Raw genomic sequence first — 72,089 nt, 5'->3', positions numbered from 1 at the left:
AAGACACTTTGGTTCTAAAGATAGAGTGGCAGGTGTTCTTGCCATTCCCTGGGCAAAGGAACCACAGCAGTATTCAGACATGTAGCCCCGATGGCTTCCGTCATAGAGGTGCCTTTCAGGAGAGCCATTTCCCTTCCATACACTATTCTAAGAATTTTCAAGTTTCTTTTGTAATATAGGAGAAATCTCTCCTTCCCTTTCCTCCCTGCTGTGCTGAGAGTTCTGCAAGGACAGGGCAAAACACTGCCCAAGGCCTCTAGTCCCTAACCTCATTCTGTTTCCCACCTGGATTCTGGGACCTGCAGGTAACAAAAAGAGGCAGTGGGCCTCACACAGATTTCCCCTATAGTCTCATAATCTCCAGAGAACAGCCCCAAGAGGCATGCTCTTTAGGATACAATGGCTGGCTCAGCCTCCAGGAACAATTTCAAAAGTAAAAAATCAGGAAAGCTCACAGCCCAGGCTTTGTAAGTCTTTACCCAAATGTAAGCCTTTATACAAATGCCAAAAAGTTTAACAGATAAGTTTCATGACTCTGCCAGCATAAACCAATACTTTCTCTCAAAGGAATACTTTTGCTCATCATTGCTATCATCAAAAAGCATTTATTAAACACCCATCTGCATGTGGTGCTGGGTACAACACAGGACAAGGGCCTTTTTATGCTTGAATTATAATTCTATGGCACCAACTCTTTTACCTTTCTGTGCTTTGTTCAATAAACAATGAGTCAACCTCTACCACCTACAGAGCAGAGGCCAGAGAGTAAGGATCCTGTACAAAGAAATTTTCCTGGGGCCAAAAGAATGGGGTCTTTTCTATCTGTCACCCAAAAATAAGTGTGAAGGTGTTTCTTTGCTTCCACTGTCAAAGGGTCCACCTGTAAGGATGGAATTGGAGATGCAAGGAAGCAGAGAAGGCTATATTCCATAGTCTTGTCTTTGTTTCCTTGCCTCTTTTCACTTTCTTAAAAAAATTACATAACATAGGATACATAGTAAAGAATGTTTGTGGCAAATATGTGATCATGAAATACAGCAAGAAAATGAGTATTATGGACCCACCAACAAACTTCTTTACTCTCAGCGTGTCAACTACCTGTGGGGTTGCTCCACCCCACACACCTTTCTTTCCAGAGGTAAACTAGGCTGAATTTGCTGTTCATCATTGATTGTCTTATAATTTTAGCACACACACACACACACACACACACACACACACACTGTGTGTGTATAATGTGTGTGTATATATATATATATATATATATATATATATATATATATGAATTGTAAATTGTTTACTCACTGTTTGGTTATGAGCTCTATAAAATGAGTCTTAACTTGTATTGCCTTGCTCACAAACAGAGCTTAACATCATTTTTTTCTATACATTTGCCATTCATGTTGTTTCTTCAGTACTATGTGTTCTGTTGGGTTGATTTTCTTTTTTTAATTGATTTGGAACTGTTTAATTGATTTGTATTTCTTTACCCCAGGGTGCAAACCATGCATACATTCTTAGAAAAGTTTTGCCATTCATTAGTATGCATTCATTCAACTAGAATTGATTTTTTTTCTTTATAGTGTGAATAAAACTCAAATTTCATTTCTTTTTCTATATGGATAATTAACTCACAGCAACATCTATTCAATACCACCTCCTTTCCTAGCCATTTGGAATACCACCTCTATCACGTTGAATTCTATGTGAATCTATTTCTGAGAAGTCTATTCTTATTTAGTTAAATTTGTAACTCTCTGTGAAAGTGCCACATTATACTGATTATAATGCTTTCTGCCTGGTTACCTGGTAATGCAAGTTCTTACAATATTCATCTTGCACAGAGTTTTGGTTCTCCTTGGGATTTTTCTTTTTCATTTAAATGTTAGAATCAGCTCATCAAGTGGCTCAAAAATCGCTGCAGGGATTTTTATACAAGTTGCCCTGCATCTGTAGCTCAACTTAAGGAGAAGGTGCAAGTTTAAATATTGAGGCATTTTATACAGAAGATGGTATTTGTCTGAATTTATTTAGTTATTAGTGACTTTCAATAATGTTTTTTTGGTATATATAAAATATATAACAATTTTCTCCATACAGATCTTGAACATAATTTGCTAAACATTTTCTTGAATTCTGTTGTCATTGTATTGTATTTTCTATTTGTTGCTGGTTTTAGAAACCCAGTGTTTATTCTTTTATTTTATTTTTATATCTTGACTACACTGGAAAGTATCTTCAAGTAGTGAAAGAAAGTAGTAGATGCTGACATCCTTGTTTTACTCTGATTTTAAAGTGAATACCATTAATGTCACTGTTAAGAATAATGCTTGATGTTATATTTTGTTTTATTTATCAACCTAAGGTATTTCCATGTATTCCCCCATTTGCTCAGTGTTTTATTACTTAATAAGAGTCTATTAAGAGTATCAAATTTTTGTGTTTTAATTTGTGATTATAGGAAAATTATATTTATCAATGTTCTAATATTCAACCACTCTGGCATTCGAAGTAGAAATAACCTGGCTCTGTTATATTAATATTTTATGCTGTATTCCATTTGTTAATATTTTACCAAGTAATGACCAATATAACATTGTTAATACTTTTTACCAAAAGGTAAAAATATTTACCTTTTGTTTTTGAGTTAAATTTTTCTGTCCTGTAATGTCATTAACACTAAGATTACCTCAAACCATGAATTGGTTTGGTTCCCTCTTTCTTTTGTAGAGAAGCATTTGCATAATATTGGAATAATTTGTTTCTCATTAAACTGGTAGAACACATCTAAGATGTCTGTTGGGAAAATCCTTAACAATTTCAGTTTTCTTTTCTCTTTTGGTCAGATTTGTTTTTTATGCTATATTTTAAATGAATGTTTATATGTTGTCTCTGTTCAAATGAATTGGCTAAGTTTCTTCATAAGGATCTATAACTAGTCTGTTTCTAGTTGTATTTCTAATCACCTCATCTTTTTCATTCCTTATATTATGTCTTCTCTTTTTTCTTATTTAATCTAAAGATGTCTATCTGTACTGATAATGGTTTCAAAGGGACAATTTTGAGTTTGTTGATACAGTTCTATTCTTGTTTCTATTTTATTAATTTCATATCTTACCTTCATTATCTCCTTTCTTCATATTTTTAAAATTTATTACCTTTACAGTTTTTAAGTTGAATGTCTAATTCATCAAATTTTAATATTTTTTCATAATATAAGCATTTAAGGCTACAGAACTTTTATATTTAAAACACTTCACAGATTTAATTTGTAGCACATTATGTTTTGGATTTTTTTTAATTTTTTTTTTAAAGAGAGAGTGAGAGAGGGAAGAGAGAGAGAGAGAGAGAGAGAGAGAGAATTTTTTTTTAATATTTATTTTTTAGTTCTCGGCGGACACAACATCTTTGTTGGTATGTGGTGCTGAAGATCGAACCCGGGCCGCACGCATGCCAGGCGAGCGCGCTACCGCTTGAGCCACATCCCCAGCCCCTGTTTTGGATTTTTAAATATTTTTTATTTCCACATTTTTTTATTGATGTATTATAGTTGTACATAATGGTGAGACTTGTTGCTACATATTCATACATACACACACTCTAGCCTTCACATATCATAGAAAACATACAACCATTGACCATCTAAGTTTGGCTTATTTTGTTTAACATAATAGTCTCAAATTCCATGTAAGTGGCATAATTTCATTTTTCTTTATGGCTTAATAAAACTCCATTGTGTATAAACACCATGTTTTCTTTATCCATTCATCCATTGAGGGACACCTAGGTGGTTCCATAGTTTGGCTACTGTGAATTGTGCTGCTGTAAACACGGGTATATATGTACCACCATTGTAAGATGACTTTAATTCTTCAGGATAAATACCAAGAGCGATCTAGCTGGGTTATCTGGTGGTTCCATGCCTAGTCTTCTGAGGAACCTCCATACTGATTTACATAGTGGCTTTACTAATTTACAATCCCACCAACAGTGTTAAAGTGTTCTTTATTCCCCACATCCTCTTCAGCATTTAATATTGTTCGTGTTCTTGATGAGTGCCATTCTAACTAGTATGAGATGCAATCTCAGGGTAGTTTTGATTTGCATTTCCCTAATTGCTTATGATGTTAAACATTTTTATATATTTTTTGGCCATTTGTATTTGTTCTTTTGAGAAGTGTCTGTTAAATTCAGATATACTTCAGTTTTAAGTAATTTTTAAAAACTTCTGCCATGCTGGGGATGTGGCTCAAGCGGTAGTGCGCTCGCCTGGCATGCGTGCGGCCAGGGTTCGATCCTCAGCACCACATACAAACAAAGATGTTGTGTCCGCTGATAACTAAAAAATAAATATTAAAAAATTCTCTCTCTCTCTCTCACTCTCTCTTTAAAAAAAAAAAAAACTTCTGCCATGATTTCTTCTTTGACTAATGTGTTATTTAGAAATATGCTTACAAAATTACAAATATACTACAATTTTTAAAAAACTTACCCTTTTGTTTTTGATGTTTGGTATTTAATATGAGAGCATAATTAGTCTGGTGCCATTTTTTTAAAAAAATTAAATTTATTTTATGGTCTACTATGTGGCCACATTTTAAAAATAGTCAATGTCTCTATCAGTAGAATATATAATAGAATTTGGGGATACAAATTTTACATGTTCATTAAAAGAAGTTTGTAAATTATATCATTCAAATTTTAATGTCTCTATTCATTTTAGCTTGTTTAATCTATTAATAAGTAAGAAAGGTTCATTGAAATCTCATATAGTAAATTGTTTCTTTCCTCTATAACTCCATCAATTTTTGGTTTTTGCACATTTTAGATATTTCTTTAAGTTTATACAAGTTTGGAATTTTGACTCACTCTAGAAAATTGAATCTTTATTGTTGTGTATGTCTCTATCTCTAATAATGTTTATTTTTTTATTTTTTTTATTACATTCTTTTTTTTTCTTTTTTTTATTGGTTGTTCAAAACATTACAAAGCTCTTGACATATCATATTTCATACATAAGCTTTGAGTGAGTTATGAACTCCCATTTTTACCCCAAACACAGATTGCAAAATCATATCAGTTACACATCCACATTTTTACATAATGCCATACTAGTAACTCTTGTATTCTGCTACCTTTCCTATCCTATACTATCCCCCCCTCCCCTCCCCTCCCATCTTCTCTATCTACCCCATCTACTGTAATTTATTTATCGCCTTGTTTATTTTCCCATTCCCCTCACAGCCTCTTATATGTAATTTTGTATAACAATGAGGATCTCCCTCCATTTCCATGCAATTCCCCTTTTCTCTCCCTTTCCCTGCCCCTTCATGTCTCTGTTTAATGTTAATCTTTTCTTCCTGCACTTCCTCCCTGCTCTATTCTTAGTTGCTCTCATTATATAAAAGAAGACATTTGGTATTTGTTTTTTAGGGATTGGCTAGCTTCACTAAGCATAATCTGTTCTAGTGCCATCCATTTCCCTGCGAATTCCATGATTTTGTCATTTTTTAGTGCTGCGTAATACTCCATGGTGTATAGATGCCATATTTTTTTAATCCATTCATCCATTGAAGGGCATCTGGGTTGGTTCCACAGTCTAGCTATTGTGAATTGTGCTGCTATGAACATTGATGTGGCAGTATCCCTGTAGTACGCTCTTTTAAGGTCTTCAGGGAATAGTCCGAGAAGTGCAATAGCTGGGTCAAATGGTGGTTCCATTCCCAGCTTTCCCGGGAATCTCCATACTGCTTTCCAAAGTGGCCGAACCAATTTGCAGTCCCACCAGCAATGTACAAGAGTACCCTTTTCCCCACATCCTCTCCAGCATTTGTTGTTGTTTGACTTCCTAATGGCTGCCAATTTTACTGGAGTGAGATGGTATCTTAGGGTGGTTTTGATTTGCATTTCTATGACTGCTAGAGATGGTGAGCATTTTTTCATGTACTTGTTGATTGATTGTATGTCCTCCTCTGAGAAGTGTCTGTTCAGGTCCTTGGCCCATTTGTTGATTGGGTTATTTGTTATCTTGTTGTCTAATTTTTTGAGTTCTTTGTATACTCTGGATATTAGGGCTCTATCTGAAGTGTGAGGAGTAAAAATTTGTTCCCATGATGTAGGCTCCCTATTTACCTCTCTTATTGTTTCTCTTGCTGTGAAAAAAACTTTTTAGTTTAAGTAAGTCCCAATTGTTGATTCTTGTTATTAACTCTTGTGCTATGGGTGTCCTATTAAGGAATTTGGAGCCCGACCCTATGTAGATCGGGGCCAACTTTTTCTTCTATCAGACGCAGAGTCTCTGATTTGATATCAAGGACTTTGATCCATTTTGAGTTAACTTTTGTGCATGGTGAGAGGAGAGGATTTAGTTTCATTTTGTTGCATATGGATTTCCAGTTTTCCCAACACCATTTGTTGAAGATGCTATCCTTCCTCCATTGCATGCTTTTAGCCCCTTTATCAAATATAAGATAGTTGTAACTTTGTGGATTAGACTCTGTGTCCTCTATTGTATACCATTGGTCCACCCGCCTGTTTTGGTACCAGTACGATGCTGTTTTTGTCACTATTGCTCTGTAATATAGTTTGAAATCTGGTATCGTTATACCGCCTGATTCACACTTCCTGCTTAGAATTGCTTTTGCTATTCTGGGTCTTTTATTTTTCCATATGAATTTCATGATTGCTTTATCTATTTCTACAAGAAGTGCCATTGGGATTTTGATTGGCATTGCATTAAACCTATAGAGAACTTTTGGTAATATCACCATTTTGATGATGTTAGTTCTGCCTATCCATGAACAGGGTATATTTTTCCATCTTCTAAGATCTTCTACTTCTCTCTTTAGGGTTATGTAGTTTTCATTGTATAAATCTTTCACCTCTTTTGTTAGGTTGATTCCCAAGTATTTTATTTTTTTTTTTTTGAGGATATTGTGAATGGAGTGTTTTTCTTCATTTCCGTTTCAGAAGTTTTGTCGCTGATATACAGAAATGCCTTTGATTCATGTGTGTTGATTTTATATCCTGCCACTTTGCTGAATTCATTTATTAGTTCTAATAGTTTCTTTGTAGACCCTTTTGGGTCTGCTAGGTATAGAATCATGTCATCTGCAAATAGTGATAATTTAAGTTCTTCTTTTCCTATTTTTATGCCTTTAATTTCTTTTGTCTGTCTAATTGCTCTGGCCAGTGTTTCGAGAACTATGTTGAACAGAAGTGGTGATAGAGGGCATCCCTGTCTTGTTCCAGATTTTAGAGGGAATGCCTTCAATTTTTCTCCATTCAGAATGATGCTAGCCTGAGGCTTAGCATAGATAGCTCTTACAATGTCAAGGTAAGTTCCTGTTATCACTAGTTTTTCTTCTAATAATGTTTATTGTTTTGAAATTTATTTATAACTATTTTGGCTTCGTTTTGTTTAGTTATTTTTCTTTTAATCATTACATGTCCCTGAGTTTTAAAAGTGTCTCTATTATAAAGAATATTAGCTGGATTTTGTTTCTCTGTATAATATAATCATATCTATGTTTAAATTCATTATTTAAACCCATTTACATTTATTGTCCTATTGGTATGCATGAAACTCTTTCATTAATACTATATTAGTCAAAGTTCTCCAGAGAAACAGAATCAATATGATTCTTGAGAGGAGAGCAAATCTGGGGTAACTGTTTCAGGTGACTGTGGGAGTTGGCAAGTCCGAAATTCTCAGGGCGAGCCAGGCAGGCTGGAAACCCCAGTGAGGCCTGTTGCTGTCTTCAGACATAATTTCTTCTTCTTCAGGAAAGAAGCCTGTCTTTTTCTCTTAAGGCCTTAAACTATTGGATGAGGCCCACCCAAATTATGGGGGGCAATCTGCATTACCTAAAGTCTGCTGAATGAAAGTATCAGTCACTTCCCAAAAATTACCTTCACAATATCTAGAGTGGCGTTTGACCAAACAACTAGGCACTATAGCCTGTGAGACAAATGTATAAAAAAACTAATCATTGTTGGAGCTTGCTTTTTTTCTTTTTCTTTTTGCCTTTTATTGGCTGCTTTTACCTTTTTGTTTGGATTGATAATCTTTATATTTGATGTATGTTGAATCTTATTCAATCCTCTGTGTCTCTTAATTTCTGTTTCACATTTTTTATCATTCTTTTTCTCCATAAGATATCCTAGATCATTTCTGTGGTTCTACCTAATATGTCGTCAATTTTCACTTCATCTCTGATTAATTTCATTTATTTAACTAATTCACTGGGCTTTTAATTTTGCCATTTGTATATTCTTCATTTTTAAAATTCTACTTTTTGTATAATTCCAAGATTTGGTTGTTTTTCCAAATATTTCTGGATATTTTCGTTCTGGTTTCTTACACAGATCTGATGTTTGCTTGTTCATTTATTTATTCTCCCCTTGTATTTCTTTAAACATTTCAAACAGAGTTTCTTCGTATTCAGTGTCTGATAATTCTAGTATCTGAAGTGACCAAGAAGATCTAATTCTGTTGTTTCTGATGATTCTCAATCATAACTCCTTACCCTTTGTGTTTCATTAATTTTTTATTGTGAGTTCATATGTCATGGAAGTTAAACTGTGGGATTCCTAAAGGCTAAAGAAAAGATGGTTTATTCCAGGGAAAATATGCATTTGCTTCTTCTAGGAGCCAGGGGAGCCAGAGGGGACTGCTAATTTGACAAGGTTCTGGCCCACTTTGAAGGTCCTCTCTGTAGTAGTTTCAGTCTCAGATTCCTTTTCTTACTGGGATTCAGTCTTCCTGTCTCATTGTGTGCTGCCCTAGGGATAACACTACCTTGTGCCCACTGAATGCTCAGCTTCCTGTTCTTTCACTGCTGTCAGTGCCACATCCTCGAAAGCCACTGGCAGGGTCTACGGTAGGTGTATCTACACAACCAGGCACAGAGGCCTTGCTCACTGTGGCTCATGGCCACCACATGCAGACAATATATTGAAAAATGCTGTCATATTTTTCCAGTATCTAATTGTTTTTATTGAATTCCATCAGAGTATTTATTCCTTTAAAATGCAAAAGACCTTTGAATGGAAGCATGGTCAACCATTTTTCAAGCTAAAAGATGAGTTCAACATGTTTTTTAAAAATAAGAACTCTGGGGGCTGGGATTATGGCTCAGCGTAGAGCACTCACCTAGCATGGGCAGGACCCGGGTTGGATCCTCAGCACCACATCAAAGTAAAATAAAAATAAAAGATGTTGTGTCCACTGAAAACTAAAAATAAATATTAAAACTCTCTCTCTCTCTCTCTCTCTCTCTCTCTCTCTCTCTCTCTTTTAAAAAAAATAAACTCTGCTGTAATTTTATAGTTACACATTTAAGCCTTAGAAGCTCCATTATAGGGGACTAGGTAGGGGCCAGACCAAAGGAAGCAAGCAGGAGTGTCAATTTCCAAAGACCTTACTGGGCCTTACCCTTGAGTACTGTATCTGTCTGTCAGTGTCAGGTTGCGTTTGAGCCCCACCCATGCCCAAGTTTACCCAGTTTCCATCTTAATGAGACTTCAAATCACTGTCCTTCTCCTTGGTATTTAGGGGGAAGTTTCTATCACCAGCAGCCATCACTTCACCTGGGGTTACTCAGTGGGAAGATACTGCTTCAGCCTCATGCATGTCTTTTTTGAGAACTTAGCTCCCTTATATAAATACTTCTTTTCTTTCAAGAACCCCCCAGAGAAACAGGGTTAGGACACTGAGATGAGAGGGGAAGAATTACCACTTGTCCTACCAGCAGGCATTACCAATTCCTATCAGCACTGGATGCCTTCATAGTCTAAAATGATCAACTGGCAATCTAGTCCCTTTCAGGAACAGTGGTGAAGCCTACCTACAGCAGACAGTATTCCTACTCCCTGATGATTCCTTCTTGCTCTCCGTAACTGGATTTACTTTTTTCTCCCATCATCTAAATGCTTGTTCACTGAGCGTTGCTAGAAAGCATGCCCTGTCTCCATTCTCTTCCCCTCAAATAACAAATGCATACCCATACAGCTGTCACTGGATACATGTGACAAATTCTATTACAAACATATTTGGAAAATAATGTCATTGAACTCCAGAGGGGACGGAGCTCAATTCTGTTCCATAAGATGATTCAGATACTTCCTAGAGAATAATTGACAGATAAGCCTGGAAGGTAGCTTCACGAGATACAGATGAGCAGTAGCACTAAGGAAACCATGGGCTTAATGGACCTACCTATATGGGTAATTGTTTGATGACCACATTTGATACTTAATGAATATTTTCTCATCCAATTTAGGAAAGCCTTCCCAAAGTCTCTCAGAACTAGCATTGATAAGATTATATAGTTGGTCACTGGTCTTTAGGGATTTTCTAAACTGGCTCTTTCCTTCCATATGGCAAGATAAAAGCTCATCCACCCCAAATTAGTGCCTGAGAAGTTTGGTGCCAAGTTACCCAGAAACAGTAAGCTTGTCCCATCCCACTATCCTAATTTTGTTCTTCCTTTGAATTGAAGCATAATGAACCACTTCCATGTCAAAGCATGAATCAAACTTTATCTTTTTAAAAGGAACTCTGCTGCAATTTTATAGTTACAATATCTTTCTCAGTATTTTCATTACCTAGACGTACTACAGAAAAGGAAAAGGGCAAGTGGATTCTCAGTCATTAAAGTCAGCACCAGAGTCTATGAATGCCCCTGACATGTGTGTAATTGCCCCCAACATTATGCACCTTGTCATGTTTTGTTGCCAAAAACTGTGACTCTTCACTGTTTCTTATCAATCTCCCTCTTACTATGACAAAACTGAGCTTATTGCAGCCTTGACATTTGCGGCAACATTATTTGCTGAAGATGACACAAGGAACAGGGCCTCCAAGCTTCTGGAAAGCCATATTTACAGACCAATTAGAAGGGGAAGTGACTTACCATGAGATCTGCTCATTAGACACCTATTTCTTTAATCCAATGTCCATGTTTGATGAACTGATTTTGTGTCCCCCCCCGCCCCCGCTTTCTTTCACACTTACAGGCAATACCAATCCCTGCCCTGCACACACATATGCACATGCACATATCACAAAAGGCTTACAAATGTCCCAAAGGCTCTGTTAAACCAATGTACTATGAAAAGCCAACGTAGATCCAAACCACTCAGGATCACACAGCACATTCGTTCATCTCAGATAAGCTGTGTATTTTGTTTTATCAGTGAATCCTGCAGGCATTGAGCTGAGCTGTGTGTCCTCAGCCAGCTTCTTTCTTTTCGATGTGTTTGTTTCTCTCCTGGCCATTCCTACCCTTTTTATTTTGGTGGTGATGGTGGGTGTCAACTGGGTTACTTGGAGAAGAGCAGAACTAGCCCTGGACTTGGCAAATGATGCTTTAGGTTCAGGAATCTGCCCCGCCCTTCATTACCATGTGATCATAGGCAAGGCTCTTAGACCCTGAGCCCCATCTGTGAAAAGGAAATAATAATCCCTGCCCTGCCTATTTCTGGAAGTAATTGTGGGGGCCAAGTGAGGTAAGATGTGTGAAGCTGTTCTGTAAGCTGTCCAGCACTGTGCATGTGAAATGAGCTGAAGTGATATCCCAGGATCCTTGTTTGCACCCATAAACCCCTTAGAAATTCCCGTCTCATCCGCCACACTGAGGTCATTCTGAAAAGAAAAGTGCTTCATGTGAGTCAGAGATTTCCAAATATTGGCTGCAAAGAAGTTCATGTGTTCACAAATAAAGAGCATATGAGTAGCTGCACTTCAGAATTGGAAATGAGGTACATGATGGTCTTTTTGCCCTCTTGACTACATTGCCCTGGGCAGGTCAGTACAGCCAAATAGTTGAACAGGAGCTGTCTACAATGGTGTATGCTATAGACTTAGAGAAGAGGCTACAATTTACAGATGGTAAAGTATTTGGAACCAGGCTCCCGCTTTACAGGAGTCTTCTCCTTCCCCCCTACTTTTCTCCAACAAGTTCACTCAGAATACTTAGCTCCTCTAAAATCCAGGTGCTTTTTAGGACTTCATAACTAGGTGTCCCATGGATCAGGATTAACCATAAGCAACATCATGAATTCTATTCAAAAAACTCAGAATGAGCCCTTTGAACCTTTAACTACTTAACCATGATACTCTTGAAGTATATGTGTGTGCAGGGGTATGTTGTATACCACAGAGACTGAGACATAAGACTGTACTGTCTGTACTCTGGGGGAAGAATTATATAAGAACTCTACTCAGCTCTAGTTCAAGGCACAATATGGCAAATACTAAGAAGTCTCTAAAGTGATCAGACCTGTAATATCAAACTCAAAGCAAAATGAGACTAAATCCAAGCAAAAATAAAAATTAAAAAAGGACTTAAAATGATCTTGTTTACAAGTAGAGATGTTGATAGCAAAGAATGAACCAAAGTTCAAGGTAGAGAAACAGAACTAGATTGGAGGAAGGGAAATCAACAGAACACACATGGAAAACAGGCAGATTATAGCAGATTATAGGGGGATCGGGGACATGGGTTTGGGTGTAGGATGTTAGGCTCTTGTTTCACACACACACACACACACACACACACATACACACACACACACCCTTTGGCAAAAAAAAAAAAAAACAAAAAAAAACTATCCTTTTCTTTTTCCTCCCAGGCCTTCATAATCTTGGTGTTCTATATTTTCCTTACTGGCCAAAAATTGCTCTTAGGAACAGCTCTAATGTAGGTGACTTATGGTTTGGCAAGAATTGAAGGCATGCTAACATTTCATTTTAAGCCATGGCTCAATTATAAAGTAAAGGACATTGTTTCCTATCAAAGGATCTATGAAGACGAAGAGATATCACATACCTTAGCAGGCTGAAAACCAGTGGGACTAAAAGTATATCTGAAGCCTTGCCTCAGGTATATAACATATCTGTCATGTGGGCAAGTCATCTAACCCCTCTGCCCTCCAGTCTCTACGGAGGACGTGCTATCTGTCATACCTGCCTCATGGAGCTGCTGCAAGGCTCATAAAATAACCCATAGGATGACACAGAACCCTGGCAATAAGGATGTTCACCCAAATCCCACACTCTGGCTGCTCAGAAGCTCAGGACTCAGAGCAGGCAGTGAAAGGAGCTGGGTAACTTTCAGGACTTTACTCCCTGCCTCAAACACTCTCCCCCTCAGCAGTTGCCATATGCATGGGACTCTGGCCTGGACTGGTCCAATTCAGGCCTCTGAAGCTCTTCAGGAGAGGGCTGTGTGGCCATCAGAGCTAATAATGCACTTGCACCTTGTCCCTTCGTGGGAAATGAGTGTAGAGGTACATTGACAAAGCAGATGAGAAGCCCCAAATTTGAATTGTCCTACTACCTTGTCCCAACTCTACCCTTATCTACCTATGGGCATTGGGATCAACTGCTGTGTCTCTTTGTGGTTTCTTCTATAAACTGGAAATAATACCACCTGTCCTGTCTACTTCTGAAACCTAAGACACTTTTTGAGAAAATATACCCTTATTATTGTTTGTAATTCTAAGAGCCTGTTGGGTACTTTCGGATATTATTGGAAGCTCAGATATGTTTTGAGGACTGTCTCAAATTCCATGTCCTTGAACACAGCTTCCACAGTTTTCTAGGAAGAATGACTTTCCATCCTGGGCATCTCTGCACACTCCCTTAATCCCTCCGATGCACATTATGTCCTGCTCTAATTGCATGGATGTGTACCTCCCACGAAGGTTCTCAACGCCTAGGAGTCCTAGCTTTCACCTTTGTCTCCTGAGGAGCCAGGAGACTAGCTCTGCATATTGTATTTGTAAAGGAAATATTTGGATAAAGGAGTTTTCAATTTATTCTGGACTTTTTTGCCTGTCGGCAGGCCATCTTTGGCTTGGAGACAGGATACTTTTTTTTTTAGAAACTTTATAAAGGCTTGTCCAGAGTGCCAGAAGGTAAATGTGAGAATATTATGGTAGGATGGGGATATCAAATGCGATTTAGGCCATTTTATATCCAGCCTTTTCTTGTCCTCGGGGCTCTAAGGCAAAGTTGTTTTTTTTTTCCTTTTTCTTATATCTTAAAAACTGTGTCCTGAAAGTATTTCTAATTGAAACACTGGAATTAGAAATTAGACCACATGATCATATCGATGGGTCCACAGCCGAAGAGCTGCCAATAAATTACTCAATAGCACTATACTGTTGCTTGCTTAGGGCTCCATTAAATACACGATATTCTACCCCCAGACACCAAGAGGCATAAACGAGATACTTGCGTTGTAAAGCAGAGGAATGTGAAGCAGCTAAACCAAAAATTTGGCTAAAGTTGTTTTTTTTTCCTCCTTCAATGTGATCTCAAGATGAAATGCAATCCAGAAGTTAAAAATGGAACAATTTAAAGGGTTTTGGTTCCAAAGCATGAAACATGCAAAAATGTAAAATGAAATGAAAAAGGAAGAATGTCAAGCCGGGCTGGCAAATCTGATTGCCAGCCATTCTTGGGCACTTTCTAAAGGGAAGTATTCCTGGGATTCAGCTGAGCCAGGCAAAGTCCCAATAATATTAATATTGCTTGCTCCGTTGCTTTTCATAGTAAGAACATCCTGTAATGGTTTGTAATCATGTTGCACAATGTTGTGTCTGAATACATGGCTTATTAAGGAGGAGATGGTCACTGATGTGTTTCCTCATGTGATAAAAGCATCTCAGGCAAATGGAATATTACAAATGATTCTAAATGCTATAGAGAGTTAAAACAAATTGGTTGCCTATACCTCCAGTTAGGATGCCATTCTTTGTAGTAAAACTGCCACCTGAGAAGAAAGCTTGTCCTTTGAGGTTTGGAATACATGTCTGTACATTTCTGCTGGACAAATAAGAATTCTTTTTATCACATGCAATTGCTGTATTTCAAGAAATGGTTTACAACAACACTACAGACAGGTGGGGTTTCCAGACTGTGCTAATTTTTATGTGTGTTATAAACTGCTACTTAACAAGCATTTTATTAATGAGTAAAAGAGAGGCTTAAACATGTTATATAACTGTGTCAACGTCACACAACTAATAAATAGCAAAGCTAGTTTTCTAACTCAGATCTCACTAACTCCTAACCCACAATTCCCATGAATGAAGACACTGGGCTGAGAAAGGTTAAGAATTAGAACACATCTGTTTGTACTGCACAGCTGCGATGCAAAGCCAGATGTGCCTGATTCCAACCCAAGTTTTTTCCCATTGCTGGGCCATCTTGCTTCTTGCATTTACCTGTTTTTCTTAAAATCCTCTTAACAGATAGATGGGGGTACATAATTCTCAGCTGTCTCTGAGCTTCAGCCTCTGTTGGCTATTTAGAGAGTCACGTACATTTCCATAGACTCTTGACTGCAGAGAAAAGAAAGGCTCTGTCATTTTCATGGGGCCACCAAATCAGATCCATTTTGGGGTCAAGGGCCATGTATTTTGGAGGCTGCTGGAACGAGTCTGGATATTGGCATCAATGTTCTGGACACCAAGACTCAGCTCTCACAGAGTTTGTGAACATCTCCCATGTATATAATAAATATGATGTGGCATTTATTCCATACCTGCACTGAGACAGGCTTCAGGGACAAATATAGAGCCTGTCCTCAAGTATAAAAATAATAGGTGACATTTGTTAAGCACTTGGTATTTGCTATACATACATAAACTTGGTTAATTCTCATGCATCCCATGATCAGTACATATAATGGTCCCATTTTCCAGATGGCAACACTGAGAATAGGTAAGCATAATTTTCCCTGAGTCTATTATAAATTAGTAGAACCACTATAGAAATCAGTTTGGGTGTTCATCAAAAGACTAGAAGTGGAACTTTCATATGATACAGGTATACTGTCCTATAGTATTTACTCAAAGAAGTAAAATCAGCATACTCTATGGCACTATATACTATACATATCCAAGTTTATAGCAGTGCAATTCACAAGTAGCTAAGTTATGGAACCAGCCTAGGTGTCCATCAAAAGATGAATGAATAAAGAAAATGTTTATATATATATACAATGGAGTTTAATTCAGTTATAAATAACAAAATTATGTCTGTTATGGTTTAGATGTGAGGTGTCCCCCAACAGCTCATGTGTGAGACGATGCAAGAAGGTTCAGAGGAGAAATAATTGGGTTGTGAGAGTCTTAACCCAATCAGTGGATTAATCCCTTATGGGATTAACTGTGTGGTGACTGGAGACAGGCAGGGGTGTGGCTGGAGGAAGTGGTTAATTGGGGACATGGCTATGGGTACATATTTTGTATCCGGAGAGTGGAATCTCTCTCTGCTTCTTGATCACCACGATGTGAGCTGCTTCCCTCTGCCACATACTCTGCCATAATGTTCAGCCTCACCTCGAGCCCTGAGAAATGGAGCCAGCCTTCTATGGACTAAGACCTCTGAAACTGTGAGCCCTCAAATAAACTTTCCCTCCTCTATAGTTGTGTTGGTCAGATCCTTTAGTGATAGCAGCAAAAAAGCTGACTAAAACAATGTCATTTACAAGAACATGGATGGAACTTGAGAGTATTATGCTAAGCAAAATAAGACAGACTCAGTGTTTTCTCTCACATGTGGAGGCTAGAGAGAAAAAAGGAAGAAGAGGGGTGGTTCTTATGAAAATAAAGGGATACCAGGGAATGGGGGAGGCATAAGTGTTTGACACAGCAGGGACAGCATGTGTAAGGGAGGATGAGGGACCTTTAAATGTTATGGAAAATGTTATGGTGCCTGACAAAGAGAGAGCTAAAGAGGAATCCAGGTTCCTGAGATCAGAAGGGCTTTTATGCCATATGGCTCATCGCCAGAGCTGAGATCTCTTCAATTGATCAGAACCAGAGACTCTTCAAAGCCATGAACATGATCTAGGCTGTTAGCAAATCAAAGGTGGGAAAGCACAATTAGTGTCATATTTCTTCACCATATGCTTTTAAAGTGTGGCTTATCTTCTCTCCCTTTACCTCAGGTGAATTCTGGGGTGTCTTGTTTTACATCCAGCTGTGATGGTGAAGGAACATGGGTAAAGTAATATTCTTGTCTTCCAGAATATTATCCACAGCAAGCTCTTCATGAAATGCCAGCCTACCAGCACCATGCCGGGCAAGCATGCCAAGTGGGCATGCCAAGGGGTGGACAGCCCTGTGTGTACTCTGATTCCCACATCTAAGAACAGAAGCCTTAGGAAGATGTTAATGCATGTTTCTTTGCTTTAGCATGAGTCCCTTACCTCTCTTCCTTCAAAAAGGGGATCCAATAAAGTCTGATTTCAAGATCATATATATTACATGTCTAAGAGCATAGAGTGTTTCACAAAAGCGGAGTGATTAAATGTCATGCCTGGATCTTTATGATAGAAGTAGTATAAGTCATTTGAAAACTAGTACTAGATGGTAATAATCCCATGAAAATCAATATAGTATAAGAGATCAAGCTGTGCCTCCCATGTCCCTGGCTCCATTCCTCCTATGTACTCATCTCTCCAGTCTGGTATAGTTCTTGATTCACCTTGAGAAAGTCAGGATGGACTTTTATTGTCTCCCTGGATATGGCAGTCAGTTGGTACCAAAGGTTAAACTCTGGTTTTGTATCTTAAGGACTAAAGCATGAGAGAATAGGAAAAGATGAGAGATGTCTTGAGGCCCCCAAAAGGACATTTCTAATCCTTCACCACTAATCATTTTATTCTAAGAACCTAGTCTTGCCTTATTTCCCCAATTTCAGGGTCATTGTGGGTAATAGTAGCAGCCTATACCCAAGAGAACAAATGAGGAAAGATGGCAGATTCTGAAAATTTAGTGTTTTTATGAATTGAATTTTGAAGATTGTTTTTACTGAATGAGTTCAAATATAAACAGAGAATTAGAATTTAAAAATACCTTAAAGTTCTTGTTCATTTCTCTGGTTCTTCAAAGTTGCAATTCATAAATACAAGTCATTAAAGTCAAGTGGGTTTCAAAGTGCACAAGTGGACTCTCACCTACTATCTTTTCTTTTTCTTTCTCTCTCTGCCTCTGTCCCTCAGTCCCTCCCTGCATTCAACAAGTATTCTTTGAGTACTTTGAACCCATCAGTGTCCTAAGAGTCCCAAGGTTAGCCCTCTGCCTTGCAGAGGATCTCTGCCATCTTACATCAATTTGCTGTTGAGGCAGATACTAAAACCAATACAATGGCATCAAGTACAAGAGTCTCAGACACCTCTAACTATTGTGCCTTTGTCTTCCTCCAATAGCTCATTCCCTGGTGGGGATGTTAGAAGTTAGAAAGCTCAGAAGAAAAATGATGACGAAGTTCGTTCATGGAGTTGGAGAATCTCCATTCCCAGCTGGTTATTCACTCCCACCCCAGTTCTTTACATCTGGACTCTCTCAGCTCCAAACTTGCTATAGGTCATTTCTTCAATTTTCCATTGTTCCAGACGTGGGACACCTATAAAAACTGAAGCTGAGCAACAAATATACGGTACAAATACACTTACGGTAACTTTTGAAACATGCATTATGTTTTTTGCGTTGTGTTCTTTTGAAAAGGAATAGGTGAATGATGAAAGCATTTGAAAAAATATGTTATTTCCAAGTATATATATATGGAAATATAAATAAAAAGACATATAAGCTCTAGATTATTTTTTCCAACCTATTTTAGTGCACCTGTGTCAATTTCATTGAAACTTTTGCAGAATTGAAAACTTTGGACTTAATGGGTTAAGTGATTTGACAACAGTTGGCTTTAAGAGCCCCCTAATGATTGAATAATGCAGATGACTGTGGTCTCCCAAGGATTTTTACCTCAAATTGTTCTAAGAATGTCCTAGTGGGACTATTTCATCATAAATAATCACCCTTGCAAAACATAACATATGAATATCATTTTCTAAGCACATAAGCAAGATCTTCAGAGGCCGGCTGCTCCTGTGAGCCTCCAATCTCTATCTTTTGCTACCTGGGGGGAATTTCTGATAATAATAATAAAAAAAGGAGTGCTTCCTCAGACCTAAGTGTTTCAACCACAAAGGCCATATCGGCTACAATTCACATATCTGCTTCTACAAACAATTCAAAAATGGCTGAGGCAAAGGAAGTTCTTCAGAATCCTGCCCCCCCCCCCCCCCCGACCGACTCTTGGAGGTGGTGAGCGGGAAAGGGATTCCTTTCTCTCTTCATAACCTCAAGAAAACTGAACTCAGCCAGTGGAATTCTTGTTAGCCATTCCCAGTTTGACCTCAGGCTGTTACAGAAACAATGTTTTCCATGAGCCGCTCTTGGTTAAGAAATTTCCTCTTACCCTTAGAGTCCAACAAAGCAGTAGTTTACAAACCCTTAGCCTCAACTCAAATGGTCTGTGCTGGGCCATCCAAACTGGCAAGAAATATAATTTCTGAATAGCTCTGCATGCTGTGTGCTAAGCTCTCATTTTACAGCCAGGAGATTTTTTAATAAAAAATATATATATATATATATATATATATGCTTGGGTGAGAGGATGTTGAAAATTTCTTTTGGAGCATACAGACAAGTTGCAGAGAAGGGATATCTCTTGGGGAAAGGGAAAAAAGTGTGTGAGGAGGTTCTTATTGTAAGAGGGAGGAGGGTCTGTCTGCTTTTTCAATAAAGAACTTCAAAATAGGCTCCTGGTTATTTCCTTGTTTGCTCCCCCTCTGTGTCATTTTCTCCTGATAAGCTGAATTGCTGAAAATAATGGCTTCATCCTAACAAAAACCAAGGGACATATCTAATGCTAGGCTGTTTTCAGAAGCAGCTGGGATAAGAAAGAGGGAATGAGAGCAGGAAGAAAAGGGAGGGGGCTGTACTACAAGGACCTACCTGCAAATAAAATTTTCTAATCCTAGTCCTGAAAACCTAAATCATTTACTAACTCTGTATTCACTGACAAGATGTGTTAAATTATAAAATAAGGACGCATCCTTCTATCTACTCACAGGGCTTTTCATTAAGAAGCATTCCACAGCCACACCATGTAATATCCTGACGAATCTGCAGTAAATAAAGAACATGCACTATTTCCAGAAATACTCACCGTGTCTCTTCCTTCCTCTCAGGTTCTTCGTGCAGTGAAACAGTTTCCATCAACTTCTTCCATGTGTCTCGCCAACTTCATCTCAGGCACCAGTACCCTGAGTTTAAACACTTTTTCCTTTCTTTTGAAGCATGTGGCCACCCCATCACCTACCTCAGACGTGTTTTTATGGAATGCCAGTCACACTAAGCCTTGGGTACTTACCTGTCAAGCTACATAGCCAAGTTTAAGTGCCAAGAACTTGGTATCAGCATCCACAGCTCCTCAAGTGCTTATCATGCCATGGATGGGATCCCCAACTCAACTAGGTCATCTTGGCTACTCCCCTTAACACTTTGAGGTTTCTTAGGACCAAGTTTAACAGCTGCTATTTTTTCCCCTCTGGTTTTGCTATAATGAATCAGCTACAAAAACTTCTCTTGGATATTATGATTTGGACCTTAAATGTCCTCCAAAGACCCCTGTGCTAAGGGCTTGATTGCCAGCCTGTGGCACTATTGGGAGACCATGGAACACTTAGGAGGTCAGCCCTAGTGGGAGAAAGCAGGTCATTGAGGTCATGTCCTTGGAGGGGATTCTGTGGCCCTGGCTTCTTTGTCTCTCATTTTGTTTCCAAGCCACCATGTGGTGAGCAGCTTTATTCCATCACTCACTCTCCGCCATGATGTCCTGCCTCACCACTGGACCAAAAGCAATGGAGCCAACCGATCATGGAATGATTCCTCTAAAACCATGAGTCAAAATAAACCTTTCTTCCTTTAAGTCAATTTGTCTTGGGTTTTTTGTCATAGTAAGAGAAACTTAACTAACATACTGGGAAGTCAAGCCTATTATATGACTTACTACTCATTTTCTTTGACAGTGGATATTGCTTCCTCAGAAAGTATCCACGAGCAAAAGGCAGAACCATGAGATGCATGAGGCACTTTATTCAGCCACCTGAATGTCAGGAAAAGGCAAGCTTTCTACCTCCTTAATAAAATTGAAATGCATACTGAATTAGGGAAAAAGGGTTGGGAGGGAAAACTGGGATGACCTTGTTTTAGTTTTTGTTTCTCTTTCAACTTCAGGAACAGTTCAGGAGACACCCTTAAGGAAAAAAGCTTGTCAACAATTATAACAGTAATCCATTCATTCAAAGCTAGTAAGTTTACCTAAGAAAGGAAAATGACTTGAAAATAGTTTACAATGTGCTATTCAAACAGTCTTTGTTTCATCACCCCAGTAAGAGGCCAGGCCACCCCTTTTTTCTCTCTCTTCTCTGATAAGGTGGGCTAACCCTCACAAAGAAAAACAAGCATTTTGTAAAAGCAGCCTTGAATGATTTTCCCCCCTCTGTGTTACTTGTGTGGGCTTTTCAGCCCCGGGATCTTTTAATCCAATACAGCTCATTTAAAATGGATGAGAATGTTCTATCACCCAATCTGAATGCCTTTGGGAACAGAAGAGAGCTTTCATAATTAAGAACTATACAGTGAATACCCCAAAATTGCAATGCAGCATTTGCACAGCATGTTCTGGTTGGCATGGGGAAGTGTTCAGAGTGAGTATCCATAGCCAGGATGAGTAACCAAAAGCAGATGGTCCAGGCAGTCTGGGAAGCCAATGGGGATGCCCGGGTACCACAGGGCTGGGAACTGACAGCCGGCCCATCCTAAGGCCTCGTAAGCTGAGTCATTGCAGTGAGACCCAGATGTTCTCTCTCTCTCTCTCTCTCTCTCTCTCTCTCTCTCTCTCTCTCTCTCTCCCTCCCTCCCTCCCTCCCTCTCTCTCATATAACCATCTCCCTTACAGGACTCTGCTTCTGCCTCGTGACCTGTGGCTGGTACTGTGTGTTTACTGCCTACCATCTTGCTAAGGTTCTCTGTCTAGCACCATCAGCTTTCCCAAGTATTTTTATCCCAATTCCAGCTCTATGCTTAGAACACATAGCTTCCTAGTCTTGTCCTATCTACCAGATCTCTGACATTCAACCTGCTCCTGAGGAACTGGGTGTCCTGATGTTCCACAGCTTGCCTGGTTTTATCTCCTTACTTGGTTCTATGCTGTACGTGGTCTGAGCCTGAGCTGTTCATCTTACCTCGACTCCAAGAAACACACACACAAATTGAGTACCTACTACATACCAGTTTGGGGAAGTTCAGCAGTACCCAAATGTCTTTCCTACCTTTATACATCTTTACATCTAGTGATGAAGGCTGATGTTAATCAAATGCCCCGTCAACATATGATTACTGACTGTGGCTTGTACCGTGAGAAGAATAAAGTGTTGTGAAACAGACTAATAGGAAATGCCTTCCCAAGAGACTGAGATTAAGCTAAAACCTGAGGAATTAGTAGAAGTCAAATAGACAAAGAGCTTTCCAGGCAAGGAAAACAACATGACCAAAGATATGCTGGCAAGAAAGAACTTGGCAAACGCAGTAAAACTGAAGCAAGTGAATGTGACTGGTGAGCAAGGAAAAGGCACAAGAGGCTGCAGAACTCGGCAGGAAGAGCACGATGCAAGGCCTGTCCAGTCATGGTAAGAATCTGGTGCTCTATTCTAGGGTCATGGGAGTCACTGCAGGATCTCAAGCTGCAGAAGGACTGTCAACATATTTACATTGTTCAAAGGGCAAGGACAAGATGGGAAGTAGGGAGACCAGTATGTAAGAGAACCGTGTCACAAACCATGGAACAAACCTTCACAAGTGTGAGCCAAAATAACATTTTTCTTTTTATAAGTTTATCTCAGGTGTTTGTGATAGTGACGGAAGCTGACTAACACATCAAGCTAACAGAAACCCAGATGGGAGCTGGAGCGGACAGGATCAAAACTGATTGTGAGAAAAGGCACAGCAGCAGGAGGGACAAAATGAAGTAGCATGTTCCTGATTTGGGCACCATCTCACAGGTGAGGAACTTAAACCATGAGAGGTCAAATCCAGGCTTTTGATTCAAGGGAATAAATCCTTAAATAAAGCAGAAAAACCAAAGAACCAGAACTTTACACTGAAAAGAGGTAATCCTAGGCACAGCCTCCCTTACAAATATCACTGAATCCTCACAGATACCAGGAGGTCCTCGGTGTCAGAGGTGGTGGGAGGAAATGTGTATTTATTACAATACCAGATTGATGGAGGAGAAATTTAGTAGGAATCGTTTTCCATGGTCAGGAAATTGAATAGTGTTGAAATCAGAGTTAAAACACAAATGTTTTTGTCTAGAGGCCAGAGTCGTCTTACAAGAAGCCCCAGAGCTTCTTGGTAGTAAATATTGACATAAGCCCACAGTGAAGGCTGCTGAATTGTGTAGATGGTATTTTAATGTCTATATAATCCCTTTGGTGTGCAGGGGGAAAAGATGGGCTAACTAAAAAAGCATGTTGTGCATGTGCATATGCATGTGTTATTTCTCTGAAATAATTTGTATCTCTGTAATGATATGTACAGAAAGTACAGAAAAGATAATTAATGTCTTAGAGTGACATTGCCTCCAAAATACTGCATATAATCACCTTAGCAGACAGACTCATTCTTTTTTCCATTCTGAAAAACAAATAACAGTGGTTCAATCCATCTTACAACCACATCATAAAATCCATTGACTCGTTAGATGGAAATGGGGTGAACTGCTTTCTTATGGGAAGGTCCCCCTTTTATGACCCCTTTAGATGAAGTTAAAACCAAAGGAGGAAAGAGACATTTTATCTTCATGTTACCAGCTCTTCTGTTTAATACTTTTGTGACATGTCATGTTTTTGTTCCAAACCTAGATTTTTCTTGATTCCAGCAAGAAAATGGAAAGAAAAATCTGAAGTTTCTTTGGATTGTATGTTCAGCTCAGATACCAGGAAAGCATTAGAAAATTAGAGCACCTTGTTTCGATAAGGAAAGGCCAAGAATAAGTGAGCACCCTAGCCCAAGCTGATTCATGGCCATAGTCTGACATCAGATGGCATTCACTTGGAAAAAAAAAAATATTCATTGTGAGACAGAATTTGTATGCTGGGAAAACTTACAAATTATCCTGGATAACTATGTTATGCCTCACTCAGGTTTGTTATTTTTCTTGTGCTACAGTGGCTTCGTACAAGTCAGGCATGACCATTGTGACCATAAAAATAAGTCCCTTCTAATACAAGAATAATGTTTTATTTGTCCACACTATTATTGCCACCTTATCCCAGAAAACTCAAAAAGAGACCATTTATGAAGTTAAATGGAGGGCACTGTTTGAGAGTGGGAAGTGCATCAAGGGAAATGATAAATTTTTTCCCTTTATTGCTGGTTTAAATGACACTGGTAGATATGGCAAAGGAAAACACCAACCCATACAACAAATCAAAAGTTCACTAAAGGTTTCCTTTGAAGGAACTATATCCAATTTTTTAAAAATGTGTTTCCCAGTTAAATAGGGTTTATATTTCTTTTCCCAAAGTCAGGATACAAAGTATATGAATTGGAAATACCCTGGTAGCAGCCCTGGTGGTAAATAGCTGTAAAACCCTGGGAATGTAAGTGAACCTCTCTGAAGTTCAGTCACATCATCTACAAATGTGGAATGCAACCCAAAGATCAGTGATTGCATCCTAAGGAGGCCTCTTTTATTTAAATGAGTAGAAACATGGAAAGCCCTTGCAATCATACATGGCTCAGAGTAAATGCTCAAAACACAAAATACTCTTATTAGCATCACCTTATGTGTGATTTAGGCAAATAACTGAATTCTCTTGATTCTCAGTTTTACATGTATATTTTATTTAGAAACCAAGATAAACAGCTATTATGAATATTAAGAGAGATATCATTTATTAATGTTATAGGCACAGTACCAGGCACAGAGTAGGTGTTCAATAAGTGTTTTAATTCCTTCCCCTAAAGTTGTATGGGTTTATTGAAAAGAACAACAAGAACAAGAACAAATTGAATGAAAAACAACAATAAAAAGCAACTTTCTTCCCATAGAAAGATCTATGGAGAAATAAAAAGGGGTTACGGCACCCTATTCACTAGAAACTTCTGCCTACTCATTTTTTTTTTTTTTTTTTTTGTAATCTGGGGCTCGGGGTATAACTTGGTGGTAGAGTGCTTGCCTAGCCATATGAGGTCCTGGGTTCAATCCCAGCACAAAAGACAAACAAACAAACAAAAATAAAACCTTCTTTAAATAAATCAGCCAAAATTTAAGAAATCACCAATTTCAGAACTACCATATCTCTTCATTTTTTTTCCATCTTAGCCATCTTAGCCATTTACAAAGGTACAGTTCAGAAGTATTAATCAACCTCCAGAACTCTTCATCTTCCCAAACTGAAATTCCATACCCATTAAACAATTCACTGTCTTTTGTGGTTTGGATGTGAGGTGTCCCCCAAAAGCTCACATATGAGACAATGCAAGAGGGTTCAGAAAAGAAATGATTGGGTTGTGAGAGCCTTAACCCAACCAGTGAATTAATCCCCTGATGGGGATTAACTGAGTGGTAACAGCAGTGGTAGGGTGTGGCTGGAGGAGGTGGGAATTACAGTATGGCTTTGTATCTGGAGGGTGGAGTCTCTCTGCTTCCTGGTTACCAGGATGTGAGCTGTTCCTCTGCCACACTCTCCAGCCATGATGTTCAGCCTCAACCCGAGCCCTGTGAAATGGAGCCAGCGTTCTATGGACTAAGACCTCGGAAACCGTCAGCCCTGAATAAACTTTTCCTCCTCTATAGTTGTTCTGGTGAAATCCAAAAAGCTGACTAACACTTCCCTATTCTATTGTTTGCTTCTATGGATTTGACTACTATAGGTTCTTCATTTGAGTGGAATAATGCAGAATTTGTCCTTTTGTTACTAGATTATTTAGTATGACATCCTCAAGTTTCATCCATGTTGTTACATGTGTAGAAACTTCTCTCTTTTTTAAGGCTGAATAATATCTCTTTGTGTAATTATATGTACCATATTTTATATATCCATTCATCCATCAGTTCTTTTGGTACTTTTACCCCAAATATTTCTTAAAATACCTCCAGATAACAAAATTGCACCTTTTCCTCTGCAGGACTTTCACTTTAGCACATTTGGTTTGCTCAGAGGAATCAAAACCATGAAGAAAATAGGACTCATTACTGCTTCCTACTCCCATCCTTTCACATGCAAAATTGTCATATTGTTAATGAGTTTTCTCAAACTTCAGCCTGGGCTTTCTTCCTCAGCTTAACTCAGACAAACCAAAATACTATTGTGATATATATATCACAATATATATATATATATTTTTTTTTTTCCAATGGACCTTTATTTTAATTACTTATATGTGGTGCTGACAATCAAACCCATTGCCTTACCCAGGCTAGGCAAGCACTCTACCACTGAGCCACAACCCCAGCCCCTGTTGTACATTTCTTAACCATAGGACACCTTCTGAGAAATTGCCTTTGGGTGATTTGGACCTCATAGAGTGTACTTGCACAAAAGACAGCTGTGACCTGACTCAAACTATGACATTGCTAGACCAGTTACATGTCACTAGGCCAATAAGAAGTTTTCAGTTCCAGTATAATATTTTGGGACTGCCACTGTCAATGACCAAACCATCATTATGCAGCACATCACTGTAACAGAAATAATAAATCCCTTAATTCTCTTTCTTCATCCACCAGAGGAATGTTACTGTACTCAACTATTTTTTATGGTCCCTCCCATTTCTTATCCTTTTCTTTTAAGGAGAAACATGGGGAATAATAGTGGTTCTCCCAGAAGGGAAAAAATATATATTTTTCCCCAAATGAGAGGCGATGTGGAGATCAGGCAGTATGGGCATTCAATATCAAATTCTTGTGGGATCCACCAAGACTCAGCTGCTACCAATCATTCCTTCATTTACCGTTACCCAAGCTACTTAAATTACTTTGCTTCCTACTTAAATTCCTGTCTTTCTGGCTTAAATTGCTCTGCTTCTAGTTTAAATTCCTTCCCTTCCAGCTGACCCAGGAGACAACTTTGAGCTTGCCTCCTATCCGTACAGGGCAGCCTTCAATAAAGGAATCTTTTTGCAAACACCTATTGCTATAATATTGGCTTCTGTGCATGCCAGGCAGAAAGCCCTTCCTGGGCATCACCATTGCTGGCTGTGAGATTCTTCAAAATGCATTGCATCATTCCTTTCAAACTGAATGCAGCAAGATACTCTTCTCTATCTTTCTGACACTGGAGATGGAGATTGCACTGATCCTTCTCTGTTCCGATCTCCCTCCCCTGGCCAATCCTCCATGCTACAGCTCTGTTTTACTCATAATGGTCGGCATTATAGTTCCTAATATAGCAGGGTCTGTATGCTTGTTTCTGGGGACTAGTGGAAAGATGATACGCTGGGGTCCCAGATTTGCCAAGAGATAAGTTCTGGTGGGTTTGAAGAAAAATAAAAGGACATTCTTGGACCAGGAAATAACCCTGGAGGTTTAAACAGAAAAACTCTATAGTGCACTCATCCATAGTTAACAATTAGCTGCTGTGGATATATATATATATGAAATGAAATTATTTGCACATTATATATATATAATGTGCAAATAATTTCATTTTTCATTTTGTCATCATTAAAAACTAGAGTCATTCCTTGGACCTTAAAAGATTGGTTCCAGGACCCTGGTGGATACAAAAATCTGTGGATGGCCAAGCCCTTTATATAAACTAGCTTAGTATTTGCATATAATCCGCACCATACTTATATCATCTCTAGATTACTTTTAATACTGAATACAATGTAAATGCTATGTAAATAGTTGTCACACTATATTGTTTAGAGATTAATGACCACAGAAAAAGTCTGTCCATTTTCAGTTAACTACATATGCAATATTTTTTTCAGTACCTCAAGTTAGTTAGTTGAATCCACAGCTCTCAGCTATACGGGGATGATTTGCATTCACGTATTTTCTCTGAAGGGTTATTGCTAATGGCATTGTATGGGCCATTGGGGTCCAAAGACCAGTACACTTGGGGATATAATTCAGACCCCTAGTTAAAGACCACAGCTTCACACAATAAAAAGTAACTCAGTACCTGATGTGCCAACGCATCTAAAATTGTGGGCATTAAGATGTAGCCATGGATACATCACAGAGCTTCTATGTAATGGGGAAGATAGACAACAAGCAAATAATTGAATAAAGATCATTTCAGATGGTGATAACTGCAATGAGGAAGGGAGGTGACATAGAGAGTGGCTGCAGTGGGAAGAGTCAGAGTCAGAGGGTATTGTCAGTGGGAGACTGTGGAGAGGCCAAGGGCCTGAGAACTGAAGGTTGAGAAGGAATTCAGCAGGCTAACAAGGAGCATTGAAGAGAGCTCTGCATTTTCAAAGTCTACCTGAGACAAGGCTTGACAACCTGCCTCTGGTGAGCAAGAGACGTGAGCAGAAATGATAAGGTGAAGAAGTGGACAGAGGATGATCATTCAAGGTTTTTGTTTGTTTGTTTTTGCGCGGGGAGGGGGGTACTATATAGCATGTGGCTTAAAGCAAATAAGAATACATTCAAGGGATTTAAGAAAACGATATGATCTGGTTTACATTTTTAAGGTGACTGGATGCAGCATGCAGAAGGGAGTAGAGGAGTGGTCCTCAAAGTTGGGTTTCAGGCCAGCAGCAGCAGCATTACCTGAGAACTTGATAGAAATGTACATTCTCAGGCTCCAACCCAAATCTCCTGAAGCAAACTCTGGAGGTGGGATCTAGTTCTAGTTTTCAACAGACTCTTCAGGAGAATCTGATTCAAACTTATGTATGGACACTGCTAGATTAGGGGGAAATGAAAGTGTATCATGAGAAAAAAATATCAAACAGAACATTGCTCTTCTTGATATTGATGTTCTTACTTACATTGTTCCCATGTTATAGGGCTACACAGATTCCTCTGTTTGGGAAACACTCGCTTAAATTTAGAATTCCCTACAGGTGGTAAGGGAGGGGAAATCAATGGCAAAGAAGTTCTTTTTTACAAAGCCTATCTTCTACACAAAGTGGTTAGAGACCTCTTTCTTTTTGGTGGTGGAAGTGTAGAATTCAAAAGGCTGCACTGAGGCTCTTTAGCGAAGAAAAAGGAAAAATGAACACTAAACTCTTTTCATATGTACATCTCATCACAGATGAAATAGAATAATCTTTCTGTGAACATTGGAGACTGCATTTAAAACCTGTGTCTCATACAGACCAGAATTGGGGATGTTCTAGCCAAATGCAATTGGATGAGGTGTTACATAAATTGAGAGTAAAACCAATTAGCAAGTCCTAGGAGAGGACAAATCCCTTTACATGCTCAGAAGGAATTTTTATATGTGCACTTACACCAGAGGGAAGTAAAACCTTTATTTTTCACCCTTTCCTGGTCCCTATGTAGGAAGATGTGGCATTCTTAAGTAGGGAAGCTTTACCCAGGCATCACTGAAAATACCCACACTCTTTCTATGGGCTTACTGAGCTGAACTATTATTATGGTTTTCCAGGGTCAACCTTGACCTCTAAACACCTGTGGCACCTTTGAATCATTATAAAACACAGCCTTCATGCTGGAAGAATTAAATATTATATATCCATGTCCATCACTAAGAGGTTTTATGGAAATGAGTTTAGTTGATTGATTAGCCAACCAGCTATACCAGGAATGGTATAATAGTAACTATGGAGGAATACTTAGGAAAGAAGTATTCCTCCATAGTTACTAGAGGAAAATGCAAAGGGTCACAGATGGATGCAGATATGGTTCTAACCTGTCACTAGTTGTGTGATACTGAGGAAGTTACATTAACGCTGCACACCTCAGTTTACTCACCTATGTGTTGGAGATCAAAACTGGAGTTACTTTGAAGACATTGCATGAATTAAATAAAATCTTGCCATTAAATGTCTGGTATAGCACTCAGAACACAGAAGAGATTAGTGAATACAGATGATCTCCTTCCTCTATGGTCCTTTCATCCACCCCAGGATACAGGTTGGGGAAAAGGAAGAAAGTATCACACTTAAAAGAGAAAAAGATAGAGATGTTTTGTTTATTTTGGCTTTTCTAGAAGCAAAATTAAAACTTTTGGTATCTCATTTTTGCACAGGATTATTGTCCTGTGGTCTCTTTGAGGGTCCATGATGAAGGTGAAGTGACCATCTCAAGTCCTTAAGGAATGACTGTGTGCCTTGTTGCCCCTGCCCCAGGTGCTGGGGTGTCCACTCCCAGTAGAGCTACTCGGTCTCAGCAACTAGTGTTGCTAGTTGTAAATCAGCATTCCTTTCCCTTCTGCCTATATCTAGAAGGCTCAGAACAGAGTCTGCAATTCCACAGCTCTTACAACTTGCCCAAACATTTAGAAAGATATGGAAACATTCAAACTTTATGACTTACAGGCCTAAATGATAAGTGCCAATGTCCTAAAAGAATGTTCCCTGTCTCCACTCATAGAACAGATTTTGCAGAGTTCTGAAAAGAACCTACCCAAAGCCCAAATTAAACAGATTAAAACAAACAAACTAACTAAAAGGAAACAAAACTTTCTGTGACTTAACCAAGGTTGTATAACGAATTAGGAGAGCATCACTGACTTTATCAAGTCAACATCAAGTCAATGCTCTTCTCAAAGGGTACCACCCATCCAGCCCAGCAAGCAGCACATGATGTTCCTCTTCAAACAATTTGTACTTGGAAAATGAGCCTATCTTTAGAAATTCTCAATGTTCTCTAGAGACCAAACAATGCAACACTGATTTGAAAATGCTTACATTTTAGAAACAACTGCAAAATAGATTCATTCATTTATCCCCAAAGTAGCAAAGACCATCCCTGCCTCACCACACTTGCAATTGATATTTTATTTGTGGGGAGGTGTTCTTTCTCCCATTGCTAGTCGACATTATTTGTAGCCTCATAATTTATTCACAGAATAATCCCACTTATTTGTGTTTCTGATATTTCTCTCCTAGGAGACTCAATATATTTAATGATAGCACCACAAATTTGCCCAATAAGACAGTGCAATTTGCAACCTAACAGAAAAGGGTATGTTAACAATACAGCATGTTTTCTGAATGAATAACAAAAGAATTTCTTCTGAGTGTGTCGGCTGTGAGGTACATAAGGGAGAGCAGCAAGACACAGCTGCTCACGTGGTCTCTAAGAGTAATTTCCCAGCAAAAGCTGAGAGCACAGGTCATAACCCATGTCCAGCAGTAGTAGACGGCAAGTAATAACTGGAAAGAAGTCTGATCTGTCTGCCAGACAGGCCATTTTTTAATTTGTTGCCTTTTTTATGAAAAATAAAAAGAATACAGACCAACAGCAATAACAACTGACAACAAAAACTTCAACTATAGGGGAAAGAAAAAAAATCACATAAATGCTACTGCATACCCACTAGTAAAAACAAATTGCTCTGTACTTGGAAGATACAATTGACATCACATGTCCTTTGTTTTCCCCAGATAAATTTGTCTTGAGGCTCAGTGCCAAATTATTAAAATGTCTGGTATCCTCCTTGTTATGGTTTGAACATGTGGTGTCCCCAAAAAGCTCCTGTGTAAAACAATGCAAGAATTGTTCAGAGGTGGAATGGTTGGATTATTAGTTGTAAAACCTAATCAGTGGATTAAACCATTGACATGGATTAAGTGGGTGATAACTGTAGGCAGGTAAGGTGTGGCTGGAGGAAGTAGATGGGGCGGGGGGCGGGGAGTGCTTTGGGGGTTTATATTTTGTCCCTGGTTAAGGAATCTCTCTCTTTCTATGATTCCTTATTGTCACTTCCTGAGCTGCAATCCTCCGCCAAGCCCTTCTGCCATGATGCTTTACCTCATCTGGGGTCCAGAACAATGTTGTCAGCCAAACACAGATGAACCTCTGAAACCAGGAACCAAAATAAATCTTTCCTCCTCTAAGTTGGTCTTATTATGCTTTTTTGATCACAGCAACAAAATAACTGACTAAAATACCCCTTGTTGCTCTTTTTAAAACATCCAAAGGCCTAGGAGTTTAGAGGTACAAAAGAGGAGAGAGGTGGAGTGATTCTGACATCTGCATCCAAAGAGCAGAGACGCTGGCTATGATCACTCTGTGGCTTCTTCACTTCTCACTGTCATGTGTGTTGGTCCTCTATGTCACCCAGACAGACTGCCCACCCATGTCCCTACAGAGCCCGCTCAGCATCTCCATGCAAAGAAGATTTTGCTCCCTCAAGAGTGCATTTAATCCACACTGTCTTTAGTTCCCAGAATCAGAACTCTGAGTGTTCATCCTTTCCCTTTGCCATCTTCCATCTTCCCTCCAAAGACCACACCCACTTCCCAACCCCTCCTGGTGGTTCAAGTTTCAGTCCACAGTGGACAGAGTCATTGTCTTGGTTCCATTGTGGGATCCACATGCCTTTCCTCCCTAACATTAGACAGTTTTTCCAATTAATCCCTGAAATGAAAAGGGTCTCACAGTACACTTTGTGCAGGTGGTCAAGGGACCCACCCGCCCACTGTCTAAGTGCCGTACCCAGATTGCCAGATTCCCTGTGGAGACCCATTACATACAAAGCACTAAAGATACAAATTTAAGTTTTGACAGTCACCTCCAGAGGTGTATACCTTGATGATCTGTGATCATCCAGTGTGAAGGAAACTCCCTCCCTCTGTCTTCATGGAAGAGCCAACAGAAGCATGCCAAAGATGATTCAATCTCAGAGTGAGGAAGATGACTCTTTGTCACTTCTTTCACTAGAGTAGAAAAATAAGGAAACCATGTTCCATCAAGAATGGAACATCCTGTTGATGAGGCTAAGAGCTAGAGTATTCACAAACACATACACAAGTAGTAACTTATTCTTGTGTCCTTGCAAATACTTATTCTTCCAATGTACATTTACTACTTGCTCAGTAACTTTTGGGCAAATGAGAACCAGTAGGAATGATAAAGTTGCAAACTAACATACACATTGAAATGTGCTAGGTATCCACTAAATTACTGCTTGGCCTTTCATAGACATTTATATCCTTTATTTGAAGCTTTGCAACAATCTTGTAAGGTACATATCATTAAATTTATTTTATAGATGAGAGAACCAAGGTTCACAGAGACCAAAAATCTCAATAGTAAATAGCCAATTATGAAGCCAGAATTTGAATTCTCATATTCTTTTCCACTCTACAATTTGATGCTTGAGAAAGAGAAGGCAAGAAGCTGCTAAATTTTCTAACTACTAAAATAAGAGTCCCAAACTGACTTGGAAGAAAAACAAATCAAACAATCACTGTTTATCTTACAACTGCTCTGGAACAATTTTATTTATGGGTATATATATATATATATATATGACATACTTAAGACAGTGGCCCCATAAGAAAAAAATGTGAATTGTTTGGTGTGGATTAAGGCAGGGAATGTCTTGCACTGAGAATGTGGTAAATTGGTTCACTGATATCTGTTTGCATTTTGATGAAGTCTTGGTCATCTTTTATACCACAGAGCAGATGAAAGAGAAACTGGGTCAATTTAAAAATGAGGAGAACATAACTGGAACTCTCTTCTGAAACTGGCTTATTTGCATAGCATGGGGTATTAGATGTCATCTCTCCAATATGATCTTTGTAATAAGAGAATAAATAGTATTATGGTATCTGGACCTTGCTCACACTCATCATTTTTTTTTTGTTCGTGTATTTACCTCATATTCAGATATAGTATAATTTTTCTGTGTGGCTTCTCTACACATTGGTAAAGGGCGATAATTCTTAAGAGTGGGGGAGGATCTCCATATGCAGTCTTGCCCCAGGTCCTGCAATGAGATGAACACTGTGCAGAGAATGTTTCTCTCACTGCCCTAGAAGCAAAGCCTTCACTTTCTTTTTCTGCTCAACTTGTCTTCCACACTGTAACCTCCATTATCCTTTAAAAACAGACTTGATCTTATCAAGTCTTGGGTTAAAAATAGTCCATGGCATTTGTTGCTTACAACATAATAACCACACTCTGAGTTTTTCCTGCTTCTTTCCTAACAGAAACCTATCCCTCCTCACCACCAACTGCCACACTTACACATTGACCACCTGGGACGATCTCTTGGTTTTTAAACACAACCAATTCAAGCTCATGTACCTTTAATCATGATGTTCTACTTGTCTGACTAATAGATAGAAGGCACAAAATAAGTTTGTGTTGAATTGAGTTGCAATCACGATCTATTTAAGATGTTTTATTTGTATTTTCTTTGTGCCCCCTCCTTGTTCTCCCATTTTAAGCAGGTTGCCAACCCTTTCATATTCATTAGTATGGGAAATTTTTTTCAGTGTAGAAATAATATGCTTATTCTTGGACTCAAAAATTCTTTCTTGTGTACCAAAAATGCCTTAACTTTCCTCCAGAGATAATGCTCAATAGGGGAAGTAATGGTGACCATGGGCAGATGATTTTGAGAGGAAAGAGACAGAGAAGAGAAAGAGAGACAAAGAGAAATGTCTAGATACCAAAAGTGAACAGAGATTGGCAAGTACCTGAACTTCAGTGTCTTGGAGGTTCCAAGTCCTCAGAGGAGTTGAGGAGCTGCAGGGTTAAAGCTTCAGGGATAATATTGAGTCAATCTCCACAAACTTGGTAGGACACACTATCAAGACATCAGGCTGTGGTCTTCTACTGTGTTAGTCAACTAAAGTGCAATAAGTTCACACAGTACTTTAGTCAACAGATAAATGAGAGAATTAGATAAGCAGCCATTTTTCAGCCCAAAGAATGGGCATATGGCTCTCCAGCAAGGGACAGGATCATTTTCAGCTATGGTCACTATCACCAAGCTGACATGCTCATTGGTTATGTGATTGAGTTTGAATAGGATTTCCCCAGACCGTGGCTCTAAAAGAAACTTTTTCTAGCCACTTACCAGTTGGTCCCTGTATGCCATAATATTTTTTCCTGCACAACTGTCAGACAAAGAGATGGTGTAAGGCCAATTATGAGAAATGAGTCCAAAAATTTCCCAGGAGGTATTTCTGCTGGGTTAACAAAAAAACATTTCCCAATAGGCACAAATAGGAGTTGCCTACTCAAGGGGGCCATAAACCTGAACACCTCAATCTCAGAAGTTAAAGAAGGTGGTATATAATTAGAATGAAAGAGAAGTACTATAGATAACTGTATTACAGGTTCCCAAAAAGATAGGAATTGACTCTTAGAAATCAATTCAAAGGATGGCCATCTGCATCCAAATGCAGCATTCCCTACCTACTGATGCTAGTATTAAGTCTCATAGATACTGTTACTTTATTATTACTGTTAAAAGCACCTTAAAGGTGTTTCACATTGAGTCTGTCTATAAGCAACACAAGTAATTTTCCTTTCCTCTAAATCTCATCCTATCCTATCAAGCATTTTTGCCTTGAACTCATCCTGTGAGTTCGTAGAGTCAACTTAGAGTGAACGTGGCAAACTGCAACTTGAGATCCACCTTCTTTCTATGACTAGAAATTCAGTTGGGTTGAAGAATTCTAACCTAGCTAATCAACTGAGTCTATTTTGATACTCTACCAAATCTAATTTTTTGGGGAAAAAAAAAACCTTTCTGTAATCCATAGTAATATTCTTAGAGACAAAATTTTTCAAGAAATAAGGGAGTAGAAAATGTTAGGAGGGTCTAGTCTGAATATTAATGCTAATTTTTTTGTTCATAAGTCTATTACTTGCCAATTTGTTCTATAAATAATCTATATTAGAAGAAAGCCAATAAACTCTATATTCAGTCTTAAATACTTAGAAGAAAGACAACCAATGATAAATTAACAAAGTTTTGGGGCACAAAATTGAAAAGCACTTAGCTATTCCCCACTCACTGGTTGAATGTATATATCCCACTTGGAAAGAGACCTGAAGCAAAATTTCTCCCAGCTTCTTCACCACTTAAACTCATCAACAGTGGTGAAGATATTCATGCCACCTTGGGGCATTGTACTTCCTTTCCTCCTGGGAAGCCAAAACATTCCACTTACACTAGCATTTATCCCTATTGAGATGAGAAGATAGGACAAAATAATCACCTACTTGATAGGCCCTCCAATCCCTTCTCTCTGTTTTGGATCCCTTGTCAGGTGGAATCTGCATTGTGCAGAGCCCATGACAGGAGGCACAGATTCTCTCAAGTCCTCCATCTGCAGGAAGCCTTATTTAAATGTAAATCAAAATCAAAACATTTCCAGATTTGAAATGCTCACAGTTCAGCCAGACCTTGTCCTATTGTGGCAAAGTTGAAAACATTCTTTTCAACTCAGTGAGTTCAGAAACTGTTATAAGTGGAAATACTGGAGAGAAATTAACATTTTAATATCCTTTTAAAATTTTGCCTCTGTTCCATTTCAGCTCCAGTAGTACTGTTTTAGGAAAGAGCTTTGTGCAGAAGTCTCCATGCTCAGCACCAAACTGCAAATATAATTACTTAACTTTTAAGACTGGTGGACACTTTAAGAACTTGGTATTTTTCCTGTATATAAGAAATTAACTCCTGAGAGTCTCACTTTGGGGAGTCCTGAAAAGTTATAACAACAGTCTCCTTTGATAGCTAATTCAGTGACTCTGAGTAATCCACATTTCTAAATCATGTCTATCTGATGTTTTCCCAGCATTTGCCCCAAAATGGCACAGGGACAAACTCTTTCACCATCTTTTATAGTGAAGGAAGACTTGCCATTTACAAGTTAAGTAGCAACAACAACAACAACAAAAAAATGCAACACACTGAACCTTCTATCCTTATTAGACTGTGTTGAGGTTTGGAAGTTACCTTGGAGAGCCAGGCATTAGAATAATTTTCATTTATATAAGGAATTAATGAGTGCAATTATACTGAAAAGGAGGGTCACTGCAGAGACATTGGGAGAGCCTGTGAGGACTTAAATGTCCTTACCTGCCCTGGTGCTTGGCGCTGTTCCTGTGGAGTCCATGGAGTACACAGGGAACAGAAATGTGGAGATAAATAATTCTCTTCAGAGGTCTGCCTCAGTGCCACTTGGTGGAGCTGCCTAAAGACGTCAGTACCCTTGTCTCCCAGGCCATTAGCATGTTCCCCACTTTTCTCCCAAGTTAGAGAAAACAGCCCGGGCAACATCACCCTGCATTGTCCCATCTCTACAGCCTTCCTTACACCATCCTCACTGCCTAAAAATTCTCCATTGTGACAAAATGTCCTTCATGACTTACAAAATCCTACACATCCTCACCAGCCCTCTCCTTCCTGAAGCAGATCTCCTCACCAGATGGGATTACCTTTGCTTCTGAATTGCCAACCACCTGATAACCTCAAAGCTCCTTATACATTACAGGGTTAATTAATTAAGCACATGGATCCTTTGTCTTTCCTTCCTGATCATAAATATCTCAAGGGCAAAGATCATATAATTTCTGACTCTTTTATCCCACTCCTCCACCAGCCTTGTATGCAACAGCTATTCAATATATTGACTGAGTAAATGAATAAATGAAGACTTTAAAGAGTCCCCAGAAGCCAGGGCTGATTTCAGAGAGAACTAATGAATGGCTCCAAGGAGGCTTTAGTAGTGAAGTGTCAAATTCAGCCGCAATTTCAGATATGCTGTAGTTGGGAAGTTACCTTACAACAAGTATGTACAGTTGTGGAATTTGTCAGTAATAGACTGCTTCTGCTTAGCCATTTCTTTTCAATACGCATCTATCTGACTAGCAAGAGAAAAAATTCCTATGCTACTAGTTCTTAAGACTAAGTTAAGGTTGGGGTCATAGCTCAGTGGTAGAGCAGTGGTAGAGCCCTTGTCTAGCATGTGTGAAGCACAGAGTTCGATTCTCAGCACCGCATATAAATAAAGATCCACTGACAACTAAAAAAATATTTTAAAAAAAGACTGAAGGGAAGAATTAGATAATTCAGGTGTTAGAATATGAATTGTTCACACCTCAGGATTTAGTCATGATGTAGGATAAGATAGATACTTGTAGATCCTGAGTGTTCAGCTCATGAGTGTTTTGAAACTTTGTGAATCTTTTCTATTTTATGTTTATTTTTATTTTTAAAAATCAAATATCCTTATAAAATGCAGCATATGTTTATATGGGGAGGAGGGAAGAAGGCAGTGGAGACATCTCCTAAGAATTAATAGGTTTTCTCTGGTATCCATTCTACTCTCATCTTCAGTTTTTCTGGACGCATAATTTCCTAGCTAGAGATGAACTTCTCCAGCCTCCTTTGTGGCTTAGTGTACTCAAACAACATGGTTCTGAACCAGGGTGAGAAGACATAACCTGTGCATCTTCCAGGTTACGTTCTTGAAAGGAAACTGTGTCCTCCACTTTCTCTTTTCCCCTCTTCTTGTCTGGGGCACAACAGGCGGAATTGAACATCATCACCCACAATGATAAAGGCAACATCCTAAGAGATGGCAGAGCCACACAACAGAAAAAGCCCTTGGACCCTGCATCCCCCCATGAACCAAAACTGCCCTTGATCCAGACTCCCTACCAGCCTGGAGTTTTACATACCTAAGAAATTAACTTCTATCTCTTCAAACCACTGCAATTATGCTTTTTGCTAAAGTAGCCAAATCAATATCCTGACTAAGTACAACACGTCAACAAGGTGCTGTGTAGATCCTTACATTTAGAAAATAAAAGTGAATTTAAATGTGTATTTAAGAGTGTGTGACAACGCAGGTTTTGCAAAACCAGCATTGGGAATCAACCATTAACTGTTTATTAAAGTGATCTCTTAAGTTTCTAAACGGTGAGGAATCTTTGTATCAAGTCTGAGTTTTACATAACTAAAATTTAAGTCCAGATGCAAATAAATAGGAAGATATTGCACAGTCAAGGATCTTTTTTTTTTCAATGCCTAGCACCTAGAATAGTAGTTTGTTGAATACATGGATGTGTAAATGCAATAAGCATTTACAAAAATTTACCAAGAATATCTCCTATGGATCAAACATACATTTTCCTTTAAGAGTTTAAATTTAGAGTGAATGAAATAAGACACTTTCCTAATCCATCACTTTTTTAAAATGATGGCTAATTAACATACTTCCTTTTATACTTAGAAATAAAAGATGAGGTTTCTCCATTATACTAAAGCTATATAATATTTTAGATCAGAATCAAGTAAGATGATCACATGAAGTCCACTGTGAAATCCAGAGTCAAAAGATGTCATTAATAAACCTTGTAGCTGAAGTTTTTCTAATACCCTCTGAGCTAAAATCACACGCAGCAAATGCAATGAGACAGATTATAATGGATGTTTTATAAGTTTTGCTTAAATTGTGTGATGAATTGAGAATTTCAGAATTAAATGGGTAAAAGAAAAGGAATCATTAGCATCATAAAAGAATTCATACAGGTTTAGAAATTAGCATATAATTTACAAAAGGAAAGGAAAATTAGGGAAGATATGAAATGATGTGTGATAAAGTAAGTACTGAATGTTTATTTAATATGCAAAGTCATGAAGATCTAAGAAATTTAAAAATTTATGTAACATCTGCTGTCAATCAGTTAGGACTCATGTGCTAGGAAATTTCCCAAAAATGTAAACAAACTTAAAATGTACATATTATAAGTGCTTTCTGATCATTTTGATTGGTGTGACTTTTCTCTTAAATATTGAAATTTAAAGGTATGAACAAGAAATTCTGGACCACTGCATTCATTTGCCAATGATCTCTTAGCTATCATTCATTTGTCTCTCCTTATTCTGTCTCCCTTTCCTTATCAACTTTCAGATATCATTTTGTATTTAATAATGACAGCAATGTACATTTGAATAAATTCTCTATGATCTCAATATTATTCTCTCATTTGATCCTCAAAATCATTTTGGGGGGTGAAAAGGAGAATATTAAGGGTTTTTTTATTTGTTTTTCTCAATTTACCAGTGATAAAACTCGGTTCTCCAGAGAAGTTTATAAACTTTCCTAAAATCTGATAGGTGTCAAATCCAGGACTCCAATGGATTCCATACAGCTCCTTCTGAACACTAGACTGCTGGCTCAGTGGAAAATCCCTGAGTCTCTTTAGCATCTAGAGCATACTATTACAACTTATAAAAATAGAATAGTGGGCTGAGATTGTGGCTCAGCGGTAGAGCACTCGCCTAGCAAGTGCGCCGCCTGGGTTCGATCCTCAGCACCACATAAAAATAAATAAATAAAATAAAGATATTGTGTTCAACTACACCTAAAAAGTAAATATTAAAAAAAAAGAAGAGTCATTTACTTACCAAAATTTCTTAAATACCTACTGTGTGCTAGGCACTTTGGTAAATATTAAGTATTTATTAGTGACCAAAACAAACATGATCCCTATTCCCTTGAATCTTACCATTCACTAAGGAAGAATACTATTAAATAAATACACTGCTGTGTTCTGAAGTTTATTTCACCCAACAATTCATATGTTGAAATCGTCAACCCCCGAGGTAATGGAGTTAGGAAGTGGGACTTTTTTTGACAAAGTCTTTATGAATGGTATTAGTGCCCTTATAAAAGAAGCTCCACAAAGCTGTATAGGGACATAGCAAGAAGGTGCCATCTATGGACAAGTGAATGAGTCCTTACCAGACACTGAATCTACTTGATCTTGCACTCTCCAATCTCCAGTACTATAGGAAATAAATTTCTATTGTTCATAAGTTACTCAGTTGATGTTATTTTATGATGGCAGCCACATAGACTAAAACATACATTAACAATTATAGATGCACTTGTATATTCTGATATAAGAGTAATGGATGAAAAAACCCAGGGTGCTCTAACAGAAAACAAAGAAGACCTTATTTAATGTGTTTTAGTCAGCTTTTTGTCACTGTGACCAAAATACCTGACAAAACAATTTAAAGGAGGAAAAGTTCATTTGGGTTCTTGGTTTCAGAGGGTCGGTCCATGCTAGGTTGACTCCATAGCTCTGGGCCCAAGGTAAGGCAGAACATGGCAGAGAAAAACAGCTGAGGACATGACAACCAGGAAGCAGAAAGAGAGTTCCATTTACCAGAGACAAAGATAATCCCCAAAGTCACACCCTTCCTGCCTATAGTTATCACCCAGTTAATCAATATCAGTGGATTAATCTACTGATCAGGTTAAAGTTCCCAAAATCTACTTCTTTCACCTGTGAACCTTCGCACATTGTTTCACACATGAGGTTTTGGAGGTACCTCATCTCTAAACCAAACGTGTTTTTGTGTATATTTAGATGAAAGTATTGTATTGTGTGTGTGTGTGTGTGTGTGTGTGTGTGCGTGTGTGTGCATGTTTAAAAAGTGTTTGAGCTGAGAGCAGAGGAGGAAAAGAAGAGCTAGAGGGAAGAATTGAAAGTGGCCCTGTGATCAATACATAAAGATGTTCTGAGTGCCTAAGACTTTTATGAACTAAAGAAGGAACAAAAAAGCCACAGAGGCTGCAGTTTCCTACAGAAAAATGGGGATAATTTTGTGAATTCTTGCAGGCTATTGTAGCCATGTTGATGATTTGGGGTTTTATTCTAAATATAATAAGAGACTACTGGAGCTGGGAAGAGATCTGATAGTTACTGCAATTTATATTTTTAAAAGATCACTCTAACTCCTTTGCAGAGAATTAAGTGGAGTGGAGCAGAGTAGAAAGACAAGGCAGAAGGCTCTTGTAGCTCATGTGAGAGGTGATGATGCTTAAGACCAGACAGCAGTGAGGGTAATAGAAAGCCCTGAATGGTTTTTAAGATATATCAAAAGTGGAAATGAAAAGGCTGGATGTGTAGAGTGAGAGACAGATGGGAATTGAGGCTGGCTCTCAGGTTTCTTGAGGTGTCACTTATGGAGTGACAGCCACTTGAATATTTTTCTTTCTGCCACATTTATGGCCAAGCCCTCATGTCCACATCATTTGAGATAATCAGACTCATGTTCCAAGCTTATTGACTTACCATTTCTTATTCTAGGCAATAAGAACCTGGTGGTATTTTTAACAGAAATTTATTCTTCTCATATTCACATTGAGACTGTGTTAGAATGCATAAAGAAGTATTTATACAGCTTAAAGTGTGAGGGGCAAAAAACAGGGTTTTGACAATTTTTTTTGTGCAAAGGCACAGATGTGTTTTTTTTTTTTGTAGTTACTGCAAAGGAAAGAAAAGGCATCCTTCACTCTTAAGATGCAGAAAACAAGTCCAATTCTTCCAACACTTGTAGAGCCTTTCAAAATTAAAGATGTTAAAGATGTAGAAGGAAAACCAATTAAATTGGAAGTCCTTCTGCCTCACTGTTCACTGTTATATACATCTGAATTCTGTCTACTCTCTAATAAATATGTGTCTGGTTGGATGAGAAGGATGTTATGGTACAAAATATCATGAGTGGTAGATATCATAAGGTATGCTATATCTATCATGGTAGGTGGCAATGACAGGGTATGATAATATCATGATATGTGTATCTATCATGGCATAGTAGATATAGCTAATAATCATAATAATTAATATATGCACATGATTTATGGCTTGTATATGACATAGATATGTTTGTCTCACCAGTGTCCTTTTGATGGGGTGATTGTGACCATTTCAGAGCTAAAAATATCAGACACTGGGAGAAGGAAGACAGTGGGCCAGAGGGAGGCAGCATCCTGTGTCGCTCTGCAAACCAGATCTCTCCTAGTCAGAATACTGCATCTCTGAGAGTGTTAGAAGACCCCTATTCAGCTTCTCTCCACAGAAATCACCAGCGCTGTGACCCCGCATAGGGCTCCAGGCCTCAGCGTTTGAACAGGACGCCTGGCATTCTAGCAGGACCCAAAGCCTGAAGTTCTAGCCAATGCAGGGCTGGTGAGCGCCGTAGCAGAATCACCTATCAACACAGATCTGCAGATCTCCAAGACTTCGCTCTGCTCCCATGCAGGTCACTCAGCTGCTACCCACCCACAGCACAACGCCATTACATCTCTCCCCCCACCTCACCAGACACCCCAGCGCTGAAGGCAGACCGCCTTCATCTTGGCTCAACATTCTTGCCATATTAGGTGGGGGAAGCTCCCAGCTCCCAGCAGCCAGGTTTCAGGCTCTCAACCTTCCCCTGGCCAAGCAGTGGTAACCCAACATAGTAGCTGCCCAACACAGGTATACACTGCAACCAGGGAGCCCCCCGTGTGACAGGTTCCTCAATTGGGAACTTCTAAGAGAGATGGAGATGGACTAAAGTTTGGAGCCTAACAGAGAGACCTGGAACTGGGAAATCTCCAGGAAACATAGAGAGATAGTACTTGGCACTCAAGTCATAGGAGCAGTCCCAAAAAGAGACTTGTGAGGTGTAGTCTCCCTACAGGGACTGGTGGGTGCCACTTTACTGCTTCCAGATGTCCTGTGTCAGGACCAGTCTTCCCACAGTGGTTCCCTCCACCATCCTGAGGGCAGAGACACCAGCTTACAACAGACAACCTCACCTATTAGATGAGAAGAGAAGCAGGAAAGATATGGATCTCTAAAATTAGCAACAACCCTGGTTTCTTCCTTAGAGGTTTTCTTTTTCTCTCTCTCTCTTTTACCCCTCTATCCTCCATCCTTCACATCCCCAACATATGTGAAACCAAGAACTTTGCATGAAATAGGACTTTGAGGACTGAGACATCTGAATAATATAATATAGAGGTATTAAATATAAAGGGCTTTTTTTTCTTTTCCTTTTTTTTTCTTTCATGTTTCTTTCCCCCTCCAAATTTTACTATTTTAACATCTGTATTTTTCTGGATACATATGTGTGTTGTGTTTCTTTTATGTACTCTACTGTCTTCCCAAGTACTTGTCTACCCTAAATTACTTCTGTCTATTCTTTTGCTAATAACCCTCTTCATTAGATTTCTCTTTCACATTTCCTAAGATATATTAACTTTATACCCTCACCTCTTTTCCTCTCAGCATATTGTCCTACACCCCAACCCCAGTTCATTGTTCACTGTCAGAAACTGTAAACCTTTTTATGAAACTACTGATGATATTTAGATAATAATTGAATCCAACATTTCTGTACATTGAGACTAAACTATAAACGTCTTAATAACAACAAATTGTTCATAGTTGATATGTTGTGGATATTGGTATCTGTTAACATTTTCTTTCCCCACAAAGGAGATGTCTTAGAACCCTACAAGAGCACTATAAACCTATAGGGTAAAAACAATAACACTCCAGACCCACAGAACTGGAAAGGAAGACACACAAGCAACATGAAAAAATAAGGGAGAAAGTGCCCCCAAACAAATCAAGACACCACATCATTAGAATCATTGACAGCCATGGCAGAAGAAATTACAGAGAAGGATTTCAGGATGTACATGGTTAAAGTGATCTGTGAACTCAAGAAAGATGTAAAAGAGCAAATATAGGCAGTGAAATATCTTCAACAAGGAGCTACATAAACAAATACAAGAAGCAAAAGATCACCTGAACAGGGAGATGGAGGTTCTAAAAAAAAAAACAACAAACAAACAGAAATCCTTAAAATAAAAGAAACAATAAACCAAATTAAAAGCTCAAGTGAAAGCATCACCAACAGAGTAGACAGACTACTTGGAAGATAGGACATCAGACAATGAAGACAAAACCTATAATCTTGAAAAGAACATAGATCACACAGTGATAGTAAGAAACCATGAATAGAACATTCAAGAAATATAGGATAGCATAAAAAGACCAAATTTAAGAATTATTGGGATAGAGGAAGGCATAGAGGTCCAAACCAAAGGAATGAACAATCTATTCAATGAAATAATATCAGAAAACTTTCCAAACATGAAGAATGAATTGGAAATCCAAATACAAGAAGCCTACAGGACAATGAATGTACAAAATCACAACAGATCCACACCAAGGCACATTATAATGAAAATGCCCAACATACACAATAAGGAGAGAATTTTAAAAGCCACAAGTGAAAGAAATCAGATTATGTATAGGGGAAAATCAATTAGGATAATGGCAGATTTTTCAACACAGACCCTGAAAGCTAGAAGATCCTAGAAAAACATATATCAAGCTCTGAAAGAAAATGGATGCCAACCAAGAATCTTGTATTCAGGAAAATTAAGCTTTAGATTTGAAAATGAAATAAAAACCTTCCATGATAAACAAAAGTTAAAAGAATTTATACCTAGAAAACTGGCACTACAAAGCATTCTTGGAAAAATATTCCATGAAGAGGAAATGAAAAACAACAATGAAAATCAGCAGAGGGAGATAGTACCCTAAATGAAAAACTAATCAAAAAAGAAAATCAAGTCAAGTTGAATAACAAAAATAAACAAATATAACTGGGAATACAAACCATTTCTCAATAGTGACCCTGAATGTTAATGGCTTATACTCACTAATCAAAAGGCATAGGTTAGCAGATTGGATTTTTTAAAAAGGCCCAACAGTGTGCTTCCTACAGGAGACTCATCTTGATAGGCAATGAAAGACAGACTGAAGGTAAAAGGATGGGAAAAATAACACCACTCACATGGATTGCGGAAGCAAGCAGGGGTTTCCATCCTCATATCAAATAGACTTCAAGCCAAAGTTAATCAAAAGGGATAAAGATAGACATTACATACTGCTCAAGGGAACCATACACCAACAAGACATAACAATCATAAATATATATGCCCCAAACAAAAGTGCAGCTATGTTCATCAAACAAATTCTTCTCAAGTTCAAGAGTCAAATTGACCACAACACAATAATCTTAGGTGACTTTAATACACCTCTCTCACCACTAGATAATTCTTTCAAACAAAAGTTGAATACATAAACTATAGAACTCAATAATACAACCAATAACTTAGACTTAACTGACATATATAGGATATTTTAACCTGCATCGAGCAGATACACTTTCTTCTCAGCAACACATGGATCCTTCTCCAAAATAGATCATACAATATGCCACAAAGCAATTTTTAGCAAATACAAAAAAGTAGAGATACTACCATGCATTTTATGAGATCATAATGGAATGAAATTGGAAATCAATGACAAAATAAAAATTACTCCAACACCTGGAGACTAAACAATATGCTACTGAATGTACAATGGGTTGCAGAAGACATCAAAGAGGAGATTAAAAAGTTCTTAGAGGTAAATGAGAACATAGACAAAACATAATGAAATATCTGGGACACTATGAAAGCAGTTCTAAGAGAAAAGTTCATTGCATGGAGTTCATTTCTTAAAAGAACAAAAAGTCAACAAATAAATGACCTCACATTACACCTCAAAGCCCTAGAAAAAGAAGAACAAATCAGAAGCAAAAGCAGTAGAAGGCAAGAAATAATAAAAATTTGAGCTGAAATCAATGAATTTGAAACAAAAAAAAACAAAAAAATTGACAAAACAAAAAGTTGGTTCTTTGAAAAACTAAATAAAATCGACAGACCCTTAGCTACACTAATGAAGAGAAGGAGAGAGAGAAAAACCAAATTACCAGCATACATGATAAAAAGGTAATATCACAACAGACACTATAGAAATAAAGAGGATAATTAGAAATTACTTTGAAAACTTATACTCCAATAAAATAGAAGATATTGAAGGCATCAACAAATTTCTTAAGTCATACGATTTGCCCAGATTGAATCAGGAAGATATACACAATTTAAACAGACCAATATCAAGTGATGAAATAGAAGACACCATCAGAAGCCTAGCAACCAAGAAAAGCCCAGGACCAATGGATAGACAGCCAAATTCTAGAATACATTTAAAGATTAACTAATACCAACCAATACTCTTCAATTTATTTCAGGAAACAGAAAAAGAGAGAGCACTTTCAAAAACATTCTATGAGGCCTGTATCACCCTGATTCCAAAACGAGGCAAAGACAAATCAAAGAAAGAAAATGTTAGACCAATATTTCTAATGAACATAGATGCAAAAATTCTCAATAAAACTCTGCCAAATTGAATACAAAAACATATCAAAAAGATTGTGCTCCATGATCAAGTGGGGTTCATCTCAGGGATGCAAGGTTATTTCAACATATGGAAATGGATAAATGAAATTCATCATCTCAATAGACTCAAAGATTAGAATAATATGATCATCTCAATAGATGCAAAAAAAGCATTTGACAAAATACAGCACCCGTTCACATTCAAAACACTAGAAAAACTAGGGATAACAGGAACATATCTCAACATTATAAAGGCTATCTATGCTAAGCCCCAGGCCAACATTATTCTAAATGGAGAAAAATGGAAGGCATTCCTTCTAAAAACTGGAACAAGACAGGGATGACCTCTTTCACCACTTCTATTTAACATAGTTCTTGAAACACTGGCCAGAGCAATTAGACAGACAAAAAAAAAATTTAAGGGATACATATAGGAAAAGACGAACTTAATTTAGAACTATTTGCTGATGATATGATTCTATACATAGAAGACCAAAAAAGCTCCACCAGAAAACTTCTAGAACTAGTAAATGAATTCAGCAAAGTAGCAGGATATAAAATCAACACCCATAAATCAAAGGCATTTCTGTATATCAATGACAAATCCTCTGGGAGGGAATTGAGGAAAACCACCCCATTCATGATAGCCTCAAAAAAAGAAGATACTTGGGAATCAACATAACAAAAGAGGTGCAAGATCTATACAATGAAAACTACAGAACCCTAAAGAAAAAAATCAAAGAAGACCTTAGAAGATGGAAAGATCTACCTTGCTCTTAGATAGGCAGAATTAATATTATCAAAATGACCATACTACCAAAAGCACTATACAGATTTAATGCAATCCCCCAAAAAATCCCAATGGCATTCCTCATAGAAATAGAAAAAGCAGTCATGAAATTCATCTGGAAAAATAAGACCCTCAGAATAGCTAAAGCAATACTTAGCAGGAAGAGTGAAGCGGGTGGCATCACTATACCAGACCTTAAACTATACTACATAGCAATAGTAACAAAAACAGCATGGTATTGGTACCAAAACAGACTGGTAGACCAATGGTACAGAATAGAGGACACAGAGATTAACCCACAAAATTATAATTATCTTATATTAGACAAAGGCGCCCAAAACATTCATTGGAGAAAAGATAGCCTCTTCAACAAATGGTGCTGAGAAAACTGGAAACCCATATGCAACAAAATGAAATTGAACCCCTATCTCTCACCATGCACAAAACTCTACTCAAAGTGGATCAAGGACCTAGGAATTAAACCAGAGACTCTGCATCTATAGAAGAAATAGATGTGGATTAGGCCTAACTTCCTTAATAAGACTTCTGTGGTGTAAGAATTAAAACCAAGAATCAATAAATGGGATGGAATCAAACTAAAAAGTTTCTTCTCAGCAAAAGAAACAATCTGTGAGGTGAATAGAGAGCCTAAATCTTGGAACAAATTTTTACCTCCACACATCAGAGAGAGCACTAATATCTAGAGCTAAAAAAGCTAAGCATCAAAAACAATAAATAACCCAATCAATAAATGGGCTAAGGACATGAACAGACACTTCTCAGAAGAGGATAGACAACCAACAAATATATGAAAAAATGTTCATCATCTCTAGCAATTAGAGAAATGCAAATCAAAACTACTCTAAGATATCACCTCACTCCAGTCAGAATGGCAGCTATTATGAAGACAGACAACAAGTGTTGGTGAGGATGTGGGGAAAAGGGCACACACATACATTGCTGGTGGGACTGCAAATTGGTGCATCCAATTTGAAAATCAGTATGGAGATTATTTGTAAAACTTGTAATGGAACCACCATTTGACCCAGCTATTTCTCTTCTCAGTTTATACCCAAAGGACTTTAAAACAGCATACTACAGGGACACAGCCCCATCAATGGCAGCACAATTCACCATAGCTAAACTGTGGAACCAACCTAGATGCCCTTCAGTGGATGAATTAACTTTTTAAAAGTGGCATATATACACAATGGAATATTACTCAGCAATAAAAGAGAATAAAGTCATGACATTTGCAGGTAAATGGATGGAGTTGGAGAAGATAAAGCTAAGTAAAGTTAGCCAATCCACGCCCCCCCCAAAAATGCCAAATATTTTCTCTGATATAAGGAGTCTGACTCACAGTGGGGTAGGAAGGGGGAGCGTGGGAGGAACAGATGAATTCTAGATAGGACAGAGGGGTGGGAAGGGAAGAGAGAGGACAGGGAGTTAGCAATGATGGTGGAATGTGATGGACATCATTATCCAAAGTACATGTATGAAGACATGAATTGGTGTGAGTATACTTTATATACAAACAGAGGTATGTATGAAAAATTGTGCTCTATATGTGTAGTAAGAATTGTATTCTGCTGTCATGTATTTAAAAAATAAAATCAATTTTTTAAAAAAAGAATATCAGACACTCTCCTTGGGTATTTTCATTTGATTAATACATTTAATCTTCACAACGACCTAATATCCTAAGGGTTTGAGACAACTACAGGAAGCATCACTTGGTAAAGCTTGAACCCATGACAATAGATGTGCAGAGTCTGATACCTTAACCTTCTCTAGAGGGTGCTATTTGGGCCCATGTGGAACTGGGAGACTTTGGTGCTAATAAAATGACTGTGTTCCAGCAAACAGCACTACACCAGCCTCCCTGTTTTCTTTCTCTATATGGAATAAGCATGCACCCCAGCTGATACAAACAACTGCTTGTTTGCCAGTAATCTGAGGTTATGTGCTGTCCAAAGTGTAAAAACCTCAGAAAAGCATGGGAATTTATAACATCACCCATGCATTGCTGGGAAGAGGAAGACACAAGTCTCATGAGATTTTGAGATTGGGGATAATTGCTCCCAGTTGAGGTGTAAGCAGTGTCTCCCTATTTCAGTTAGCTTGCAGCAGTCAACCTGAGATAATCATTCAAGGCCATTTTTAGACAATCTTGTTTATCATTCCACATACTGTTACTCTTCAGACACAAATATTATCTCCATATTCAGATGAAAAAACTAAGGCACAGAAAAATGAAATAGTTTGCCTAAGGTGACTTCAGAGACTGCGGGGCAGCTTCACCAATTTAAGAGCTATCCCCTTCCCAAGCCATGTGTGGCCCCATGTCCCAGCTGGGCATGGCCAGTGATATGGGAGCCTGCTAACACCCACACACTGTCATGCACTCTTAAGAGATTGAGAGCCAGGCCCTAATTTGAAGTCAACATCTGCAGCCCCTCATCAAGATGAAGACTAGATGGATAAGAACTGAATAGAACACAAACCAGTTTGGTGCCCCAAAGTTTACTTGAAGACTGTAAGTCTATATGTCCTTATGATCAGACCACTCTGCCCCCCCCCAAAAAAATTGCTGCTGTCCTTATAGTGATACACAGATTAGTTGTCAGATTATAAGATAGAATGTACCTGGATCTATGTGTACTTACACCTGATTAAAAAAAAAAACTTAGAATAGTGTCACTTTGGAAGCTATTCTATTGTGAAGCCTCAATAAAAGTAGAGGACTTATAGAGAATTTTCCAAGATGTGGTTATATTTCTCATTAAAAAATTCAAAAATATCTAGAGACATAAATTCCAGTTCTAGCTAGTAGTGTCCTTGGCCAAGTAACCACCTCTCTGCCTCAATTTCTCACCATAAAATAAAGATATTGGCGTGGCTGATCAGCCCTGGTGTTCTATAACTCTTTGCTAGACAGTAAAAGTCACACCCTATTCCTCCAATAAACACGTGGGAACAAACAGACCTGGAATGATGTTTCAACCTACAAATATCAACTATCCAGATGCAAAGAGGTCTTTCAGATGTTCGGCCTCCAATTCAGCAGTCATTGTGTTGTGCATAATGAATCACTGCATTCATTAGAAGACATAACGATCAGAGGAAGGCTTCATATTAGCCCCGAATAAAGGAGCTTGCTTCCTGCAGGCAAAGCCTCCAGGAAAAGTTATCTTAATCAAAAATGAAAATGGTTGATCATAAGTAAATATTGCCAAGTTGAAGCCCACAGGAGATGGATAAAAATGACTCCATTTCCATCTTTAGTCAGAGGCCAGAATAATTAATGGCCAGATGGTTCATACTTTACTAGACATCTCAGATGTCTAGTAAACCAAACAGACTGATTCTCTTATTTCTGGAAGTGATTTTTTTTAAAGAAACTCACATGCCTCTAAAGCCTTTCAAAGTTAATAATAGACTGCTATCTCAAGATGAGTTCAGAAGAATCTATTCAGAAATTCATTAACTCAATCCTCTTATATACATAATAGATCAAAATTGATTGCAATAGTTAAATTTTAACTAGGAAAATTCCTAATGATAAAACTCATAGTCTCTTTTAAATACCATCAATATACATTCATTTAAGTATTCAATAAGCATTTCTGAATGCTAAATATGTGACATGCTCTCTGGTAATGATGAGAGATTCAAAGAAAAAAATCAATTTCTAAAAATATACCTATGACCTGTCTATTTTATTCACAGGACACAATGTGGTTCCTAAGAAAATGTTGATAGCGCTTACTATTCACAAAACTTCTCATGCATTTGGAGAATTCTTGTCTACTTTCCAAAGTCGAGGACCTGGAAAATAATACCCAAGTTTGATCTCAATCTCATGGGCTGAGCAAATACATTTCCTATCCAGAAAAATGGATCTGGCTTCCAACAGTCTGTGTGACTTGGAAGATTTTGAGTTGATTAGCAGAAACTGTGTTATTTTGAGGCCGAAACCATTTCTATTTCAAATAGCATAAAGTTGTTCCCCAGGAACGACAAAAATGCCAAAAGTAATTTCCAGCATTCCAGAAGATTAAGAAATTGAAAACCAAACATTTGGGGTAATATCAAGTGAATAATAAGTGTTTATCCAAATTTTATGTAAGAATATTATTACTTACACATGCCAACCCAAGATGTCTGGATTTCATACCCATTCTTCCTTTTCTTATGTAATTAAATGGCACATAAAATTCCCAAAGCAAAATACACAACAAGCTGTTTACTTATGAGCCTTTTTATTATGAGTATACATACCTTGGTCCATCTCTCTAGATGCTCAAAACCACAGAATGTGAAAGAATCTCAGTGGTTATCTGCTTTCTGCCCTTTTCTACATGGGGGTAGTAGGGATCTAATAGGAGGTCAACATACCTGTTGTCACGAAATTAGTGGCACAGAAGTGAATAGGCTAGACCTATAAGTTCTGGTCCCTGACTCTCCACTCATATGCTCTTCATTGAGGCCAGAGCCTCAAGTGTAGCCTCAGCTTCCCCTGGGGGTATAGAAGAATTCATTGCTGAAGAGAGTATATTCGTGTAATTTTCTTTTCAATACTTCTTTTGTTCTGTTCCTCAAAGTCACGATACTCTGGTTCATATTCTACAAGTCTCATTATTATGTATCTTTCACATCAGCCTCCCTGTAGCATGAATAAGAACAACAGTGAAATACTGAATCCCAGAACCACTGGTTATAAATTTCCTTGAGCTTTGTCTCCTTCTTCAGAAGTTCTTAATTCTCTTCATTTCTTAGCTTTCTAGGTTGTAAAATAATATATCTTTAATCACCACCATCCCCTTTAGGATTTCAAAGAAATAGCCCAGCCGTTCATCTTCGAGATGTACACATTTCCCTGACTTGCTCATTTATCTCGAGTCACATGTAAAAGGTTCTTCGGCAGCTGCTTAGGGGAACAAAGGTGAAACCTCCAATTAAGAATGACTTATGTGTGATTCTCCAGCCAAAAGTCACCCTGTCTTATTAACCTCCTTTTCTCTGCTTTAAGAGGTAGGGGCATATGCACTCAAAATTCATTTATTCCTGTTAAGGGTAATTATTTCAATTTTTGATTATGCTACAGCTATCAAAGAATGATGATGTGCCAGTGAGATGTTTCTCTCCATTTGGGAAGAAGATATGATTGAATATGTAACACAGATTAGGTCTGGGTCCATAAACATGGCAATTTAATAAGCCTCTTTAAACAATAGAATTCACTTTTAAGCTTCCCTGTAGGCTCTGTTTTTTATATCTTGACTGTGTTCTTAAATCTAAATGACAGCAGGAACATAGAGAATTATCAAGGCAAATTTTGTGATATCAAGGTATAGCCTTCATTGGAAGAGATAATGGACACTACTGTGGGTGAATGAGCAGCCTCTAAGATAAGGTTCCATCTCACCAAAATGGAACATGTGGAACATCTCCCATCCCTGTCTTGTTCTTCTCTCTTCTCTCTCTTTCCTTCTCTCTCTTTCTCTCTATCCCTGACTGCCCCCTTCAATTCTTACAGCCCATCCACTTACTTCTAAGTAAAGAGAATGTTAGATTCAAGATGGTAGCTTAGAAAAAGGCTGCATTTCAAGTTGCTCTGTGGCTCGGTATTCAAGCAACAAGCGTACTGCTTCTCAGCAAAATGAGTGAAAGAGCCAAGCTGGTTATGGTGACAGCAGCAGCAAGGGTGCTGGTCCACCACAGAGAGAAAAACCAGTGGACATGGATAAAACCAAGGTTGATCAGAAAAAACTCAGCTAATCCAGAGGTTGCACAGCAAACTGGTGTTTGAAATGTGCTCAACTGGCAGAGAGCTGAAGGGGAAACCATCTTGAGGGGCCCATGCTGCAGCTTGGGGTGGGAGGCTGGAAGATCATAGAAAATATTATCTTACTGCCCCAGTGTGTACTTACTGTGGCCTTGGGTGTAGTTAGCAGAATGTGAGTAAAACAGGCACAAAAAAGATTGTACCCAGGGGAATTGGAGTCAGAAAAATGAAGGGGAGTTCAACTTGCTTTCCATTTGAGTCTGGCGACTCACATGACCAGCCAAAGAGAGTTAGTGAATTATAGACTCTGGGGAGCACTGTGTTACCTCCCAACTGAACAGGTGGATGTGAACACATTCAGGGACTAAATGTGCAAAGGCTGTGTTATGGGCTGCAAAGTGTGTGGAGAATTGGCTCCCCTGCCCTGCAAGTAGAATTCTTGGAAGACTCCTGAGATCCAGATTCCTGGCACAGATCTGCATCTCACTGGCTCTGGGGTGTATCAATCTAATCTTTCTAGAGCAGACATCACCCAACAAAGCCCCCAAATCTTAATTAGACTTAATCCCTGGCCACCAGGACTCCCTTCTTAGAACTCTGCAGCAGCCCCACCCCAGAAGTATATCCGTCTGGGCTGTCCAGCTAAAACTCCAATTGATGGTACTTACCATTCTATCTTATCTTATCTTATACTTATGAGAAGGAAAGCTAAGAGGTATTTAAACCAGCTTCAGTTTTAAGCCACTCCAACAGGCAGCTACCTGGTGAACAACAAAAAGAGAGTAAGGGGTTAAGAAGCCCCGGTCTTTGTGCACCAGTGCTCTTTCTCTCTCTTCCTCACCCTCCTGCTCTCCATACATAGGCTAAGCCAAGATGAAATGGAAGAAGAACATTTGCACATAGAGAGTGACAATCTATTCTCATTGACAGTTTTGAGCATCTCAATGGAGATGATTTTTTTTTTCATTTTTCATTAAGATTTTTTTTCCTTTTCATTTACTTATTTTAGGTTTCTTGCTGTGCTCATTGATTTGTGAAGATATACATATATACATATGTGTGTGTGTATTTGTTTTATTTCTCCCTCATTTTTAGCATTGTTTTTTGAATTTAGCTATTTTTCCTTACCTTGTCTTTTGTGGGTTAGGGTTTGGGGTTTGTTTATTTTGGATTCATCTTATTTGTTTGTCTCTCTTGTTTCTCCTTCTCTCCTTTCTTCTCCTGCTAATAGCCTAATCCTCTTGTTCTCTCTTTCTCTCTACTTTTTTTCACTATTTCTGCTTCTCTTTTTAGCCATCACTTGCTACATCTTGTCTGCATTCTTTCTTGTTATATTTTGAACATTATGAACCCTTTTCTACCTTCCTATCACATTTTCCTTTCTTTTAATGTACTGTATTTTTATTTTAGAGCTATTTGGCTTATATAACTCCTGTCCCCATCATTCATAGTGTTGCAATTGTTACTGCTATGGATGACACAGCTGACCCCTGCTCTTTGTTTTAATAACTGATTTATTTCAGGGTTATTTATCGTTTTTGTTATTGGCAATTGCTGACCCCACCATTCAAGTTTTTGTGGAAATTAGTGTTGTCCATGTCATAAGAGGCACCAGTATCTATTTTAATGCTGTATATTGTTTTCGTTGGTTGTAGCCATTGTTTGTTTCCCACTTTTCTGTGCAATTCTGGGATTCTACAAGGACTCTACAAGTTCATATGGTAGAGACTCTGCTGCTGAATTAAACTCAGCCGAAAGACAGCATGCTTTCATCCATATACAAATAAATGGCACCTAGTCTTCAGCTATACTTTAATACAAAGAATAGAAGAGACCAAAAACAAAACAAACAAACAAACAAAAAAAATTAATGACCAAGTCCCAATCAGGAACAGGTAGGAGTGGGCACTTAAATCCCACTCACAGACATCCACTCCTACAGCAAAAACAGAGAAAACTAACATAAAACCTGTGCCTGCCCCACCTATGAGGTGATCTCAATCTGGATTGCTTCAGAACACTTTGGCAAAAGAAAGTCATGCCCTAAAAAGGCCTACCCATAAGAATGGAAAAGAAAGCCAGATGCAGTGTCACCTGTCTGTAATTCCAGCAGCTTGGGAGGCTGAGGCAGAAGGATTGTGAGTTCAAAGCCAACCTCAGCAAAAGCAAGACATTAAGCAACTCAGATACTGTCTCTAAATAAAATACAAAATAGGTCTGGGAATGTGGCCAAGTGGCTAAGTGCCCTTAGTTAAATCCCCAACTCCCCCCTCCACTAAAAAAAATAAAAAAGAATGAAAGAGAAATCCATCCTAAGAGATGCATAAAACCCATGAAACATGAATAATATACATGAATACAAGAAATGTGGGGTGGTGGGTAACACTGTGCTCCCTAGAATTTACAATTCACTAGAAACTGACTCCAAAGATATTGAAGCAGATGAAATCTCAGAGAAAAAATTTAAAAGAATGATTATAAAAATGATCAATGAATTCAAAGAGAACACAGAAAAACAACTAAATGAATTAAGAAAGTCAGTAGAGAATATGAATGAAAATTTCAATAAAGAGATAGAGATACCAATAGGAACCAAACAGAAATCTTGGAAATGAAAGACACAATAAGTGAAATAAAATGTCAACTCAGAAGTCTTTCTGATAGAGTACACACAATGCTAAAGACAGAATGTCAGAGCTGGAATACAAAATGGCCAGACTTGAGCATTCAGACAGTACTAAATAAAAGAAAATAATCATGATCAGAACATAGAAGAACTCTGGGACTACATTAAGAGACCAAAGTTAAGAATCAATGAAATTAAAGAAGGTTATAAGATGAAATTAATGAAATAGATAACCTCTTCAGGGAAATAATAACAAAATTTTTAAAACCTTGAGAATGAGATGAACACCAGGATGAAAGAGGCATTAAGAATCCCAAATAGAACATGGTGGCGGGCGCGGAGAGATCAAGTCTCTGACCTCTTCAGCTGTGCGGGCATAGGGAGTCGTAAACAACCTAAATTCTGTTTGCTCAGGATCACTAGGCAATGCTGACCTGACGTGGATCAGGGGCGAACAGTCTGGGCCTCTCAGAACACACACTGAGCCCGGATCAGCTGAATTCAAGCTGCCCTTCGCCTGCTTCCTGCAGACAAACAGCTGTGACTCAGCACTAATCCATCCGGCTGAAACAACTGGTCAGCCCTTCTCATCCTACGGAGGTAAATGCCAAACGAGCCTTCATAGGTAGTGGCCACAGGTTTGAAACGGGGCTTGGGAGAGACAGCAAGGACCCACCCCTTGCATGGGTCACCCGGCAAAGGGAAACGAACTGTCGCCATTTGCAAGAGATACCACCATGGCAGAGAACTGACGTCACCAGACTGCAGCAGAGGAGATAACTTCATTGAAACCTGCGGCTACAGGTGTGTAATTCCCCAGCCTTCCCTCTCCACACAGCGGGGAAACCTTAAGGGCCCCTCCCAGCTCTCCCCTGAGCGCGATAGCCAGACCGAGGGAATCAGACGTGGCGCGGGACCCATGGCGCGGAACTCCCAGCTACCGCTCCCACAAGTGCTGGCAACTGAGGTCTCTTGCACCAGCTACTGGGGGCATGGCTACCGGAGGGCAAGTAAAATTTGCTGAGGATTCTCAGCCCCAAGCTCTACAAACTTAGGGTCTGAGGGAATGGCAAACTGGGAGAGTGTGCCCAGTCGTTCATGAAAACAGGGCTCTCGGGAGCAGCAGACCTGGCATGTAGCCAGTATTGTGGTGAGCGGCACCCGTGAGAGGGGCCTGGCTAGAGGAAAAGTGGGGAAGTGACTAGACACAAGAGGAGGCCCTAGGCACTCAGGATTGGAGACTCACCCAGTCTGGGAGGAGGAGCTGCTGCACAGTGATTGGTTCCCAAGTATTGACAGGAGAAACTTGGCCTGGTGGGCACAGCACCACCTACTGGAAGAGAAGTTAATCAAACTCTAAGACTGCATTTATTAGTTTGGGTTTTTTTCTCTTTTTTTTTGATTTGGGTTTTTTCTTTCATTTTCATTTTTCTTTTTTTTTTAAATTATTTTATTGTTGGTTGTTCAAAACATTACATAGTTCTTAATATACCATATTTCACAGATTGATTCAAGTGGGTTATGAACTCCCATTTTTACCCCGTATACAGATTGCTGTGTCACATCAGTTACATTTCCATTGATTTACAAATTGCCTTTCTAGTGACTGATGTATTCTGCTGTCTATCCCATTCTCCACTGTCCCCTCTCCCCTCCCCTCCCCTCCCCTCCCCTTCTCTCTCTCCATCCCCTCTACTATAAATCGTTTCTTCCACTTATATAATTTTTCTCCTACTCCTCCTTTCCTCTTATATGTAATTGTGTATAACCCTGAGGCTCACCTTCCAATTCCATGCAATTTCCCTTAACTCTCACTTTCCCTCCCGCCTATCATCCCTGTTTAATGTTATTCTTCTTCTCCAGCTCTTCGTCTCTACCCTGTCCTTGGTTACTCCCCTTATATCAAAGCAGTCATTTGGCATTTGTTTTTTAAGGATTGGCTAGCTTCACTTAGCATAATCTGCTCTAATGCCATCCATTTCCCTCCAAATTCTATGATTTTGTCATTTCTTATTGCAGAGTAATACTCCATTGTGTATAAATGCCACATTTTTTTAATTCATTCATCTATTGACGGGCTTCTAGGTTGGTTCCACAATCTTGCTATCGTGAATTGTGCTGCTATGAACATCGATATAGCAGTGTCCCTGTAGCATGCTCTTGTTAGGTCTTTAGGGAATAGACCGAGAAGGGGAATAGCTGGGTCAAATGGTGGTTCCATTCCCAGCTTTCCAAGAAATCTCCATACTGCTTTCCAAATTGGCTGCACCATTTTGCAGTCCCACCAACAATGAACAAGTGTACCCATTTCCCCGCATCCTCGCCAGCACTTGTTGTTGTTGGACTTCTTAATGGCTGCCAATCTTACTGGAGTGAGATGGTATCTTAGGGTGGTTTTGATTTGCATTTCTCTGACTGCTAGCGATGTTGAGCATTTTTTCATGTACTTGTTGATTGATTGTATGTCCTCCTCTGAGAAGTGTCTGTTCAGGTCCTTGGCCCATTTGTTAATTGGGTTATTTGTTATCTTATTATCTAATTTTTTGAGTTCTTTGTATACTCTGGATATTAGGGCTCTATCTGAAGTGTGTGGGGTAAAGATTTGTTCCCAGGATGTAGGCTCCCTGTTTATCTCTCTTATTGTTTCTTTTGTTGAGAGAAAACTTTTTAGTTTGAGTAAGTCCCATCCATTTGTTGATTCTGGTTGTTAACTCTTGCGCTATGGGTGTTCTATTGAGGAATTTGGGGCCTGACCCCACAGTATGTAGATCATAGCCGAATTTTTCTTCTATCAGACGCCGTGTCTCTGATTTAATATCGAGCTCCTTGATCCATTTTGAGTTAACTTTTGTGCATGGCGAGAGAAAGGGATTCAGTTTCATTTTGATGCAAATGGATTTCCAGTTTTCCCAGCACCATTTGTTGAAGATGCTATCCTTCCTCCATTGCATGCTTTTAGCCCCTTTATCAAATATAAGATAGTTGTAGTTTTGCGGATTGGTTACTGTGTCTTCTATTCTGTACCATTGGTCCACTTGCCTGTTTTGGTACCAGTACCATGCTGATTTTGTTACTATTGCTCTGTAGTATAGTTTGAAGTCTGGTATCGCTATACCGCCTGATTCACACTTCCTGCTTAGCATTGTTTTTGCTATTCTGGGTCTTTTATTATTCCATATGAATTTCCTGATTGTTTTATCTATTTCTACAAGAAATGCTGTTGGGATTTTGATTGGGATAGCATTGAACTTATAGAGAACTTTTGGTAATATCGCCATTTTGATGATGTTAGTTCTGCCTATCCATGAGCAGGGTATATTTTTCCATCTTCTGAGGTCTTCTTCTATGTCTCTTTTTAGGGTTCTGTAGTTTTCATTGTATAGGTCTTTCACCTCTTTTGTTAGGTTGATTCCCAGGTATTTTATTTTTTGGGGGGATATTGTGAATGGAGTAGTTGTCCTCATTTCCCTTTCAGAGGATTTGTCGCTGATATACAGGAATGCATTTGATTTATGCGTGTTGATTTTATATCCCGCCACTTTGCTGAATTCATTTATTAACTCTAATAGTTTCTTTGTAGACTCTTTTGGGTCTTCTAGGTATAGAATCATATCGGCTGCAAATAGTGATAATTTAAGTTCTTCTTTTCCTATTTTTATGCCTTTAATTTCTTTCGTATGTCTAATTGCTCTGGCCAGTGTTTCAAGGACTATGTTGAACAGAAGTGGTGAGAGAGGGCATCCCTGTCTTGTACCAGATCTTAGAGGGAATGCCTTCAATTTTTCTCCATTCAGAATGAGGCTGGCCTGTGGCTTATCATAGATTGCTTTAACAATGTTGAGGTATGATCCTGTTATCCCTAATTTTTCTAGAGTTTTGAACATAAAGGGATGCTGTACTTTTTCGAATGCCTTTTCTGCATCTATCGAGATGATCATATGGTTCTTATTTTTAAGTCTATTGATGTGGTGAATAACATTTATTGATTTCCGTATATGGAACCAGCCTTGCATCCCAGGGATGAATCCTACTTGATCATGGTGTATAATTTTTTTGATATGTTTTTGAATCCGATTTGCCAGAATTTTATTGAGGATTTTTGCATCTAGGTTCATTAGAGATATTGGTCTGTAGTTTTCTTTCTTTGAAGTGTCTTTGTCTGGTTTAGGAATCAGGGTGATGTTGGCCTCGTAGAATGTATTTGGAAGTTCTCCCTCTTTTTCTATTTCCTGAAATAACTTGAAAAGTATTGGTGTTAGTTCCTCTTTAAAGGTTTTGTAAAATTCTGCTGTATACCCATCCGGTCCTGGGCTTTTCTTAGTTGGTAGTCTTTTGATGGTTTCTTCTATTTCCTCTATTGTTATTGGTCTGTTTAGGTTGTCTATATCTTCCTGACTCAATCTGGGCAGATCATATGACTTAAGAAATTTATCGATGCCTTCACTATCTTCTATTTTATTGGAGTATAAGGATTCAAAGTAATTTCTGATTATCTTCTGTATTTCTGAAGTGTCTGTTGCGATATTGCCTTTTTCATCCCGTATGCTAGTAATTTGGGTTCTCTCTCTTCTTCTCTTCGTTAGCATGGCTAAGGGTCTGTCAATTTTATTTATTTTTTCAAAGAACCAACCTTTGGTTTTGTCAATTTTTTCAATTGTTTCTTTTGTTTCAATTTCATTAATTTCAGCTCTGATTTTAATTATTTCTTGCCTTCTACTTCTTTTGCTGTTATTTTGCTCTTCTTTTTCTAGGATTTTGAGATGATATATGAGATCGTTTATTTGTTGGTTTTTTCTTTTTTTAAGGAATGCGCTCCAAGCAATGAATTTTCCTCTTAAAACTGCTTTCAATGTGTCCCATAGATTCCGATATGTTGTGTCAGTGTTTTCATTTATCTCTAAGAATTTTTTAATTTCCTCCTTGATGTCTTCTATGACCCATTGGTCATTCAGTAACCTATTGTTCATTCTCCACGTGATGCATGATTTTTCCTTCCTTCTTTTATCGTTGATTTTCAGTTTCATTCCATTATGATCAGATAGGATGCATGGTATTATTTCTACTCCTTTATATTGTCTAAGAGTTGTCCTGTGACATAATATATGATCTATTTTTGTGAAGGATCCATGTGCTGCTGAGAAAAATGTGTAACTACTTGATGTTGGGTGGTGTATTCTATATATGTCAATTAAGTCTAGGTTGTTAATTGTGTTGTTGAGTTCTATAGTTTCCTTATTTAACTTTTGTTTGGAAGATCTGTCCAGTGGTGAGAGAGGTGTGTTGAAGTCTCCCATGATTATTGTATGGTGGTCTATTAGACTCTTGTACTTGAGAAGAGTTTGCTTGATGAACGTAGCTGCACCATTGTTTGGGGCATATATATTTATGATTGTTATGTCTTGTTGGTGTATGGTTCCCTTGAGCAGTATGCAGTGTCCCTCTTTATCCTTTTTGATTAACTTTGGCTTGAAATCTATTTTGTTTGATATGAGTATGGACACTCCTGCTTGTTTCCGCAGTCCACATGAGTGGAATGATTTTTCCCAGCCTTTCACCTTCAGTCTATGTATATCTTTTCTTATCAAATGCGTCTCCTGTAGGCAACATATTGTTGGATCTTGTTTTGTGATCCATTCGACTAGCCTGTGTATCTTAATTGGTGAGTTTAAGCCATTAACATTTAGGGTTATTATTGAGATTTGGTTTGTTCCTCCAGTCATATTTGTTTATTTATGTTACTAAACCTGATCAGTTTTCCTCTTTGGTTACTTTCCCCCCTTTACTGTCCTACCTCCCACTGATGGTTTTCAATGTTATTTTCAGTTTCCTCTTCCTGTAATGTTTTGCCAAGGATTTTTTGAAGAGATGGTTTTCTAGCTGCGAATTCTTTAAACTTTTGTTTATCGTGAAAGGTTTTAATTTCATCTTCCATCCTGAAGCTTAATTTCGCCGGATACACGATTCTTGGTTGGAGCCCATTTTCTTTCAGTGTTTGAAAAATGTTATTCCAGGATCTTCTAGCTTTCAGAGTCTGTGTTGAGAGATCAGCTGTTATCCTGATTGGTTTGCCCCTAAATGTAATCTGCTTTCTTTCTCTTGTAGCTTTTAAAATTCTCTCCTTATTCTGTATGTTGGGCATCTTCATTATAATGTGTCTAGGTGTGGATCTCTTATGATTTTGCACTTTTGGCGTCCTGTAGGCTTCTAGGATATGGGATTCTGTTTCATTCTTCAAGTCTGGGAAGTTTTCTCGTGTTATTTCATTGAATAGATTGTTCATTCCTCTGGTTTGGAGCTCTGTGCCCTCCTGTATCCCAATGACTCTTAAGTTTGGTCTTTTAATGTTATCCCATATCTCTTGGATGTTCTGCTCATGGTTTCTTAGCAGTCTTGCTGAACTGTCTATGTTCTTCTCAAGTTGAAATACTTTGTCTTCATTGTCTGATGTTCTATCTTGTAAGTGATCTATTCTGCAGGTAGTATTGTCAATTGAGGTTTTAAGTTGGTTTATTGCTTCCTGCGTTTCTAGGATTACTATTTGTTTGTTTTTTATTACTTCTAACTCCCTGTGAAATTGATCTTTTACTTCCTGGATTTGTTTCTGTAGTTCCTTGTCAATGTGATCTTTCATTGTCTGATTTTGCTGTCTCATGTCTTCCTTGAGACTCCAGATCATCTGAAGCATGTATATCCTGAACTCTTTATCTGACATTCCATCTGTTGCAGCTATTACCTCTTCTAGAGTTGAGTTGACCTGCATTGCTTGTGGTCCTTTCTTTCCTTGTCTTTTCATGTTGCTTGCGTTTCTTTCTGCTTCGTGAAACTGTTGTGTTTTTGAAATTTTTCCCCCTGTTTATTTATGTTGCTCTTGTATATTTGGGATATCTCTCTTGTAGGGCGGGTAGTGGCTGTGATCCTCCTCTAATCAGGGTGATCTATCCACTACGCTGGTTGGTCGTAGGTCTGCCCGCCCTGCGGGCACGGGTGGCTGCTCTACTCTGCCCCCACTCCAATTGCGGTGACGTTCCTACCACATCCTCAGATCGTTGGTCCTGACCCGGACGTGGGCAGCAGCTCTTCTCCACCCCTACTCCAATTGATGTGACGTGTCTACCACGCTGGTCGGCCTCCAAGCCTGTTCCGCCGGTGGGTCTCAGATCTGCCCACCCTGCGGGCCTGGGCGGCAGTTCTGCTCAACCCCCACTCCCAGTGGGGGTACCTAACTGCCTCTCCAACGGGTCTCTGGGCTCCTTCCAGACGCTGGCGGCGGCTCTGTTCAACCCCCACTCCAACCAGTGTGACGTGACTGCCTCGATGCTACTCGTCCACCACACTGGCCGGCTGCCGAGCCTGTCCTGCCAGTGGGACGCAGGACTGCCTACCTTGCAGGGTCAGACGGCAGCTCTTCACGGCCTCCACTCCAAGTGGGTTGACTTGGCTACCCTGCCGTCGGGTCGCTGGTCCTGTTCCAGGCGTGGGTGGCTACTCTCCTCGGCCCCAGCTGCAGTTGGGGTGTCGCGATACCACACCGGCGGGACCCTTAGCCTGCTCTGGGCACAGGAGGCACCTCCACTCTGCCCTCCAGGCCCCCGCAGCACCCAGCAGGACCTGGACCAAGAAGCAGTCCCTGTAGGATCCCCAACCCTGAGCCGGAGCCGCTTCGGGAGCCAGGAGCCGGTCTCTCCGATCCCCGCCACTTTCTGCTAGGAGCAGGCTCCTCAGGGCTACCGCCGCGGGTTCCCCAATCCCAGGCCAAAGCCGCCCCGGGAGCCCAAGCCTGGCCGCACCAGACTCTCCCTGCTCGGTGCCCAAGCCTGGCCGCACCAAACTCTCCCTGCTCGGTGCACGCTCCTCTGGGAGCCGAGTCTAAGACGCACTTCCTGCGGGCTCCCCAGCTCCGGGTCAAAACTATTCCAGGAGACAGAGTCCCGCTGCCCCTCGTCGCAAGTTTCACTTGTGGCTGGCCTCAGCTCGCGGTCCCCGCAGGCTCCGCAGCCCTGGGCTCAAGCAGCCACGAGAGCCAGAACCCAGCCTCTCCGATCCCTGCCACACTCTGCTCGGAGCAGGCTCCACAGAGGTACCCCAGCCTCAGGCCCAGGCAGCCCCGGGAGCCCGAGCCTGGCAGCTCCAACCTCTCCCAGCTCAGTGTACGCTCAGACAGGTGCAGGGTCAAAGATGCAGTCGCCGCGGGTTCCATAGCCCCGGGCCAAGAAGGATCTCCCGCCCTGGGCCAAAGCAACCCGGGGAACTAGAATCTGGCCGCTCAAAGCCCGGCGCCCGCCTTGCCAGGGGTGAGGCCTGAAGAGTATTCTCCTCAGAGTTTCCAATCCCGAGCCTGAGCGATCTGTCTGCGCAACGCAGGCAAATACCAGCCTGGAATCACCTGTTCTATAGTTGAATGAGCTGAGATCAGTAGAAAACAGGGATGATTGCATCAGCTCTCCATGATGGCGGCTGCAGTCCTCCTCCGTGTTCCGACCGGTGTCAGGAATCGAACTGGACCGATTCTCTCCTCTATTTCAAAGCTGGAATTCAGCACTCAGCACGGCCAGTGTGCCACTGGAAGGAGCCTGCAGAATCCGCTTCGCTGTAATCCCTCTCTGGTACCTCGCGGCTAATTAACTCGGGCGCGTCCCAGACTCCATCCACGGGGCGGTCCACCGACCAAGTACTGCTTCCCTCCGTGCGGAGATATCGCCCGCGACCAAGCCCCTGCAGCCGAATCCCGCGCGCTGGAATTCTGACCTCTAGATTCTGGAGCACCTCAATTTCACTGGGGATTCCCACCAAGGTAGCCTTCAGCCATTTCACCTTGTGTTTCTCCCGCACAGTGGCGCAGCGTACTGGTGTGCTGCACTCCCTTCGCCGCCATCTTCCTTCTCTCATTTTTCTTTCTTGTTGGTTTTTAAATTTTTTTTACAATTTTTTTTAAATTTTTTTCTTCTAATTTTAATTTTAATTTTTTTTATTATTATTTTTTTAAAATTTTTTTTCTTTTTTTATTTTCTATTTTTTTCTTCTTCTGTCTTTTCATTTCTTTTCAATTTTCTTATTCCCCCTTCCTTGAATTCTACCTGCTTACTCTCATTCTCTTTAGTGACTTCTTCCCTTTTCTTCTAATACCTTTCCTCCCAAGCATCAAATAAATTTATAGGAGTAAACAGTAACTCAGCAGTCAAACAGAACAAGAAGTAACATGAGCATCTTGAAAAAGCAAGGAAGAAAAGGAGTACAAACAATGCAGGAGGACCTAGAGTCATCAGAAAAATGGTCATATAAAGAACTCAAGGAACACCTTAGACAGATGGAATGGAACCTTAAAGAGGACACGAGACAGCAAATTCAAGCAGTGAAAGAACACATTGAGAATGAATTACATAAACAGATAAAAGAAGAAGTTAAGCAACTTTATCAGGAGATAGAGATTATAAAAAATAATCAAACGATAATTCTAGAAATGAAGGAAACGATAAACCAAATTAAAAACTCAATTGAGAGTATCACTAACAGAGTGGAGCAAGTAGAAGCCAGAACATCAGATAATGAAGACAAAATATAACATCTTGAAAAGAGTCTAGCGAACTCAGAAAGGCTGGTAAAAAAAATCACGAGAACAACATCCAAGAGTTATGGGATAACATAAAAAAACCAAACTTACAAGTCATCGGGATAGAAGAAGGTACAGAGATTGAAACCAAGGGAATGAGTAACCTGCTGAATGAAATAATTACAGAAAACTTTCCAGAAATAAAAAAAGGAAACAGATATACAAATTGAAGATGCATACAGGACACCGAGCACACAAAATCACAGTAGACCAACACCAAGACACATTGTTATGAAGATATCCAATATACAGAACAAAGAGAAAATATTAAAAGCTACAAGAGAAAGGAGGCAGATTACATTCAGGGGTAAATCAATAAGGTTAACAACGGATTTTTCATCACAGATGCTGAAAGCAAGAAGATCATGGAACAATGTATTTCAAACACTGAAAGACAATGGATGCCAACCAAGAATTCTGTATCCAGCAAAATTAAGCTTCAGGTATGACAATGAAATAAAAATCTTTCATGATAAACAAAAGTTAAAAGAATTTGCAGCCAGAAAACCAGCATTGCAAAGCATTTTGAGCAAAACACTACATGAGGAAGAAATGAAAAACAATAACCAAAACCATCAGTGGGAAGTGCCTCGGTAAAGACAGAGGGCAGGGGGAAAGCTAATCCTGGAGAAACAAACTAAATTTAAAAAAAAAAGATAAATAATCAAACATTGCTGGAAGTACAAATCATATATCAATAGTAACTCAAACGTTAATGGCTTAAACTCTCCAATAAAGCGACATAGGCTGGTAACATGGATTAAAAAAACAAATCCAACAATATGCTGCCTCCAGGAGACACATCTGATTGGAAAAGACATACACAGGCTGAAGGTGAAAGGTTGGGAAAAATATACCACGCACACGGTCCTCGTAAGCAAGCAGAGGTGGCCATCCTCTTATCGAATAAAATCGACTTCAAGACTAAGTTAATCAAAAGGGATAAGGAAGGACATTATATACTGTTAAAAGGAACCATTCACCAACAAGACATAACAATTATCAATATTTATGCACCAAATAATGGTGCTGCAACATTCATAAAACAAATTCTCCTCAAGTTCAAGAATCAAATAGACCACAACACAATAATTATGGGTGACTTCAACACACCTCTCTCACCATTGGAATGTCCTCCAAATAGAAGTTGAATAAAGAAACTATAGAACTCAATATCACAATCGATAACCTAGACTTAACTGACATATATAGAATATATCAACCATCATCAAGTGGATATACTTTTTTCTCAGCAGCACATGGATCCTTCTCAAAAATAGACCATATATTATGCCATAGGGCAACCCTCAGTAAATATAAAGGGGTGGAGATAATACCTTGCATTTTATCTGATCATAATGGAATGAAACTGGAAATCAATGATAAAAGAAGGAAGGAAAAATCCTACATCACATGGAAAATGAACAATATGTTACTGAATGATCAATGGGTTACAGAAGACATAAAGGAGGAAATCAAAAAATTCTTAGAGATAAATGAAAATACAGACACAAAATATCGGAATCTATGGGACACAATGAAAGAAGTTTAAGAGGAAAATTCATCGCCTGGTGGTCATTCCTCAAAAAAAGAAAAAACCAACAAGTAAATGAGCTCACACTTCATCTCAAAGCCCTAGAAAAGGAAGAGCAAAACAACAGCAAATGTAGCAGAAGGCAAGAAATAATTAAAATCAGAGCTGAAATCAATGAAATGGAAACAAAAGAAACTATTGAAAAAATTAACAAAACTAAAAGTTGGTTCTTCGAAAAAATAAATAAGATCGACAGACCTTTAGCCATGCTAATGAAGAGAAGAAGAGAGAGAGCTCAAATTACTAACATACGGGATGAAAAAGGCAATATCACAACAGATGCTACAGAAATACAGAATACAATTAGAAATTATTTTGAAAACCTATATTCCAATAAAATAGAAGATAGTGAAGACATCGATAAATTCCTTAAGTCATATGATTTTCCCTGACTGAGTCAGGAGGATACACAAAATTTGAACAGACCAATATCAATGGATGAAATTGAAGAAGCCATCAAAAGACTACCAACCAAGAAAAGCCCAGGACCGGATGGGTATACAGTGGAGTTTTACAAAACCTTTAAAGAAGAATTAATACCAATACTTTTCAAGTTATTTCAGGAAATAGAAAAAGAGGGAGCTCTTCCAAATTCATTCTATGAGGCCAACATCACCCTGATTCCGAAACCAGACAAAGACACCTCAAAGAAAGAAAACTACAGACCAATATCTCTAATGAACCTAGATGCAAAAATCCTCAATAAAATTCTGGCGAATCGAATACAAAAACACATCAAAAAAATTGTGTACCGTGATCAAGTAGGATTCATCCCTGGGATGCAAGGATGGTTCAATATACGGAAATCAATAAATGTTATTCACCACATCAATAGACTTAAAGATAAGAAACATATGATCATCTGGATAGATGCAGAGAAAGCATTCGACAAAGTACAGCATCCCTTTATGTTCAAAACATTAGAAAAACTAGGGATAACAGGAACTTACCTTGACATTGTAAAAGCTATCTATGCTAAGCCTCAGGCTAGCATCATTCTGAATGGACAAAAGTTGAAGGCATTCCCTCTAAAATCTGGAACAAGACAGGGATGCCCTCTTTCACCACTTCTATTTAATTTAGTCCTTGAAATACTAGCCAGAGCAATTAGACAGACAAAAGAAATTAAAGGCATAAAAATTGGAAAAGAAGAACTTAAATTATCACTATTTGCAGATGACATGATTCTATACCTAGAAGACCCAAAAGGGTCTACAAAGAAACTACTAGAACTAATAAATGAATTCAGCAAAGTGGCAGGATATAAAATCAACATGCATAAATCAAAGGCATTTCTGTATATCAGCGACAAAACTTCTGAAACACAAATGAGGAAAAACACTCCATTCACAATATCCTCAAAAAAAATAAAATACTTGGGAATCAACCTAACAAAAGAGGTGAAAGATTTATACAATGAAAACTAAAAAACCCTAAAGAGAGAAGTAGAAGAAGATCATAGAAGATGGAAAAATATACCCTGTTCATGGATAGGCAGAACTAACATCATCAAAATGGCGATATTACCAAAAGTTCTCTATAGGTTTAATGCAATGCCAATCAAAATCCCAATGGCATTTCTTATAGAAATAGATAAAGCAATCATGAAATTCATATGGAAAAATAAAAGACCCAGAATAGCAAAAGCAATTCTTAGCAGGAAGTGTGAATCAGGCGGTATAGCGATACCAGATTTCAAACTATATTACAGAGCAATAGTGACAAAAACAGCATCGTACTGGTACCAAAACAGGCGCGTGGACGAATGGTACAGAATAGAGGACACAGAGACTAATCCACAAAGTTACAACTATCTTATATTTGATAAAGGGGTAAAAGCATGCAATGGAGGAAGTATAGCATCTTCAACAAATGGTGTCGGGAAAACTGGAAATCCATATGCAACAAAATGAAACTAAATCCTCTCCTCTCACCATGCACAAAAGTTAACTCAAAATGGATCAAGGAGCTTGATATCAAATCAGAGACACTGCGTCTGATAGAAGAAAAAGTTGGCTCCGATCTACATATTGTGGGGTCGGGCTCCAAATTCCTTAATAGGACACCCATAGCACAAGAGTTAATAACAAGAATCAACAAATGGGACTTACTTAAACTAAAAAGTTTTTTCTCAGCAAGAGAAACAATAAGAGAGGTAAATAGGGAGCCTACATCCTGGGAACAAATTTTTACTCCTCACACTTCAAATAGAGCCCTAATATCCAGAGTATACAAAGAACTCAAAAAATTAGACAATAAGATAACAAATAACCCAATCAACAAATGGGCCAAGGACCTGAACAGACACTTCTCAGAGGAGGATATACAATCAATCAACAAGTACATGAAAAAAGGCTCACTATCTCTAGCAGTCAGAGAAATGCAAATCAAAACCACCCTAAGATACCATCTCAGTCCAGTAAGATTGGCAGCCACTATGAAGTCAAACAACAACAAGTGCTGGCGAGGATGTGGAGAAAAGAGTATACTTGTACATTGCTGGTGGGACTGCAAATTGGTGTGGCCAATTTGGAAAGCAGTTTGGAGATTCCTGGGAAAGATGGGAATGGAACCACCATTTGACCCTGCTATTGCCCTTCTCGGACTATTCCCTGAAGACCTTAAAAGAGCATGCTACAGGGATACTGCCACATCGATGTTCATAGCAACACAATTCACAATAGCTATACTGTGGAACCAACCCAGATGCCCTTCAATAGATGAATGGATAAAAAAAAATGTGGCATCTATACACAATGGAGTACTATGCAGCAATAAAAATGACAAAATCATAGAATTTGCAGGGAAATGGATGGCACTAGAGCAGATTATGCTTAGTGAAGCTAGCCAATCCCTAAAAAACAAATACCAAATATCTTCTTTGATATAATGTGAGCCACTATGAACAGAGTAGGGAGGAAGAGCAGGAAGAAAAGATTAACTTTGAACAGAGACATGAGATGGGATGGAAAGGGAGAGAAAAGGGAAATTGCATGGAAATGAAGGGAGACCCTCATTGCTATACAAAATTACATATAAGAGGTTGTGAGGGGAATGGGATAATAAACAAGGAGAGAAATGAATTACAGTAGATGGGGTAGAGAGAGAAGATGTGAGGGAAGGGGAGGGGGGATAGTAGGGGATAGGAAAGGTAGCAGAATACAACAATTACTAATAGGACATTATGTAAAATTGTGGATGTGTAACCGAAGTGATTCTGCAATCAGCATTTGGGGTAAAATTGGGAGTTCATAACCCACTTCAATCTAATGTATGAAATATGATATGTCAAGAGCTTTGTAATGTTGTGAACAACCAATAAAAAAAATAAATAAGCAAAAAAAAATGTTAAAAAAAGAATCCCAAGTAGATTATATTATAAAAGAACCACTCCATGGAACATTATAATTAAAATGCCTAACATACAGAACAAAGGTAGAATTTTTTAAATCTCAAGAGAAAACCATCAGTTCACATTTAGAGGCAAGCTATTAGACCTATTTCAAATTCTCATCACAAACTCTACAATTAAAGAGGGCTCAGAATAATATATTCCAAGTCCTGAAAGAAAATAACTGTCAACAAAGATTTCTATACCCAGCAAAGATATACTCAAAATCAAAATAGAAACAAAAACCTTACAAGAAAAGCAGAAACTAAAAGAATTCCTCCCTACAAATTAGGCACTATAGAACTTACTTACAGAAATACTATACAGAGAAGAAATCAGATACAACTCCAAGACTCATAAATGGACAAATCTCATTTGTAGAATAGCTAAGAAAATGAGAAACAAAACCAAATTAAACACTACAAATAAATCAAAATGTTAGGAATTAATAAGTATCTCACTATAATAACATTGGATGTAAATTGTCCCAATCTTATTTAAAAAACAACTCTATGTTGTTTGCAAGAGTCTCATCTTTCAGGCCAACACAACCACAGGCAAAAAGTGAAAGAATGAAAGATGATATACCAGGATAATGGAGCCTGAACACAAGCCAGACTAGCTACTCTCACATCCAACAAAGGAGAATTTAAGCAAAAATTAATCAGAAGAGACTAAGAAGTTCATTTTATAATGGTTAAGGGAACAATCCAACAAGAAGGTATAATAATGGTAAATATTTGTTCCCCAAATGTTGGTGCACCTAATTACATAAAAGAGACACTACATGAATTAAACCTTCAGAAGACCCCAGTACAAAAATACTGGAGTGATTTTAGAATCTCTCACCAATAGATAGAACATCCAGACATAAACTCGTAAAGACTCTTTGGAACTGAAAGATATTATAAATCAAATGGACTTAACAGATGCCTACAGAATATTTCCCACAAGAACTGATAACACCTTCTTCTCACTGGCTCATGGAACCCAAATAAACAATCAAACAATGCATTTCAAGACACTTGAAGAAGAACAAACCAATTCCAAAACCAGTAGACGGGTGGACATAATAAAGATCAGAGCTGAAATCAATGAAACGAGAAAAAAAATACATAGAATCAATAAAATGAAGATTTGCCTCTTTGAAAAGATAAATAAGATTGACAAGCCCTTTCCCAAACAAACCAGAGGGAGAGAGAGAGAAGTCACAAATTAATAAAGTAAGAGATGAAATAGGAGGACTTTCAACAGAGATCATAGAAATAAAGGGAAACCTTACAGACTATTTTGAAGACTTATACTCCAATGAATTGGAAAATCTAGAATAAATGGATACATTTCTAGGTACTTAAAACCTGTAA

The sequence above is a fragment of the Spermophilus citellus genome (genome assembly GCF_964194105.1).
Source record: "Spermophilus citellus genome assembly, chromosome: 2".
NCBI classification, from domain to species: domain Eukaryota; kingdom Metazoa; phylum Chordata; class Mammalia; order Rodentia; family Sciuridae; genus Spermophilus; species Spermophilus citellus.
This window is presented reverse-complemented; position numbering follows the sequence as displayed.